This window comes from Thamnophis elegans, unplaced genomic scaffold (assembly GCF_009769535.1).
Source record: "Thamnophis elegans isolate rThaEle1 unplaced genomic scaffold, rThaEle1.pri scaffold_38_arrow_ctg1, whole genome shotgun sequence".
Classification (NCBI taxonomy): domain Eukaryota; kingdom Metazoa; phylum Chordata; class Lepidosauria; order Squamata; family Colubridae; genus Thamnophis; species Thamnophis elegans.
Genome location: NW_022473861.1, coordinates 523,383 through 591,171, shown reverse-complemented (window position 1 = coordinate 591,171; position 67,789 = coordinate 523,383). Strand labels below are relative to the sequence as shown.

The 67,789-nt window shown below is 40.2% G+C and overlaps 4 protein-coding genes and 1 pseudogene across 4 annotated transcripts; all 5 read left to right on the top strand.

Moving 5' to 3' along the window:
- The first annotated feature begins 12 nt into the window (after nucleotides 1-12).
- LOC116523511 (vomeronasal type-2 receptor 26-like) lies at nucleotides 13-912 on the top strand. Its single transcript, XM_032238627.1, has one exon. It carries the CDS (start codon nucleotides 13-15, stop codon nucleotides 910-912), a length of 900 nt encoding a protein of 299 aa, XP_032094518.1.
- An 11,662-nt stretch (nucleotides 913-12,574) lies between these two features.
- On the top strand, nucleotides 12,575-17,385 carry LOC116523510 (vomeronasal type-2 receptor 26-like). Its single transcript, XM_032238626.1, has 4 exons — nucleotides 12,575-13,402; nucleotides 15,861-16,088; nucleotides 16,277-16,403; nucleotides 16,487-17,385. The coding sequence occupies exons 1-4, from the start codon at nucleotides 12,575-12,577 to the stop codon at nucleotides 17,383-17,385; spliced, it is 2,082 nt and encodes a 693-aa protein (XP_032094517.1).
- Nucleotides 17,386-25,585: 8,200 nt separating this feature from the next.
- LOC116523509 (vomeronasal type-2 receptor 26-like) lies at nucleotides 25,586-33,077 on the top strand. Its single transcript, XM_032238625.1, has 6 exons — nucleotides 25,586-25,608; nucleotides 26,526-26,811; nucleotides 27,974-28,825; nucleotides 31,207-31,434; nucleotides 31,969-32,095; nucleotides 32,179-33,077. The coding sequence occupies exons 1-6, from the start codon at nucleotides 25,586-25,588 to the stop codon at nucleotides 33,075-33,077; spliced, it is 2,415 nt and encodes an 804-aa protein (XP_032094516.1).
- A 2,703-nt stretch (nucleotides 33,078-35,780) lies between these two features.
- LOC116523508 (vomeronasal type-2 receptor 26-like) lies at nucleotides 35,781-47,850 on the top strand. The gene is made up of 5 exons (XM_032238624.1): nucleotides 35,781-35,965; nucleotides 38,884-39,622; nucleotides 42,436-42,663; nucleotides 45,539-45,665; nucleotides 46,955-47,850. Exons 1-5 carry the CDS (start codon nucleotides 35,781-35,783, stop codon nucleotides 47,848-47,850), a joined length of 2,175 nt encoding a protein of 724 aa, XP_032094515.1.
- A 4,204-nt stretch (nucleotides 47,851-52,054) lies between these two features.
- Nucleotides 52,055-67,789, top strand: part of LOC116523507 — a 24,355-nt pseudogene continuing 8,620 nt past the window's right edge.

Below are 67,789 nucleotides of genomic sequence, written 5' to 3'. Positions count from 1 at the left end.
GTTTTTTTAGATATGGAAGACTGTTCTCATTGTCCAGGAGGTCATTATTCAAACCATGACAAAGATGCATGCATTCCAAAACACATAACTTATTTATCCTATGAAGAACCCTTGGGGATCAGTTTAGCTATTTGTGCTCTTTCTTTTTCTTTTATCACAGCTCTGATGCTTGGGATTTTCACTAAACACAAAAACACTCCCATCATCAAAGCTAACAACCGGAATCTCACCTACACTCTTCTAGTTTCTCTCCTCCTTTCTTTTCTTTGTGTTTTATTATTTATTGGAAAACCTAATAAGATTGTCTGTCTCCTTCGACAACCAGCTTTTGGAATCATCTTCTCCATGGCAGTTTCCTGTGTGTTGGCCAAAACTTTTGTTGTGGTCCTAGTTTTTATGGCTATTAAGCCAGGATCTAGAATGAGAAAATGGGTGGGAAAAGCAATGGACAGCTACATTGTTCTTTTTTGTTGCCTTGTTAAAACCAGTATTTGCATCACATGGCTGGCACTTTTTCCACCATATCCAGATTTTGATGTGCACTCAATGTCTGAAGAGATCATCATGGAGTGTAATGATGGATCAGTCACTATGTTCTACAGTGTTTTGGGTTTTATGGGTTTCCTGGCAGTGGTCAGCTTCTCTGTTGCTTTTCTAGCTAGGAAGTTACCTGATACTTTCAATGAAGCTAAATTCATAACTTTCAGTATGTTGGTCTTCTGCATTGTTTGGTTGTGCTTTATTCCTACCTATATAAGCACAAGGGGAAAATACATGTTGGCTGTGGAGATCTTCTCCATGATCTCCTCCAGTGCTGGCTTATTGATGTGTATCTTTTTCCCCAAGTGTTTTATCATTGTAATGAGACCTGAACTGAACAATAAGCATCAGTTAATGAAAAAAATGTTTTAAATTTCAGCTACTGTATGTCGGCATCAGTATATTATAAACGCCCAATTGTGAAAATCTTTAAAAAGAGTTATTTTATAAAATTATGATTTTAGCCTGAATTGAGGAAATTGTGAGCCTTATTATTTCTGGTTCCCATTTATTTTGTTATTTTCAACTCCAGTATCATTTAGTGCTACAATTTATTTCCTTCCTTCCTTCCTTCCTTCCTTCCTTCCTTCCTTCCTTCCTTCCTTCCTTCCTTCCTTCTCTCTTTCCTGCCATGTGACATATGTCAAGAATTCTTATCCATAAATGGAATACAAGTTTTATTAATTCAGACAGTGAGCTGACTTTCATGATTTGCAACTTACTAATTGTATTTTAAAATAAAATATTTCAATTATTAATTAATAATTCTTGATCTTTTAAATTACCGCTCTAATCCACACTGTTTATCTCAATGGAATGACAAATCTTTAATAAGTCAGTATAGTTTAGTAAATAAAATGTTGGACTGAATAACTTCATATCCATTCACACAGGACCAGCCATGCTTCCCCAGCCAAATTATCATATAGTTGTTGTAAAGAAAAATTGGAAGAGGCAATGCAATCAAGAGTGTATTGAGGTCCTAGAGGCAATCTAACCAGTACATAAATAAATACGTCCTGTGTCAGCATTCCAAATAATGCACCCATAGAAACTAAAACTTTGCCTGAGACAGGGAAATTCCTTAAAGAACAGTTTATTGGATACATCATATTGACACTACTGGTGAAAACTGACTCTAGAGTTCCTGTGGCTTTCACCTAATTAAAAAGTAAAAGTTGAAGTAGACAATGGCCTACTTAATGTTCTGTCTTAGGCCCAGTGCTCTTCAATTTCTCTATAAATGATCTAGATAAGGGGATGGAAGGGCAACTCATCAAAATTACAGATGATAGCAACCTGGGGAAAAAAGTTAACACATCAGAACATAAACTCAAAATTTGGGAGGATCTTGATAGATTTGAACACTGAGCCCTATCCAACAAAATGCAATTCAGTAGTGAGAAATATAGGGTTCTGCATACAGTATAGGCAAGAAAAACCAAATACACAGACACAGAATGATTTCAATAATTTTTTTCTTCATATGATTCACTGCATATCGTCTCTGGGGTACCTGGCATGTTTTCTTTTGAGATGCAGTATGCTTTTTCTGAGTGGAAGAGTTCAGAATTCTGGGTTACAATTAAACATTGGTTACATGTTTCTCTCTTTGAAACCCTTGGGATTCCAAGGCAAATGAAGAAATAAAAGATATTATTACTATTCCCCATGATATTCCAGCCATGGTTGGAAGCCACAAAGCTCTGCGAGTTTATTCAATAGTATGTTGCACTGCCTATTTCTGTCTGAAAAGCAGAAGAAGGAATCAGGTCTGTTGGAACTATTTGGAGACATTCAAGTATCATGTTGCAGGCAGGGATATTTGTATACAGAAAGAAGCCATTCATTGAAGATGGTCATATTCTTGCAATCACTGTTTCTGTTAATGCTTCAAGTGATGTGCAAGGAATCTATCCATCAATGTGATTTGGATGAGCCTCTTCCTATTCGCCACACATATCATCAGGTTGGAGATGTTAACATTGCTAGCATTATATCTGTATTCTCAACATATTCTGACCCCATTGATTTCAGTCAACATCCTTCTGAGGGATTGCATGATAGACTCATGTAAGTACATCATCATTTTTTTTTTCAAGCTCTGGGCCTTGCTGTTCAATCATATGATAATCAAAATGTTCTCTTGTAATAACAAAGACTCCTAAAACAAACACACTAAATAGGGGGCCTTGGTTAATTTTGGTGAATTCCCATGTAATTGATGTAAAGAAAAAAATTAAGAAAGTCATATCTCTATTATAATAAATCTCATCCAAATATTTATAAACATAGATGTTGCTGCAGATTAATTTATAAATCTGTAACTAAAACTAGGGAGAGGCTATATTTCCCAAAATAACTTTAATCATTTGATACTTACAGTGCCAAAATTAATCAATTTCCTTGTGCATATAAACAGTTTTTAGAAGATAGCATTTGACATTGGGCCTTTTTCATGTATTTAAAAATAATTCTTATAATTTCAAGACAGTGTTCATCTCATATGACAAAAAAAGGACTCCAGATATTGGAGGAATATACAGGTGTTTTGTTCTGAATTTTCCAGGATTCTAGGAAAATAGTAAATATTTTGCAGTAAAGTACATCAACTTATTATACTACACCTATGAAGCAGACCCTTTTTAATGTATTATGTAATTTTTGCTACAGAATATTGTTTCAGAATTACCAGCACATTCTCACCTTAGCATTTGCTATCAAAGAGATCAATGAAAATTCCCAGATCCTACCCAATGTCACTCTGGGCTTCCAGATTTATAACAGCAATTTCAGTCCAACTTGGACTTATCTTGCCTCAATGATGCTTCTCTTAACTCAGGGCAGATTTATCCCTAACTACAAGTGTGGGGTCCCAAAACATTTGGCTGGAGTCATTGGAGGACCTGACATCTCTCTCCATATGGCAACTCTTCTGTGCATCTACAAAGTCCCTCAGGTAAAGATATGTTGAAGATGTTAGGCACTACCTGAAGAAATCTAGACTGTTAGCCTTTATAATAAAGTGCAAATTCTATACAACCTTTTGATAGATGATCAGTTTTATGTTGTTTGTGAAATATACCCAAATAATAGAAATCATGTAAGATAGGTGAACTCCAGGTCTCGGGAATACTTCTCATCCTGCTGCAAAGTTCCTTTGTATCATTCAGACTATGCACAATGTTTTGATATATACTCCATAAAGAAGCTTTAAAAGTGACTAATAGTCATTGTTGATGAACTAAATGCATTTGGCACATACTGTATTTCAAATAATTGTAACATATTATTTATAGATCTTCCCCATTGATATTTAAATCCTTCTGCCCTTGATTTTACTTTTTTTTTTTTTTTAACTTTTACCTTTATTTATATGCCGCTCTTTTCCCTGAAGGGACTCAGGGCGGCTCACAATTCAAAAGGGAGGGGGGAAACGACAAACAGTAAACAATACAGCATATTAAAAGAGAAAAAATGCAACAATCACACCATTCGAGTGGGGCTATAATCTTAGCCCCAGGCCAGCCGGGACAGCCAGATCTTTACAGCAGCGCGGAAGGATTGGAGGGTGGTGAGGGTCCGAATCTCCACGGGGAGTTCGTTCCAAAGGGACGGAGCAGCCACCGAGAAGGCCCTCCTCCGGGTAGTTGCCAGTTTGCACTGGCTAGAAGATGGGATTCGGAGGAGGCCTAATTGATGCGATCGAATCGGTCTGGTGGAGGTGATTGGCAGTAGGCGATCTCTCAAGTACCCAGGCCCACTACCATGAAGGGCTTTATAGGTGATAAGTAGCACCTTGAAGCGCACCCGGAGATCAACAGGTAGCCAGCGCAGCTCGCGGAGGATAGGTGTTACGTGGGTGAACCGAGGTGCACCCACTATCGCTCGCGCGGCCGCGTTCTGGACTAGCTGGAGTCGCCGGACGCAACTGGTGTACCAGGCGAACCTGGGCAAATGCCCCCCTGGTCACAGCTGACAAATGATGTTCGAAGGTCAGCTGTGGGTCCAGGAGGACTCCCAAGTTGCGAACCCTGTCTGAGGGGCATATAATTTGACCCCCCAGCCTGAGAGATGGAGTACTTGGCCAATTCTTGGGAGGGAAACACAACAGCCACTCGGTCTTTTCTGGATTGAGGACAAGCTTGTTGATCCCCATCCAGTCTTTAACAGCATCCAGCCCCTGGCTCATCACATCCATCGCTTCGTTGAGTTGGCACGGGGCGGACAGATACAATTGAGTATCGTCCGCATATTGATGGTACTTTATCCCGTGCCGTCGAATGATCTCACCCAGCGGTTTCATGTAGATGTTGAAAAGAAGGGGGGACAGGACCGAACCCTGAGGCACCCCACACGTTAGGGGCCTAGGGGTCGATCTCTGCTCCCCAACTAACACCGACTGCGACCTGTCCGAGAGGTAAGAGGAGAACCACTGTAAAACAGCGCCTCCCACCCCCACCTCCCGCAGTCGTCGCAGAAGGATACCATGGTCGATGGTATCGAAAGCCGCCGAGAGGTCAAGGAGCACTAGGATGGAGGCGTGGCCTCCATCCCTGGCTCTCCAGAGATCATCGGTCAATGCGAGCAAAGCGGTTTCTGTGCTGCAGCCAGGTCTGAAGCCAGACTGGAATGGATCGAGATAGTTGGCTTCCTCCAAGGACCGCTGGAGCTGAAAGGCCACCACCTTCTCAACAACCTTCCCCACAAAGGGGAGGTTGGAGACTGGACGGTAGTTATTTAAAACAGCTGGATCCAAGGATGGTTTCTTCAGGAGAGGTCTCACCACCGCCGTCTTTAAAGCGGGGGGAAAGATCCCCTCCCGAAGTGAGGCGGTAACAACCGCCTGGATCCAGCCTCGTGTCACCTCCCTGCTGTTTACAACCAGCCAGGAAGGGCACGGGTCCAGCACACATGTGGAGAAACCTACAGCTCTCATGGCCTTGTCCACATCCTCAGGGGCAACCGCCTGAAACTCAATCCAGCGATGACTTACCAGATCATCCCTTAGTGCCTCGGCTGGAACTGCGGGATTGGAGTCCAGGTGCGCCCGGAGCCGAGCAACCTTGTCTGCGAAAAATTGGACGTAGTCCTCAGCCCTGCCCTGCAGCGGATTGCCCGTATCCCTCCTATTTAGGAGGGAACGGGTTATCCTAAACAGGGCGGCTGGGCGCGACTCAGCAGACGCAACCAGAGAGGCAATGTGTGTTTTCTTAGCTGTCCTGATTGCCTGAACGTAATCTCTGGTGCAGGTTGTCAAAAATGCTCGGCTCGATTCGGATTTGCTGGACCTCCAAAGGTGCTCTAGGGGTCTCCTTCGGCGCTTCATCTCCCGGAGTTCCTCAGTGAACCAAGGAGCCTTCCGGGATCCACTGCCTCGGAGCGGCTGTAGAGGCGCAATCCGGTTAAGAGACTCCGTCGCTGCCAGATCCCAGGCAGCAACCAGAGTCTCCACCGAACTGCAGGCGAGAGTATCAGGAATAACCCCAAGCTCCGTCTGGAACCCCGAAGGGTCCATAAGTCGCCTGGGGCGGAACCACCTGGTCGGTTCCTCCTCCCTACAGTGGGGGTTTGGTCTCCAAAAGTCAAGCCTCAATAGGTAGTGGTCTGACCATGACAGTGGCAAGATCTCGCTACCCCTCAGACCAAGATCACAATTCCACTGCTCCGAGAGGAATACGACGTCAAGCGTGTGACCCGCTGAGTGGGTTGGTCCTCGGATTACTTGGGTCAAGCCCATGGTTGTCATGGAAGCCATGAACTCCTGCGCTCCATCAGAGTGTTCACCGAGTGAAGGCAGATTGAAATCCCCCAGAACCATAAGTCTGGGGAACTCAACTGCCAGCTCGGCTATCGACTCGAGGAGCAAGGGGAGGGCTGTTGCAACGCAGTTAGGAGGCAGGTACGTTAGCAGCAGACCCACTTGACCCTTGAGGTCCAACTTCACCAGCAGGGACTCACACCCAACAAGCTCCGGAGCAGGGATCCTACGAGGTGCTAGAGACTCTCGGATAACAATAGCCACACCCCCACCCCTTCCCTGAGCTCTCGGCTGATGGTGCACCTGAAAACCCTCTGGGCACATCTCTACGAGGGGGACTCCTCCCTCCGGGCCCAGCCAGGTCTCACTAATACATGCCAGGTCTGCCCTCTCGTCTAAAATCAAGTCCCTAACGAGAGGAGCTTTATGAGTTACAGACCTGGCATTTAGCGCCAGCAGCCTGAGGCCAGGGTCCTGATTGCTCACACCACCTGGCCTTGGAGTGGGACTCATAGGGCCGGAAGGAGGGATCTCTGTGATGTAGCGAACCCTCCTTCCCCGGTAATGGCCTGCCCTAAAGTCCCCGCCATATCTGCCCCTCCCTGTTAAGACCGTAATGCTCCGTCCCACTCCCGTGTCCGTAGTCCCACCCACCACCCCTATAGCCCCCGCGTTCCCCGACAAGCCCTTCGAATCAGTCATCCCCTCACATAAGCACAGTCACTCGTCCATACATTCCCCACATAGGTCAGTTAAAAACACAGAAAATACAACAGTAATGAAATTAAAAAAGTGGATACAATCATCAATCAAACATACCAGTCACACTACATTCCTAAAAAATTTTTGCGTACTGTGCAAGAGAGGAGAAACTTAATGTTTTTGGTCTTCTCCTCTGTGGAGTCCAGCAAAAAGGGCAAGGCCCAAGCGTTTAAAAGTTTAAAATGGTTGGAGGATTAGTGTCAGTTGAGGGAAGGTGCCAAGCAGGCCCCCTGCCCATGTCCTATTCGTCCCCTGCCTTCTTCTTTCTGCAAAATTAAAGTGCAGGATGGTGTACAGGGAAATGGCTGGGAGTCTCAGCGAGGCCGGAGGTGGATTCAAATATCCCAGCTTATTCCAGAATGTTGGTCTTGAGAGTAAAGGCGGGGGTAAAGCCGGTCGAAAGGCAAGGACAGTCAAGCGTCTGAAATGGGGGCTCCTAAAGCAACCACGGATAGCAGCGGCAACAGCAGCATGAGCCGAGAGGCAGGCCATGATAGTCAGAAGTTCAAAAGAGATGTAATAGAAGGGGGGGTGCGTTTGGGTCGGCAGCAATAACAGTAGCGAGTCTAACCCTTCGGCCCACGGCGTCCCAGAAACAAACTCACCAACCCCCCTGAGGACAGCACGCCCAGCGTCTCAGCAGCATGAACAAAATAGGACCATGGCAATCTGGGTCCAAAGCTGAGCGCTGCATCCACGATAGAGGGTGGAAAAGGGGGGGGCGTCCAGTTCAAAAGCCCAATGGCGCCACGTAGAATAAGGCAGAACACAGCGCTGGAACTGCCATCCGCTAAAGCCACCGTCCACAAGAGAAGGGAGGGGAGGCTTCACATTCCAGCAGCCCCGTGGCGTCTCACAGGAAGGCAAACCGCGGCGGTCCGTCAGCTGGAAACCGCCGCCCACGCCGTCTGAAGGGGGGGGAGGCTGTCCGCAGGCTTCTCAGCACCGCCCGATACCGCGTCGCCCAAAGCCGTCCGAACAACGTTTCTCCAGGTGCTCGATTTTCCAGCACCCTCTCAGAATCCTCTTACCCAGGCTTCGCCCTTCAGCAGTCTGGCTACAGAAGAGGGTCAGTTTTTTCAAGGTTTCCTTTCTCCTCAAACCCCGAGCGAAAAGCTCAGGCAGCCATCTTCCTCGCACATGCGTCGCTGCCAGTTACTTTTTTATTTTACATTCTCCTTGACCAAATTCTACTGCTTCATGATGAATTAGCCATTTGTTTTTGTCTATTATTTCTCATCTATGACATCTTGCAGTGACAGGCATAAAGGTGTTTCTGACAACAATATGGCCTTGTATCTATTCCATAATCTCAACTATGTCTAACATAATGATTTTTAAAACATAAATTAACCAGTTTTGGGTTTCCAAATTTTTTACTACCGGTTCGTTTGTGCACTCTTGTGAGCTTGCACACATGCGTGACGCTACTACTGGTTCACCTGATCTGGGCCAAACCAGGAGCAACCCACCTGTGAAATTAATCTTAACTTTGTCATAACACAAATATCCAGATCATCCAAATTTTAGGCCATATCTTTCTAACTCCAAAAGTCATCTATCTTTCAGCCTGCCAAATCTTGATTCAAATCAAGCGACAAGCTGCAGGGTGCAATTTCAAACCTGGAAATCCCCATATTCCCTTTCCTTTGCATTTTCTAACAACTTTTGTTTAACTCACTGTCTTTTCCTCTGGTACAGAAATTAAGGTATCATCTTCTGCCACTGTTTAAATGGTGCATCAGCTGTCAAACACAGGTACTGATTGAAACAAAAAAACTTCTTAAGCAAGGCATTCATTTTTATTACTGAACTTCTCAGTGTTGACAATTACTGCAAATCAAAATGAAAATTGCAAAGCAACAAAATCATGAACTATTAACTAAGCCAGCATAAAGGTAAAGGTCCCGTGTCCAGTCATATTCATCACAAAGGGATGCTTCTCATCTTTTTTTCTTAGCCCAAAGACTCATCATTGTCTGAAGACATTTATTTAAAAAATATTTTATTTTAATTCAAGCATCATCTTACATTTAACAGTGTGTTGTCTGGGTACATATATTTTGTGCAAATATTTTATAAAATAATAATTACAATTTACAGCCATATTTATTATTTTATCTATTCTTAACTTAATAATACTACTTATATACCATACCTAATACTATAACAATCCTCTTCTTAATTTATTTAACTTTGTTAAAACATTTTCTCTATTTCACTCTTCTGCTTTTTTCCATTTTTCATATTTATTTTCTAACCATTGATAAAAGAATTCTCATATGTTATAATAATCAGATTGTTTCTTCCCTTTAATTTAAAGTGTTAATCTATTCATTTCTGCACATTCTAATATTTTCCTAATCACATTCTCATCCATAGAGATATCTTCATTTTTTCAATTTTGTGCAAATATAATCCTAGAGGCAGTTAATACATGAAATATCAAGTATACATTTTCTTTACTGTAAAATCCCCAACAAAAATAATTCAGGTTTCAGATCTGAAGACATTTCTGTGGCTGTATGTACAGTATGACTATCTGCCAAGGTACATGGAACATTGTTACCTTCACACCAAAGTGCTACCTATTATCTACTCACATATGCATGCTTTGAAACTGCTAGATGGACGGGATCTGGGACAAGGAAAGGAAATCAGCCAGTCATGCAACATTTGAGTGTCAAACATGAGCTGTTAGTTTTTGACTGAGCCATTGCAGGTCCCCAAATTAGCATAAAATTGTGAAAAGGAAAAAGGAAAGTATGTTAAATTACAAGAGGGAGAGATTACATTAATTGATTAATTGATTAATTGATACAGAATATTTCTGTCCCCAACAATCTAAAATCCATAGGGTTATCAGTGCATGTAACATAGATGTTTGTGCAGATAAGAATTTCAGTCCTGCTGCCTAGCAAAACCAAGCATTTAATAGTGAGTGCCATACCATGTGTATGAATCATACAAGTGGCAAGAAAATAGTTAGGTTACGTAGACAGTAAATACAGGTTCAATCAAAATGGACTCAGATGCCTATATACCAATGCACAGAGTAGGAGGAATAAACAGGGTGAATTAGAAATTCAAGTAAATGAGGGCAGATATGATATTGTTGCCATTACAGAAACTTGGTGGGATGAAACCCACAAATGGAACATACAGCTAGAAGAATTTAAATTATTCAAAAGAAATAGACCAAACAAAAAAGGAGGTGGAGTTGCACTATATATAAGAAATAACGACATCTCTACAGAAATAGAGCACAACAATGATGAAAACTATCTTGAATACATTTGGGTCTTGAATGCATTTAAAAACAAGAAAAAAGTTAAGGAAACAATTGGTCCATTGCTGGGACAAAGTGGCAAGAAGGTGACAAGCAACAGGGAGAAAGTAGAACTATTTAACTCATTTTTTGCATCTGTCTTTACACAAAGAAAAAACAAAGCAGTCCAACCTATTGAAAACAGCGCCACAAAAATCAGATTAGGAACACAAGTTGAAATAGGGAAGAAAATGGTAAGTGTCTACCCTAGATGAGTTCAAATCACCAAGACCAGATGGATTACACCCCAGGGTTCTGAAGGGACTGGCAGACGAGGTCTCAGAACCACTGAACTATATCTTTCAGAGATCCTGGAGTCCCGGGGAACTGCCAGAGGACTGGAAAAGAGCAAATCTTCAAACAAGGAAAAAAAATAGATCCAGGAAACTATAGACCTATCAGTCTGACCTCAATACCAGGGAAGATTCTGGAAAAGTTAATCAAACAATGAATTAGCAAACACCTAGAAGTAAACAAAGTAATAGCCAAAAGCCAACATGGGTTTGTCAAAAACAGATCATGACAAACTAATCTTATGCCATTGTTATAATTTACTTGGACTTCAGTAAGGCATTTGATAAAGTAGACCATAACCTACTACTAGATAAAGTCGAAAAATATGAGTTAGACAGCATCACCACCAGATGGATTCATAACTGGCTGATAAACTGCACTCAACATGTAGTCCTCAATGGAACTGCATCTACATGGAGGGAAGTATGCAGTGGAGTACTCCAAGGCTCTGTTTTAGGCCCAGTACTCTTCAACATCTTCATCAATGATTTAGATGAGGGGATAAATGGGGAACTCATCAAATTTGCAGATGACACCAAGCTGGCAGTAATAGCCAACACCCCAGAAGATAGGCTTAAGATAAAAAAGGATCTTGACAAACTTGAACATTGGGCACTCTCTAACAAAATGAAATTCAATGGTGAAAAAAGTAAGGTTCTCCACTTAGGCAAGAAAAATAAAATGCACAGGTACAGTATAGGTGGCACCTTGCTCAATAGTAGTAACTGTGAAAGAGATCTTGGAGTCCTAGTGGACAACCATTAAAATATGAGCCAGCTTTGTGCAGCAGCTGCCAAAAAAGCCAACACAGTTCTAGGCTACATAAACAGAGGGATAGAATCAAGATCACGTGAAGTGTTAATATCACTTTATAATACCTTGAAAAGGCCACACTTGGAATGCTGTATTCAGTTTTGGTCGCCACGATGTAAAAAAGATGTGGAGACTCTAGAAAGAGTGCAGAGAAGAGCAGCAAAGATGATTAGGGGACTGGAGGCTGAAACATACCCAGGAACTGGGTATGTCTAGTTTAATGAAAAGAAGGACTAGGGGAGACATGATAGCAGTGTTCCAAAATCAGAGGGGTTGTCGCAAAGAAGAGGAAGTCAAACAATTCTCCAAAGAACCTGAGGGCAGAACAAGAAGTAATAGGTTAGATTAGGTTAAGTTTATTTATAGGCCGCCCTTTTCCCTGAGGGGACTCAGGGCGGCTTACAACTTATATAGGAAGGGGAAACATAGAAAGACATATAGGACAATACATAATTAAAAGAGTAGAGCAACATTCATTCAACATTCGGGCGGGGATGGAATATAATCTTTAACCCCAGGCCTGACGGGATAGCCAGGTCTTGAGGGCTGTGTGGAAGGTCTGGAGGGTGGTGAGGGTACGAATCTCCATGGGGAGATCGTTCCAAAGGGTCGGAGCTGCTATTGAAAAGGCTCTCCTCCGCGTAGTTGCCAGTCGACACTGACTGGCAGATGGAACTCGGAGGAGGCCCAATCTATGCGATCTAATGGGTCGTGAGGAGGTAATTGGCAGGAGGCGGTCTCTAATGGGTGGAAATTAATCAAGGAGAGAACTTAGAACTGAGGAGAAATTTCCTGACAGTTAGAACAATTAATTAGTGGAACAGCTTGCCTCCAGAATTTTGAATGCCCCAACACTGGAAGTCTTTAAGAAGATGTTGGATAGCCATTTGTCTGAAATGGTATAGGATTTCCTGCCTAGACAGGGGGTTGGACTAGAAGACCACTAAGGTCCCTTCCAACTCTGCTATTATATTGTATTGTAATGAACTATGCAAGCACACAAAAAAGTATTTCATTAATATTATTGCAATTTTCATAAATTCTTCCCTTAGCTGACCTATGGCTCTGTTCCAGTCATGGATAAAGAGACTCAAGCAGTTTTCTTCCACCAAATGCTTCCAAATGAATCTCACCAACATAGGGGTCTCCTCCAGTTATTGCTCTATTTTAGATGGATCTGGATTGGAGTTCTTGCTGTGAATGATGACAGTGGAGAGAAATTTGTTCATGAGGTGTTTCCCATGTTTTCCCATTATGGCATCTGCTTTGATTTCATACAAGAGTTCACCAATGTAGCTTTTTATAGTGATTTTACTGATATAGTAAATGAAGGAGTTCAAATATACCGAGTTCTAATGAAAAGCACAGCCAATGTGATAATCCTGTATGGTGAAAGTAGGTCCATACCTACCCTGAGAACATTCCTCCAGTTTTCTGAAGTGGAGGATATTCCAAGGAAGACAAAAATCTGGTTGATAACAGCTCCAACAGATTACACTTCAGTTTCCTTTCACACATCTTGGGATATCCATTTCCTTCAAGGTGCTTTATCCTTTGCAATTCACACAAAGGAGATCCAAGACTTCCAGAAATTTCTTGAAAGGATAAATCCAAGGAATAATCAGCACGATCATTTTCGGAAAGATTTTTGGGAACAAGCGTTCAATTGTTTCTTCTACCATTCTGTGGCAGAAAAGTCAGAGAAAAAATGTACTGGCCAGGAGAGGCTTGAGACCCTTCCTACATCTGTTTTTGAGACACTCATGAGTGGCCAGAGCTACAACATTTACAATGCTGTCTATGCTGTGGCACATGCTTTGCAATCTCTGTATTTATCCAAATCCAGGCACAGAACAATAGTGAAAGAAGGAAGGAAACAGTTTCACAATCATGTGTTGTGGCAGGTAAGACTTTCAACAGTGAAATGAAGAAACTTGGAATGATTTATATTCTTGCAGGCATCTGGTCTTTATAATTTAAATCCCTCCATCCTCCACCATTCAGTCTGAACTGAAGAAATTTCTTGGATGAGAAGCAAAATGTCTTCAAGAGAAAACAAAGTCCCATTGCCTTTTGAAAAGGAATCTTTGGGACAACTGTGACCTGGATGACTGACAGTATCCACAGTCAATATTTTGTGATGGTATGAAAATTAGGTGTAAAGATTAAATTAAACAATAGCTTAACTAACTGAAGTATTTATTTTATCGTATTGAAATCACAAAAGGCATTCTACAAAATTATAAACACATCTCTTAGAATTTGCTTTTTGCTGTGGTCCACTGGCATCCTGTGTAACTGGCAGCAGAGTCAGACAGTGAGGAGGTTGGGGAGGAACATGGGCCAGTCCTGGAGTCAGGGGAAGGCTCAGATGAGGGCTCTGCATCAGAGGCAGAGAGGGAGCCAGGGACATCTGGGAATTATATGCTGCCTCCGGACTGTACAGTCAGACATAAGCGAGGCAGAGGAACAGGGGGAGCCTGTTCCCAGTGTGCACATGCGCAAGCTACCAGAAGGCAAGAACTTTTAAGATAAAAGGAGTGACTTGGGAGTAAGGCTTGGAGATGATTGGCCCCTCCCATAAGACATAAAAGAGGAGCAAAGGTATGTGAGCCTGTGCAGGAAGCAATTTTGTTTGTTATGGTCAGTTTAAACTCTGAAGCTCCATTTTGACTCTGTGCTCCATGTGGCCTTGCAAAGCTAATTGGCAATTAGGTCTTTAGCAGCATTTCAAGGGAGATAAATGTGGCTGCTTATCAGCCTTATCCCGAAAGACTGTAGCAGACTTCTGTCAGACTCTTTACAAACTATTTGCGATTCATTATGGTCTGTGACTGAACTAAATTCACAGCTATTGAAATAAAAAGAGGGTTTGGGGGATTAAGGGTGTGCTTTTTACTGTCTCAGGAAGCCTAGGTCAGAATACTTTTGTCCATGAAAGTATGTAACTGCCATCAGTCCAGTCTATAAGTAAAAGGAAATAGGTGATCTACTAACTCTAGATCAGGGGTGTCAAACTGGCAGCCCACGGGCCGGATACATCATGTGCAAGACTCACCCCTCCAAGTTTCCGCGAAGGGGAAAAATGTTGCAAAACCTCACATGACGGCAGCGTGACATGGCAATTTTGATACCCATGCTCTAGATGATGGACTCATTGTTTTGTTCTAAATGTATGGGATTTTTTGAAAGCTTGCATTTAGTCAGCATTTTTCTTTCCATTGCTGAAAGTATAGTTATGCCCTCACTTTAAGGCATTTCCTGATGAGGATCTTCTCATGCAAACCCTAAGTAGAAGAGGAAGGGCTGATAATATTTTGACATTCTTACTTAAAGCAGGATACTAGAGTGGTCCTTTTCCATCAGGGATAATGTTTCATAGACCATTTGAGACTCACTTGCATTTCTACACATAGATATTCACAACAACAATGTATAACATAACAATGTCTAATTTTAGAGCTAATGAATGAAAAAGAAATGGAACAAGGTTCTAGAAGAGACAAGGGAAGGAGTGAAGCTATTATTTTTAACAACTCAGGGTCTTAATAAAAGAGAAGCAAGACAGGATGTCATTTTGCATATACTGCTTTCCAGACATAGGTACTACTAATTGGGGAAAGAATCATAGATTCCAAGATGGGCTTTAGGTCATCAAATTCAACCCCTACTCAGTGCATGATTTCAAATTTCATCACAATCAACAGACATTGATTCTGCCTTTTCTTAAAAAAAAAAATCAGAAAAGAAATGGCCTTTTGTCATTAATTTATACTGCTAAATGTCTTCTACTTAGATATCATTTATTAGTTGAATATTGTTTTCTAAACTTATTTTCTAATGAGAGAAGCAACCTAGAACTAACCTAAGAGCTGAGGTGGCGCAGTGGTTAGGGTGCAGTACTGCAGGCCACTTCAGCTGACTGCTATCTGCAGTTCAGTGGTTCAAATCTCACCGGCTCAAGGTTGACTCAGCCTTCCATCCTTCCGAGGTGGGTGAAATGAGGACCCAGACTATGGGGGCAATATGCTGACTGTAAACCGCTTAGAGAGGGCTGAAAGCCCTATGAAGCGGTATATAAGTCTAACTGCTATTGCTATTGCTAACTAAGGAGAATTTTCCTAACAGAATAATTATCCAGTAGGACATCATTGTAGATTTTAAAAAAGGGACTAGACAAACATTTGTCTGAAATGATTTAGAGTCTCAATATAAAGTCTATACTATCAAATTAATACATTTTAAATTTTATTTCAATATGAAATTTTGAAATGATTATGGAATTATTTGGTGTTTTAAAATTTTCTTTGTTTAAAGAAACATCTTCTATAATTTGTCTCATTCTCTCTATCTATATTTCAGCTTCATTCTTTTCTGAAAGGTATTACATTCAATAACAGTGTTGGTGAAAAGATCTCCCTTGATAAAAATGGAGAATTCATTGGTGGATTTGATATTATCAACTGGATCACATTCCCAAACCAGTCCTTTCGTAGGGTCAAAGTTGGAATGGTAGATCCCACAGTTCCACCAGACAAGTTCTTCAATATCACCATAGATTCCATCATGTGGCCAATAGGCTTTAATCAGGTTAGTTTTTTGATCCTAGATTGGTCAGCCTTCATTTATGTAGCATAAAATATCTTCACCAATGAAATTCTCATAGCTACATCTGCTTATCAATCTATTAAAGTTTGTTGATTCTAAAGTAAGAGTATCTTTTCAAGCATTTCCATTCTCCTCCGTATCTTAAAATATTCTTCTTCATTTATTGATAGGCATTACCTCTATCGTTATGTAATGATCCTTGTGAGACAGGATACAGCAAGTCCAAAAAAGAAGGGCAATCTTTTTGCTGCTACGATTGCCATCTGTGTCCAGAGGGGAAAATAACAGAAGGGAATGGTAGGAAATTTCCAAGTATAATGGGACTAGGGTATAACAATGTGCATAATCCACTATATCAATTCTACTGTGCTCTTTTTCAGACATAGATGATTGCTCTCCATGTCCAGATGATTATTATTCAAACCTCCATCGAAATATGTGTATTCCAAAGCGGATCAACTTTTTGTCCTATGAAGAATCTATGGGGATCAGTCTAACTGTTCTTTCCCTTTGCTTTTCATTGAAGACAACTTTGGTGCTTACAATTTTTGTTAAATATAAAGACACCCCCATTGTCAAAGCCAACAACCGGAATCTCACTTATACTCTCCTTGTTTCTCTCCTCCTCACTTTCCTTTGTGTGTTTTTATTTATCGGGAGACCTGGTAAGATTGTATGTCTCCTTCGACAATCTGCTTTTGGACTCATCTTCTCTGTGGCAGTTTCTTGTGTATTGGCCAAAACCTTTGTTGTGGTTCTAGCCTTCATGGCCACCAAACCTGGGTCCAAACTGAGAAAATGGGTGGGTGGAAGAATAATCAGTTACATTATTATTTCCTGCTCCCTTGTTCAATTAAGCTTTTGTGTTGCATGGTTAATAATGTGCCCACCATACCCAGATTTTGATGCATACTCAATGTCTGAAGAAATCATCCTGGAGTGCAAAGAAGATTTGGTCATGTTCTGCTGTGTTTTGGGCTTTATGGGTTTCCTTGCACTGGTTAGCTTCTCTGCTGCTTTTCTAGCCAGGAAGTTACCTGACAGTTTCAATGAAGCCAAATTCATCACCTTCAGCATGTTGGTCTTCTGCAGTGTTTGGTTGTGCTTTATCCCAACCTATCTAAGTACAAGGGGAAAATCTGTGTTGGCTGTGGAGATCTTTTCCATGATCTCCTCCAGTGCTGGATTATTGGTGTGCATCTTTCTTCCTAAGTGTTTTATCATTGTGATGAGACCTGAACTGAACAATAAACATGAGATCATGAAGAGAAAGTTTTAAACCTTTGTCTGTTTGCCTCTGATTATTTACATTTGCCCACATGTTTTAATCATGCTTGAAAATATTTTGGGGGAGAAATGTTTTAGGTAGAATTGATTAAATAAGCAATATTCTGTCTGTACTATGTTTTTGAAAACTGGTGTGTTTGTGTGTATTTTCTAGGATCAAACCAAAATATGAAGCTAGCAAAATATACAAAAATGTTAATTCACATCTGTGAATGCAAATTCAAAAACAACTGATAGAACTGAAACATCACCAATGCCTCATAATTTCCATATACTCTACTACAAACTAATTATTTTGGAATTTATATTTTCTATTTTTTCCATCTCTTGCTGTTTGATTCACATGTTCTAGTTCACATCCTTGATGAGCAATCCAATTTCCTTCACATTGAAGCTTTATCTTCTATGATGTATAGGATCAACATTACAGCATTGGTGTTAACCTAAACAATATTTTTTGAATGCCATTTGTCACAATTGGTGAATAAAGAAAATGTGAATGTACTTTAGAAAAGAATGTTTCTTAATGACCTTCTGATTGTATCCTACTTTTCTAAAGAGGTCATCCAAACTTCCACATACCTTATTTTTTGGAATATAAGACACACCTTTTTCCCTCAAAAAAGAGGCTGAAAATCTGGGTGAGTCTTATACACTGAATACAGCATTTTTTGCCTCCTGAAACCCCGCCTCTTCACCAAGATGACCATGCATAGCTTGTAGGAGGCTTTCAGAGAGCTCCTGGGGGCTGGGGAGAGCAGAAATAAGTTAAAAATTGGCCATTTGTTTGCTCAAATTCCCCCCCCCAACCCCCAAGAACACTCTATAAGCTTCCTAAAGGCTATCCATGTCCTTTTTTTTTTTTTTTGACAAAAAACAAAAGACAAAAAACAGATCCATTTCTGTGAAAAATGAGTCATTTTGGGGAGGTTTGCAGAGTGCAAAAACTTTTTTTAAAAAATTGCCTCTTTAAAACCTTGGTGTGTCTTATACTCCAATGCATCTTATCCCCCCCAAAATACAATAATTGTGCTATTTCATCCGAGAAATGTAAGTGACCTGGATCTTTACTCAGAAGGCACCTGCAGTAAGAAGGAAAAATCTGCAAGATGTAGCAGCTGCTGTTTTAATGAATGCATTCCTCCTCCTCCTCCTCCTCCTCCTCCCCCCTCCTCCTCCTCCTCCTCTTTTTCTTATTTTCTTCTCCTACTGCTTCTCCTTTCTGTATAATTTTCTCTTCTCTTCCTTCTCCTTTTGCTCTCTTTACTATAAAGTGACTATTTTCACCATAGTTTACAAATACAAAGTCCCCTAACTTATGACTAGAAACAGCTAAAATTTCTCTGGTGTGGAAGAGAGCCATGCCAACATGAAGGAAATTTGTCTTTACATTTGTTTTGTAACATTTAAAATAACCAAAATAATGAAGCTATGTCTTGAAAAGTTTGGTATAATTGAGATTTGTCAATATTTAGACTGAAGTCAACCAGAATTTCCAGGAGTATAGCTTAGACTGAGCAGCACCAGAAGAAGAAGAAACTCTGTTAAAGAAGAATACAAGTAGGCCTCAACTTGCAACAGTTCATTTTGCAACTATTCAAAGTTATAATAGTACTGAAAGGGTTGACTACTATTTTTAAACATACCATGTAAATGTTAACTACACTTTATATAAATGATTATTCTTGTATTTTCTTTTTTTTATTAAAAAGTTTTTTTAATTTTTAATTTAAAACAAATACAACATCTTTCTTTACATGCTATAGAAAGTATATCAGTTGGTTACAAATAAACTTTCGTGCATCTCTTCCACAGTCAACAAACATAATTCATGTTAACTCAAGCATTTTAACTCAAACATTCATACATATCCCCATCATCATATATCCGTTTTCATTTGACTATAATTATTATTAAAAAATAATAATAATAATCTTAAACAATACATGCCCACACCAGTGGGAAAAGAAAAAATCAAAAAAAAAAAAAAAAAAGAAGAAGAAGAAGACAAAAAGAACAAAAGACAAGGCAGGGAAAAGAAAAAAAAAAGAACACAGGTATATATTATAAAAAAAAAAGTATATCAGCTGGTTACAACATGTTTTGGTGCATCTCTTCCATTAATTCATATTAATTCAAATACCTTAACTCAAATGTTTACCATATTGACATCATTATACCTCCACTTTTAGTTAACTACAGTTATTGAAACATCCTTCATCCTCAACTATGCCAAAGATTTAATCCATAACCACATGCTGACATTTCATTTACTTCTTTGTAAAATCCTCTATTAACATCAAATCCTCATATCCTATATTAGCTGAACATCCATAATATTTAATACCAAAAATTCCATCTTCCATGCAATGTAGTTTATTATCATTCTCCCTTCTTTAAGTAATTGTATCGTATATTGTTGTAATATGGTTCCTTGTGCAGGTGTGTGTCCTCCATGGCCTAGGTCACACTAGAGCCTGCAGAGTCACGCTGAATCACACAGGAGAAAACAAACTCCTAGAAAGCCATAACAACCTGATAGTGAATAACATAACATTCTGAGATGTGCTCTACCATTGACGTCCAGGATTTGACCATATATAGAGAGAACTTTCCTGAAGCAGTAGATTAGAAATTGTACTTTTACAGGCTGTTTTTTATCACATGCTATTGCTCCTCCTGCCTTTGTCCTGTCTCAATAAAAGGGGCTCTCAGGTTCCCATCTGGGTCGCTCCATCCCGAGAAAATTTGTCTCCTATCTTTTCTCAACATTGGCTTCATGGGCGAACAGCGGAAACTTCACATTTGGTGACCCCGACGTGATGTGATCGACGTGATCAACCCTACGTGATTCAACGTGATCGACGTGATAACCTGTGTCACCAGCCTTTCACTCATCCCCGACTTGGCAAAGTCTCGCAACCAGGGCCTGCTGTTAGCGAACAGAGCACCCTCCCAATCGTGAGTATGGGCTCAGGTTTCTCGAAGGCTCAGACTGCACACCTGCACGAGCTTCGGGAAATCGTTAAATCGTCTGTTGCAATCTCTCAGGCGACAGGTCACCCGCTTCCCTTTCCTCCGAAAAAACATTTCCTCTCTCTATTGGCTTACATCTAAGAATTGTCCCATTTACCCTGAGAAGGGTTCTCTTAAAGTAACCTCGAGCCCTGCCGGAAGTTCTCACTACTTGGAGGCTTCTTGTAAGATGCCTTCAAATTCATGAGGAAGGTATGCGGGGGGCTGCTTTTAAGCCCTCAGAATCATCTCCCCCGCGCTGCTAGGAGATCGCCCCTCCTGGGGCCCTCTCCAAAACTCCTCCACCTCCCCCGGCCTCTCCAGAGGAGAAGGTTTCCCCTCTCCCTTCCCCCGCCCCGCAAGTGTGGCGTAGCGCTCTCCAGGATGCTGTTCCAAACCCTTTTGTCAGGCATGCTTCTTACCCCCTCTCAGTATGCCATTTGGACCTCAGCTAAAGGGAGGGGATGGGTTTGATACGGGGCCTCTGCAGGCCACGGCCCCCTGGGAAGCCCTTGGAATTCTTTTCACAGATGTTTCACAGAGCAATTGATTTATAGGATCTGAATTGGAGTGGAGAAAAATGGTTTTGTGAATGTGTAAGTTTGTGTGTGTATGTGTTTGAGTGAGCGAAGGATCCAGTAAGGGAACTGCGCCTATTTAGTAGGTAAATTATGGGGACAGGTTGGGCAGTAGAGAGTACAGAGAAAGTGATGAAAGAGTGGGAGAGAGGAAGAAAGAAAAAGAGTGAAAGAGAACGTGAGGAGAAAGTGACAGGAGAGAGTGAAAAGAGACAAAGAGAAAGAGGAAAGAGATATCCCACAGCCTTTATAACACCCCTGTGTTTGTTATAGAAAAGAAATCTGGTAAATGGCATTTTTTGCATGATTTGCGGGCTGTTAATAAAATTCTCCAACCCGTGGGAGCGCTGCAGCCTCCCCAATCCAAATTTGATTCCCCAAGAATGTGATCTCATGACACTTGTCCACTATTTCTCAGACACCCACCCTTTTTGCAGCCCTAATTACAAAAGCCCTTCCGCTCCAGTGGAAGCCTCCTTCAACAGCTTTTTTCCTATCAAAGACGCTACAACTGTCTTTGCCGATGGGAGCATGTGCCTGGCAGGAGGATGGTACATGGCACACCCAGCTCACAGAGCCACAAAAATCTGCTCAAAGAGATGAATTGGCTGCTTTCATCTTGGCCTTTCAGTTATTTGACAAATGACTGTTTAACTTAATTCTTGCTAGTCTTTATGTGACTCAGATTATAACCTCTTTGTATGAGTCTTATCTCTCTTCTTCTATTGATTCACAATTTTTGTCTCTGTTTCTCACTTTACAAGGTCTTGTCTCCTCTCGCTGTTATTGTTTCCATGTCTCCCATATCTGAAGTCATTAGCCTTTCCCTGGGCCTCTCCAGGAGGGCAATGATGTTGCTGACGCTGCGGCATCAGCCCCACCCCCACCCCATGTCAATGTTTGTTCTGCTATCACACCTTGGGATAGCCACTCTTACTTTCACCAGAATAAAAAAGCGCTCATAAAACCATTTGGCCTTACGTCGGTGGAGGCATCAGCAATTATTCAACTATGCCCCACCTGTAGCCACCAGGCAAACCCTCTCCCTATGGGGGTAAACCCCAGGGGGACAGAGTGTTGCCAAATTTGGCAAATGCATGTTACCCAATATCCTCCATTTGCCCTTTGGAAATATGTACATGTTTCCATTGATACGTATTCAGGCTACATTATGGCATCCCCCCAAAGGGGTGAAGCCACCAAACATGTTATTAATCTTTGTATTCGGACCTTTGCATCGCTGGGACGCCCAAAAGAATTAAAAACAGCCTTTGCTGTCTTTTGTAACCAATGGAGCATTGTGCATAAATTCGGCATTCCTTATAACAGCCAGGTTCAGGCGTTGGCTGAGCGCGCCAACCAGACATTAAAACATGCCCTGGACAGATATATTGGCAATAGGGGAAAATGCCCACTGGCCTCCCAGCAGTGCAACACACCGGCAGCCACCATCCTCGGCAGCGACTCATCATTTTGCAGCTCCACCTACTGCAGACACCTCCCGTCCACCTGTCTACTATCGCTGCTTGCCTGACTTGACGTGGTGAGGACCTGCTGACCTGATTACCTGGGAAATCCGACTAAAAGACAAAGTTCTTTGGATTCCAGGACGGCACGTAAGACCATATTTGCCAAAACCACCTATACAACCACCTACACAAACACAGAAGCAGCCTGACCATGACCAACCAACAGGAACCACAGCTTGAGGCTGTCTCTGTCTCTGACCTGGGACACAGAGCAGAGCACCCTCCACCCTCCACTCCCCTGACTGGCTGCCCTGTCTTTCGCCGCAGATCCCCCTACTATGTGTTTGGTTGAATGCTACCCATTGTCATTATTTGAACCAGTCCGGACAAATTGAAACCAGTGTGGACAAATTACATGATACCATTCAAACAGTTAGACAAACATACAAAGCCTCGGACTCCTGGTGGGATTGGATGACCTCTTGGTTACCTAATTTTATCTGGTTGGGAAATGTTTCCAAGACCGTTATAACCCTTGTTGCTTCGCTGACACTGTTATGCTGCTGTATTCAATGTGTACCCTCTTTATTAAGAATATACTCTCTAGCTTGGCTCCACAGAAGAACATTCACATTGTCAACCACATGGAGTTACATGAACGGTCAACCCCTTCATGGGGAAAGCTCCCTTCCGCATGCCCAGTGATGAAGAAGGAGACACTGCCTTTTAAAAAAATAAAAACATTCTGGATGTGTGTGTGCAGGGCAGTTTCTGCTGTCTGAAACACACATACACAGGGATGCAAAAACATCGCACCAGAAACATCTTTCCGGCCTAAATGGCCAGGACTCACTATGCAGCCTCATGTAACATGAACTATGTGAGCCAGCTACTCCCACACATGCCCTTTCCCCTCGCAATGCCATGCAGCTTGTAACCTTCTGTTCCCCCTTTGCCCACCCTTTGCCATGATGTGATTTTCCATTGGTTTATGTGTAGAATGCTGTGAGTAGCCCTGTCAGATGAAGAGGGAAAGTCTTTTTGACAAAAAGAAAATAAAAAAATAGGAGAGGTTGTAATATGGTTCCTTGTGCAGGTGTGTGTCCTCCATGGCCTAGGTCACAGTAGAGCCTGCAGAGTCACGCTGAATCACACAGGAGAAAACAAACTCCTAGAAAGCCATAACAACCTGATAGTGAATAACATAACATTCTGAGATGTGCTCTACCATTGACGTCCAGGATTTGACCATATATAGAGAGAACTTTCCTGAAGCAGTAGATTAGAAATTGTACTTTTACAGGCTGTTTTTTATCACATGCTATTGCTCCTCCTGCCTTTGTCCTGTCTCAATAAAAGGGGCTCTCAGGTTCCCATCTGGGTCGCTCCATCCCGAGAAAATTTGTCTCCTATCTTTTCTCAACATTGGCTTCATGGGCGAACAGCGGAAACTTCACAGTATATCGTAACATTTTCCCCATATTAGTTAACATTTAACTATATATATTTTATTTTATTTTTTAATAGTGACAATTATTGTGATTAATAACCTTTGTATATGGTCCAAAAATATTTCCAACCTTCCCTTCTCATATCCAATTATTATTTATCATATCAACTCCACATTATATACATTACTATCAATATCAATTATTATTCAGCTATATCTATTACAAATAAAAGTAATTAGATTTAGCTAATTTTAAATTGTATTCTTCCATCTATCAGCCTATGTCTCTCCAATAACAAAACCTTCTTAATCCTATTGCCATTCGTGGAATAGATTTACCAAATGTTTTTATAAGCAAGTCCAAACAGGGATATCTTCGCACCTTTTTGCTCAGAATGTCTCTGATGAAATAATAACGTTGTCCCAGGCTTGTTAAACTTTTCAATTTGTTTTTAATTCTCAAGGGTGGAATTAAAAATTCTGCAAGTGATGTTTCATAAAGTGTAGATTTTTTAGTGCTTCTCATTCCTCCTGCGCTCTGTCTTTTAAGATGAATCTTCTGTATGGCTGCCCCCCTTTCTCTTTCTCCCTCCGAGATAAAACAGACGCCCTGCGTGTCAGCAAGTTGAAAGACTTCATTTCTCACATTCTTCATTTGTATTTCAGGAACATTCAAACATTCAACGTTCTCACTTTTTTCTTCATATTTTAATATCAAATAGTCCAATTTTTTTCCAAATCTTTCATATGAATCAAACAACTTTTGAAATGCAGAAAAAAATATTTGAAACGAACCTTTTGATGCCATGTTGTGACACAGTTAAATGCTCTAAAATATTTGCAAGTAAAGACACGCTGGGAGCTGTGCGATCTTATCTGATCTTAGACCAACACAGCCAAGCAATAAAAGTGTCAGATCGTAAAAGGCCAATTTGTAGTAAATTAGTTTATAACCCACTTAAGAAGAGTCAGGAGGTAGTCTTTAAAACATTTAAGAAATAGGATAACCACCGGCCATAAATCCATTGAAGAAAAACCAATTCGCCGCTAGATTCTTCTGTTCTTTGGTTTCAATTAGCTTAAATTTTAGTGCGGACCGTTCCTCTTTGAGTAATAAAATCAGCTTACCAGTTGAATTTACTTTTATCATTCTTAGGGGCAACCTGCAGTTTCGGTTAGCATACAGCTAATCCAGAAGGAGTTGGCAGGAGGGGTTGGATTCCAAGCCCCCCCAGGGACCTGCGAATGTCTCTGAGGTCACTGGATCTCCCCTCACCTTTCACTGTCTCTTCGGGACAGCTAGGGTCCGAGATGACCCGTCCAAATTCCTTCGGAATAGGGGAATTTCAGGAATAGCCTGAAACTCCGTCTTCTCACTGCTAAGCCCCGCCTTTCCCCCCGATTATTCCTGTATTTTCATCTTGCTTCTTTATCTATCTAGGCAACTTTTCTAATTTTAATAAATGTTTGTTGATAAGAATCACTGAATATTGTTTCTGGGATACCTGGTATGTTTTCTTTTAAGATGCAATGTATTTTTTCTGAGTGGAAGAGCTCAGAATTCTGGGTTGTTATTATAATTAAACATTGGTTACATGTTTCTCTCTTTGAAACCCATGGGATTGCAAGGCAAATGAAGAAACAAGGGATATTATTACTATTCCCCATGATATTCCAACCATGGTTGGAAGCCACAAAGCTCTGTGAGTTTATTCAATGTTGCACTGCCTATTTCTATCTGAAAAACAGAAAAAGTCAGGTCTCTTGGACGTATTTGGAGACATTCAAGGATCATGTTGCAGACAGGGATATTTGTATACAGAAAGAAGCCATTCATGGAAGATGGTCATATTTCTGCAATCATTGTTTCTGTTAATGCCTCAAATGGTGTGCAAGGAATCCATACATCATTGTGACTTAGATGAGCCTCTTCCTATTCGTCACACATATCATCAGCTTGGAAATGTTAATATTGCTGGCATTATTTCTGTATTCTCAACATATTCTGACCCCATTGATTTCAGTCAACATCCTTCTCAGGGATTTCATGATAGACTTATGTAAGTACACCATCAATTTATTTTCAAGCTCTGAACCTTGCTATTCAACCATATGATGATCAAAATGTTCTCTTGTAATAACAAAGACTCCAGAAACAAACACATTCAATATATTTTCTATCAATTCCCATGTAAAGTTGAAAAAACCCCAAAGAAAGCCGAATCTCTATTATAATAAATCACTTCTAAATATGTATAAACATAGATGTTGCTGCAGATTAATATATAAATCTATAACTACAACTGGGGGGGAGGCTATATGTATTTATCATGATAACTTTAATCATTTCATACTTACAGTGCCAAAATTCATCAATTTCATTGTGGATATAAACAGTTTTTAGAAGATGGAATTTGATATTGGGCCTTTTTCATGTATTTAAAAATAATTCTTATAATTTCAAGACAGTGCTCATCTTGTATTAAAAAATAACTCCAGATTCTAGAGGGGTATATTGTTCTGAATTTTTTAGAATTCAACTTATTATACTACCAAAGGTTTAAACCTGTGATGTTGTGAAACAGACCCTTTTTAATGTATTATGTAATTTTTGCTACAGAATATTGTTTCAGAATTACCAGCACATCCTTGCCTTAGCATTTGCTATCAAAGAGATCAATGAAAATTCCCAGATCCTACCCAATGTCACTGTGGGCTTCCAGATTTATAACAGCAATTTCAGTCCAACTTGGACTTATCTTGCCTCAATGATGCTTCTCTTAACTCAGGGCAGATTCATCCCTAACTATAAGTGTGGGGTCCCAAAACATTTGGCAGCAGTCATTGGAGGACCTGACATCTCTCTCCATATGGCAACTCTTCTTTGCATCTACAAAGTCCCTCAGGTAAGATATGTTGAAGATGTATGGCACTACCTGAAGAAATCTACACTGTTAGCCTTTATAATAAAGTACATGGCTCAAATTCTATACAACCTTTTGATAGATGATCAGTTTTAGCTTGTTGCTCAAATATCCCCAAATAATAGAAACAATTTTAGCCTGTTGATGAAATAAACCTATGTAATCAAAATGATGTAAGACATGTGAACCCCAGCTCTTGGGAATCCTTCTGAACCTGCTGCAAAGTCCTTTTGCATGGTTCAGACTATTTTTTTTCATTTATACTTCTCTTTCAAATTTCAATACATTTTCATACATTTTAGCAAATACCTACTTGTCATTTGTATTAAAAGAAAAGATTAGATAGTGGCATCATGGTTGCTCAGAGGATGCCGATTTGACGGCTCATTTCCCATCCCTGTTAAGTTACCCATCAAAGTGGTACCCATGTATCAAGTTGTAGTAGCTCACTTTCAAACTGCTGAGTGATTAGAAGTTACACTATGACAGGAGTTCAACGCACCCCACAGCAGCAACCAGGTCTCAAACATCATTCTAACTTCATGAGAACTATGAACTGTGCTCCCTATCATTTATAGAGAATTCTAGTTTCCAAAGGTGAAATAACATATTTTTTAAAAAAATATTTTAAATATTTCAAATAATTGTAACATATTATTTATAGAGCTTCACCATTGATATCTAAATCCTTCTTCCACTAGTTGTTCCCTTGATTTTTATTTTACTTTCTCCTTGACAAAATTCTAGTACTTCATGATGAATTTGACATTTGTGTTTGCCAATTATTTTTTATCTATAACATCTTATGGTGACAGGCATGAAGGTGTTTTCGGAGAACAATATGGCTTTGTATCTATCTTTTAAAAATCTTTATGTTAGACATAGTTGAGACTATGATATAGATCTGGGGCAAGGAAAGGAGTTCCCCATTCATGCAACATTCAAGTATCAAACCTTGAGTTGTCAGCTTTTCACTGAGGCAATACAGGTCCCTGAACCAATGTAAAATTGTGCAAAAGAAAAAGGGGAGTATGTTAAAATTACAAGAGAGAGAGATTATATTAATGAACTATGTAGCCACACAAAAAGCATTTCATCAATTTTATTCCAACTTTTATAAATTCTTCCCAATCGTTTTTCTTAGCTGACCTATGGCTCTGTTCCAGTCATGGATAAAGAGACTCAAGCAGTTTTCTTCCAGCAAATGCTTCCAAATGAATCTCACCAACATAGGGGTCTCCTCCAGCTATTGCTCTATTTTAGATGGATCTGGATTGGAGTTCTTGCTGTGAATGATGACAATGGAGAGAAATTTGTTCATGAGGTGTTTCCTATGTTTTCCCAGCATGGCATCTGCTTTGATTTCATACAAGAGTTCACCAATGTAGCTTTTTATAGTGATTTTACTGATGCAGTAGATGAAGGAATCCAAATATACCGAGTTCTGATGAAAAGTACAGCCAATGTGATAATCCTGTATGGTGAAAGTAGATCCACGTCTACCCTGAGAACATTCCTCCAGTTTTCTGAAGTGGAGGTTATTCCAAGGAAGACAAAAATCTGGTTCATAACAGCTCCGACAGATTTCACCTCAGTCTCCTTTCACACAACTTGGGATATCCATTTCCTTCAAGGTGCTTTATCCTTTGCAATTCACACAAAGAAGATCCAAGACTTCCAGAAATTTATTGAAAGGATAAATCCAAGGAATAATGAGCACGATCATTTTCGGAAAGATTTTTGGGAACAAGCGTTCAATTGTTTCTTCTACCATTCTGTGGCAGAGAAGTCAGAGAAAAAATGTACTGGCCGGGAGAGGCTTGAGACCCTTCCTACATCTGTCTTTGAAACACTCATGAGTGGCCAGAGCTATAACATATACAATGCTGTCTATGCTGTGGCACATGCTTTGCAATTTCTGTATTTGTCTAAGTCCAGGCACAGAACAATAGTGAAAGAAAGAAGGAAACAATTTCACAATCAAGTGTTGTGGCAGGTAAGACTTTCAGCAGAGAAGTGAAGAAACTTGGAAGGATTTATATTCTTGTACTTATCTGGACGTTATAATTTAAATCCTTCCATTCTTCACCATTCAATCAGAACTGAAGAACTCTTGGGTGAGAAACAAAATGTCTTTAAGGAAAAAAAAACTCCAGTTTCCTTTTGAAAAAGCACCTTTTGGAATAGCTATGACCTGGATGACGCAGAATCTCTATAGTCAATATTCTTTAAGCATATCAAAAGTAGGTCTAAAAGTCAAATGAAACAATGGCTTAACCAACTGAAATATTTATATCATCATATTGAAATCACAGTGAAATCAAGGGACATGGTGGCTCAGCCACTAAGACGCCTGTCAATCAGAAAGGTCAGCAGTTCTGCTGTTCAAATCCTAGTGCCATGTAATGGAATGAGCTCCCATCACTTGTCCCAGCTTCTTCCAACCAGCAGTTCGAAAGCATGTAAAAATGCAAGTATAAAAATAGGAACCACCTTTGGTGGGAAGGTAACAGTGTTCCATGAGCCTTCAATGTTTAGTCATGCCAGCCACAGAGATGTCTTCAGACAGCGCTGGCTCTTCAGCTTTGAAACGGAAATGAGAAGCGCCCCCTAGAGTTGGGAATGACTAGCTAATATGTGCGAAGAGAACCTTTACCTTTTTATTGAAATCAAAAAAGGCATTCTACAAAATTGTAAACGCATCTCTTAGAATTCCTTTCTGTCCATTAAAGTAACTGCCATTTCAAGTAAATGGTAAGTAAATGGAGATTTTAAGTAAGTAAGTAAATGCTACCTCTAGATCACGGGTGTCAAACTCGCAGCAGCATGTTTCCATCACATGATATATCGTGACATTTTACCCCTTCATGAAGCTGGGGTGGGTGTGGTCTGCACGTGATGCATCCAGCTGGCGGGCCACCAGTTTGATACCTTTGGTGCTCTGAATCATTCTTTTGTCCTAAATGTTTTGTTTTTGAATGCTTGCATTGAGTCAGCACAGTTCTTTCTATTGTTGAAAGTATAGTCATACCCTCACTTTAAGGCATTTCTTGATGAGGATCTTCTCATGCAAACCCTAAGTGGAGGAGGAAGGGCTCATAATAATTTGACATTCTTACTTAAACCAGGATAATGGATGGTCCTTTTCCATCAGGGATAATGTTTCGTAGACCATTTGAGACTCATCTGCATTTCTACCAATAGATATTCATAACAACAGTGTATAATATAACAATGTATAATTTTAGAGCAAATGAATGGAAAAGAAATGGAACAGGTTGATATGCTTCCAGAAACAAGGTTCTAGAACAGGGGTGTCAAACTCAAGGCCCGTGGGCCAGACTAGGCCTATGTATGCTTAGTTCTGGCCCATGGGGCACCATTCTGGAAACAGTGAAGAATTGGCCCATGGTGCCTCTCCCAGGGAACATGGAGCTCAAGAGCCTGTTTTTGCTGCCACAGCACTCAGGACACAGATGCCCCCACATAAATAATGTCAAGCTGTCCATGTCGACCCTGGCCACACCCACCTCAGCTCCCCAGGTTCAAACACAACCCTGGCATGGTCCTCTATAAAATTGAGTTTGACACCTCTGTTCTAGAAGAAACAAGGGAGGGAGTGAAGATATTTTTTTCTCAGGGTCTTAATAAAAGAGGAGCAAGGCAGGATGTATTGCGGGCATACCTCTTGTACTCATGTGGGGTGTACTCATATGGGTTGAAAGAATCATAAGTTTCAAAACTGAATTTAGGTAATCAGTTCTGATCCCTGCTTAGTGCAAAATTTCAAATTACGTCACCATCAACAGATGTTGATTCTGCCTTTTCTAAAAAATAACAAGGAAAGAAATGCACTTTTGTCATCAATTCCTACTGCTAAATACATCTATTTACATATCATGACTTAGTTAGAATATTGTTTTCTAAAATTATTTCCTAAGGAGAGAAGCAACCTAGAACTAAGGAGAAATTTCCTGACAGAACAATTATCCTGTGGAACAGCTTCCCTCCAGAAGTTGTGGATGCTCCATCACTGGAGATTTAAAAAGAGACTGGACAACTATTTGTCTGAAATAGTAAAAAGTCTCAAAATCAAACTATAGACTTATATATACAAATATTTTTATATATATTTATATTTGATGTGGCTTAATTAATTATAGCACTCTGATGATAAATTGCAGTTTTATAAAATTTTCACTAGGGTAATATTTTTTTAAAAATTATGGTACATATTAATAATATTTTAATTTTATTTCAGTAATGTGAAATTTTGGAATGATTGCGGAGTTATTTGATTTTTTTTAAAAAAATCTTTGTTTAAAGAAACATTCTCTAATTTGTCTCTTTCTCTCTCTTTACATCTCTATATTTCAGCTTCATTCTTTTCTGAAAGGTATTACATTCAACAACAGTGTTGGTGAAAAGATCTCCCTTGATAAAAATGGAGAATTCATTGGTGGATTTGATATTATCAACTGGATCACATTCCCAAACCAGTCCTTTCGTAGGGTCAAAGTTGGAGTGGTAGATCCCACAGCTCCATCAGACAAGTTCTTAAATATTTCCATAGATTCCATCATGTGGCCAATGGGCTTTAATCAGGTTAGCTGTTTGAATCTAGATTGGTCAGCCTTTATTTATGTAGCATAAAATATCTTTTCCAATGAAATTCCCATAGCATCAGTTTTAATTAATCTAAGTATAACCTATGGAAGGAAAAAATATATGTGCAAGAATGCTTAATTTCTAATGGCTGTTTTACAATGCTGCACCTTTTATTTTGTTCCCTGTTAATTATGGATAATCAATTCACTGGATTTGATGTAAAAGATCCATTCAATATACTAGATTTCATCAATCTAGTGAAATCAACATTTAAAAAATGAGAAAATTTATTTAATCAGTATAGAAATTGCCTTTAAAGAGTGGGGGTGATGGTTATAGGAAAGCCACCAATCCCAATCATGATAGATATTCAGTGAATTTGTTTGAGAAAAAATACATCTCAAAATAGTGTCATCACGCTACTTCTGCTTATCAATATATTTTTATTCTGTTGATTCTACAGTAACAGTATCTCTCAAAGTATTTCCTTTACCCTCTGCATCTTAAAATATTATCTTCATTTATTGATAGGTATTACCTCTATCTTTATGCAATGATCCTTGTGAGACAGGATACAGCAAGGCGAAGAAAGAAGGACAGCCTTTTTGCTGCTATAATTGCCATCTGTGTCCAGAGGGGGAAATATCCAAGGTGAAAGGTAGGAAATTTCCAGGAAGAAAGGGACTAGGGTACAACACTAGGTTTAACCCACTATATTGATTCCCCTGTGTTCTTTTTCAGACAAGGATGATTGCTCTCCATGTCCAGATGTTCATTATCCAAACCTCCATCGAAATATGTGTATTCCAAAGCGAATCAGCTTTTTGTCCTATGAAGAATCTATGGGGATCAGTCTAACTGTTCTTTCCCTTTGCTTTTCATTGAAGACAACTTTGGTGCTTATAATTTTTGTTAAATATAAAGACACCCCCATTGTCAAAGCCAACAACCGGAATCTCACTTATGCTCTCCTTGTTTCTCTCCTCCTCACTTTCCTTTGTGTGTTTTTATTTATCGGGAGACCTGGTAAGACTGTGTGTCTCCTTCGACAATCTGCTTTTGGACTCATCTTCTCTGTGGCAGTTTCTTGTGTATTGGCCAAAACCTTTGTTGTGGTTCTAGCCTTCATGGCCACCAAACCTGGGTCCAAACTGAGAAAATGGGTGGGTGGAAGAATAATCAGCTACATTATTATTTCCTGCTCCCTTGTTCAATTAAGCTTTTGTGTTGCATGGTTAATAATGTGCCCACCATACCCAGATTTTGATGCATACTCAATGTCTGAAGAAGTCATCCTGGAGTGCAATGAAGATTCAGTCATGTTCTGCTGTGTTTTTGGCTTTATGGGTTTCCTTGCACTGGTTAGCTTCTCTGCGGCTTTTCTAGCCAGGAAGTTACCTGACAGTTTCAATGAAGCCAAATTCATCACCTTCAGCATGTTGGTCTTCTGCAGTGTTTGGCTGTGCTTTATTCCAACCTATCTAAGTAGAAGGGGAAAATCTGTGTTGGCTGTGGAGATCTTTTCTATGATCTCTTCCAGTGCTGGCTTACTGGTGTGCATCTTTTTCCCCAAGTGTTTTATCATTCTGATGAGACCCGAATTAAACAATAAACATCAACTTATGAAAAGAAAGTTGTAAACATTTATCTGATTTTGTATATGTACCCATGTATTTTGATTGTGCTTGGAAATATTTCTTTTGGGATAATTTTTCTTAGGTAGAACTGATTAAATATACAGCATTCTCTCTGTTCTCTCTTTTCCAAAACTGGTGGTTTGTGTGTGTGTGCGTGCGCATGCGCGCGTGCGCACCCATGCACATGAGTGTTTATTTTAGGAGCAAACCAAAATATGTCATCAGCAAAATATACAAAAAATCCTAATTCACACCTGTCAACTACTGCTGAGAAAACTGAAATGTCATCAGTATCTCATATTTCCCATATAATCTATATATCCTATTTGTATATATAGTAGATATCTTTTTATATGCCTATACATACTCTATACTATGTAATATGTATGCATATATACATAGGATTAAATAAGGTATTTTGGATGTTCAGTAATAGTAAATAACTAGACAGCGAAATTGTATCTCATTGAGGCCTTTGAGATGAGGAGAAGCCAAGCCTTGACACAAGAGAAGACAAGTTGTCCATGCCAGTGGAGAAATTCAAAAATTTTTACTATTGCTTCTGCAGGTGTGTCTTGGTGGGCATGGCAGAGAAAGGATACTGCAAATTCCTCATTCCTCCCCATTCCTGGGGCCAGCCAGAAGTGGTATTTGCCGGTTTTCCATACTACTCAAACCTGGCAGAACCTGCTGAATTTCACCCCGGGCCATACCCACCCAGTCACATGACCACCAATCCACGTCTACCCAGTCACATGGTCACCAAGCCACACCCACCAAACCATGCCCACAGTACCAGTAGTAAAAAAAAATTGAATCCCACCACTAGAATATATGTTTTCTAATTTTCCATCTCATGCTGTTTAGTTCACACGTTCTAAAATTCCTCAAGGTGTCTCAAAAGGTTCTCTTGAGATTCAGGTTTAACTATTTTTTAATATTTTTTTATATTACCGTGTTTTCCCAAAAATACAACCTGTCCTGAAACTAAAGCCTTGCCACATTTTTCTTGTGGGCAAAAATATAAGCCCACCCCCAAAAATAAGCCCCCTGGACAATCCCCCCTCTGCCCAGGCAGAGCACCGCTCACAGACCTAGTGGTATCCCAAAGGCGCCAAGCTGCGGGAATGAGGTGGGGGGCAAAGGCGCTTAGTGCTTTCGGGGAACCATTAGGTTGGTCAGAGGCTCTGTGCCCAGTTGAAGAGGGGGCTTGCTGGGCAGCTGCTCTCTTGCTAGCGGGCTCCCAAAGAGTGGGGCACAGCCTCAGGGTCGAATGGCTGTGTTGCGCTGTCGCAGCAGCAACACAGCAGCTATGAAGTGGACATGCTTGTGAGCAGCCACCTGGCAGCCCCCCTTTACAGCTGGGCACAGTACTGCTGACCAATCTAGTGGTACCTGGAAGGCACCAAGCAACGTGAGCGCATGTTTGCTGCCCTCCAGCTCCTGTGGCTTGGCACCTTTGGAATGCCCCTAGTGAGTGAATGGGGCTCTGCATGGCTGGAGAGGGGGGTTGTGTGAGCGACTTTTCTGCTCCCCGCTGGCATGACTCGCAGGCTCACGATGCCCTTGGGTAACTCTGCAGAGCCAGGGCATCAGCACTGCTGGCGCCGCCCGCAGCTTTGGTTTTTTTTCGGCTTTCAAAGCACAGAGGATGGATGCCACTCTGGGAGTATGCTCTTTGGTTTTGGGCTACTGAGCGTACAACCATAGAGCATACTCCCAGAGCGGCATCCATCCTCCATTGTGGCTTCCAATGCACAGAGGTAGGATACCACTTTGGGAGTACGCTCTATGGTTGTACGCTACCATAGAGCGTAATTCCAGAGCGGCATCCATCCTCCATGTTTTGAAAGCCACCAAAAAAGAAAGAAAAAAAAACAAGCAGCAGAGATGCCCTAGTTCTGCAGGGCAATCCAAAAACAATAAGCCCTCCCCTTTAATAAGCCCAAGCCTTTATTTTGTGGGTCAAAAAAATATAAGACCCTATCGTATTTTTGGGAAAACAAAGTAGGTTGATATGCATCATTGCTTCTTGATCTGAGAAGTTTTTGTAACAATTATACTGAATATTTTATTAGTTGCAAATTTGAAAAAGTTGGACGTATAGTTATCTCCTCTATAATTATAAAATTAACTATGATTATCTATGCACCTGTTCCAAATCCCACCGGACCACAAACCCACGTTGTAAAATTTGATTACCATTCTAATGGCAATCCAAGTTATTTGTCAGCTGATAAATGGAGAATGAAAACTTTCCTTGATGGAGTTGAATGACATTAGGAGGATACTGTATTCATGCATGCTCACACTCTGAATGAAGGATTAGTTCTTTAATTATTTATCCACACAACTGGATATTCTGCATTTCACAGGAAATTTATAGGATTTTTAGGCAAGGTCTTGTAAAATTGCAGTTCAATATTTTGATGAATTAGAAGAAGTAAAGAGACAAAGAAGTTGATTGATTATTGAGGTATCAACTATAGTTGTTTTCTTGGTGTTGTTACTAGTAATAATGCCTCTGAATGAAGGATTACTTCTGTAATTATTTATCCATACAATTGGATTTTCTGATTTCACAAGAATTTATAGGATTTTTAAAACTGCAATTCATTTTTCTGATTAATGAGAAGAAGCAAACAGACAAACAACTTAACTGTTGAATTATCAACTATAGTTGTCTTGGCGCTCATACTAGTAACAATGCCTCAAGCAGCACACATAGTTCCTGATATTAATTGCAATGTTAATGATCCACTTCCTATTCTTCACAAGTACTCTCAGTCTGGAGATTTGACCATTGCTAGCATCATTTCTCAAGTCTATACTTTTTCCAGTCCAATTCACTTTGATCGTCAACCTTCCAGAGAACTTCAGGATGAAGTGATGTAAGTTGTTTATTCTCCCCACATAAGATTTCTACACCACCATTAATTCACATGACACAAAGGACAATTTACTTTGAATAGTTAGAATACACTGTATTCACATATACTGTGTCTTCAACTTCATAAAAAGGATAGTTTATTTTTGTTTATTTGTTTATTTTATTTATTTATTATTTATTTATTTATTTATTCATTAAGCATGTATTAGATAACATATATAAATATAAACATGATTTTGAATACATGAAATGGATACATATAAAAAGAAACATTAGGACAGGGATGATAGGCACGTTGGTGTGCTTATACATGCCCCTTACAGACCCCTTAAGAATGGGGTGAGGTTGACAGTAGAATGTCTAAGGTTAAAGTTTTGGGGTTTTGAGGAAGAAACCACAGAGTCAGGTAGTGCATTCCAAGCATTGACGATTCTTTTGCTGAAGTCATATTTTCTGCAATGAGTTTGGGGTGGTTTACCTGAAGTTTGTCTCTATTGTGTGCTTGTGTATTGTTGTGGTTGAAGCTGAAGTAGGACATTGTAGCAGATAATATTATGTATTACGCTCAGGACAGACCGAAAGTGGCATAGTTCTAAAATTGTCTAAGCCCAAAATTTCAAGTCTGGTGGCATAAGGTATTCTTTTGTGAGCAGAGTATCATTCCTAATTTTGTTATTCAATTTCAATGATTGTTCCAATAGGATTCTCTCCCAAAAGTCAACATTCTAAGAGTTATGCTCGCAATCCATGAATAAACAAGGGCAAGATCTATTTCTAACAATTCTTAGGTGTTGTTCCTAAGCAAAACTACCTGGAATAGTTTTATATGGCTTAATATTTAATTAGTTAGGATTGGTTCTCACTGAAATCTAACGATCCATAGTCAGAAGTCAATTTTTGCACTGAGTTCAAAGTACCTCAAGCATCTCTGTTGATTGAAAATCACTGCTTGAGGTTTATTTGGGGAGCATGAACCCAGCTGTATCCTAAAGAATTTCCAAAAGCTAAATACTGTTGTTGAGGACTGCAGATTTGTAATTTTTATTTTTCCATTTTACTTTTCAGTGATAAGCTGCATTATATGCTTATCACACTTTATGAAGTAATATGATACAGAACTGAAACATAACATGTGTTGCAATCTTTTACAAAGGACTTAATTTTTATGATAGGGTGGTATTTCAGAGTTACCAATATGTTCTGGCCCTGGTTTTTGCTGTAAAGCAGATTAGTGAACATCTCCAGATCTTGACCAATGTCACCCTTGGGTTCAACATTTATAACAGCAATTTTAGTCCAAGCTGGACCCTCCTTGCCTCAATGAGACTTCTCTCCATGCACATCACATTCATCCCAAACTATAAGTGTGACCTGGGAAACATTCCCATTGCAGTAATTGGAGGACCTGACATCTGTCTTCACATGTTGAACCTTCTGTCTCTCTACAAAATTCCACAGGTATTCCCAGGATTATATAAATTTCTCTCAATTCCCATTACAGCTAGTTGCAATTCTTTAGAAGCAATATGTTTGGGACAAAGGAAATAGTTCAGTATGAGGTTAGGCTTTAGAGGTTCAATGAATTCATTAAAAGAAATTATTCATGATGTGTAATAGAATGGGCAAAGTCTCTCTTTATGAATCATTAAAACCGCTGCATCTTTTTCAATGAACATAAAGCTCCTGTTGAAATTGCTCAAGGCACAGTATTTGCAAAGTATCTGTTCGAAAGAAGTATACATTCCAAATAATTGCTTTTTAAAATATGGATAGAGCATCTTGAAATATCTTCAGTTTCTTTTTAACAATTTAAAGTTGACATTCATTTAGATAAATGGATACTACGTGTTATTTTTATTAATATAAATCATGGTAAAGTACACAACCTTACTCAATAACTGTGTCTGCCTAGGTGTGACAGAGAGACCCCTCCCATTTAGGAAAGATGGTTAAGGGGTTCATTGGAGTGAAATGATCTTAATCATTTGCAATGGTCATTTTTCATCCTTAACCTCCCTATATAAATTTTGCAAAAAAAACAGTCTCCAAACCAATACTCTTAGTTTCTCAGAGGACTTCTGGGGACCATAAAAGGATGGCTAGCTCCCTTATTCCATACTTTGCATGTTTGATATAATGACCCCATTTGGGAGTCCTCTGGAAACTTACATTATATTAGCTAGTTGTTCTTCCACTTAGGTTGTTGTTAGTTGTCAAGTCATGCACGACCCATCGCGACCCCATGGATAATGTTCCTCCAGACCTTCCTGTTCTCTACCATCCTCTGGAGTCCATTTAGGCTCACACCTACTGCTTTGGTGACTACATTCATCTCATTCTCTATCGTCCCTTTCTTCTTTTGCCCTCAATCTTTCCCAGCATTAGTCTCTTCTCCAGTGAGCCTTCCACTTTAAGTTGTAGATATTGTTACCAAATTTGAAGGTTTCTTAACAGGACAGAGTCTGAGGATATTAAAGAGAATAGTAGTGGAAATGCTAGTGGAAAATATCAAGAATATTCCTCTAACTTACAATATATGTCAAGCATCTAGGTACCAATTGTCCTAGATTGCTATCTGGGTCACCCTTATTGGGCTCACATGGAATGTTGAAGCCTCTTGCCCAAAATCTTTGTACTGTACCACATTCACACAAGCTCTGAATGGAAACCTGGGTTTGAGCTTTCTTGATGTTTAGAAAGCAGCAATAAAATTCAGAAAATATACTTTTATTCAGACCAAGAAAAGGAAACATTAACACACCTTTTGGTTTGGTTTGGTTTCTTTTACAAAATTATCTAGCTCACCTATGGCTCTGCTCCAGTAATGAATAAAGAAACCCAAGATGTATTTTTACAACAGATGTTTCCCAATGAGGCCTTACAACACCAAGGAATCCTTCTGTTGCTGTTGTATTTCAGGTGGACATGGATTGGTCTTCTTTCCGTGAAAGATGAAGCAGGAGAGAAGTTTGTACAGGAAGTAGTCCCCAAGTTCTCTCAGCATGGAATCTGCTTTGATGTTATGGAATGGTTCCCAAATGTAGCTTTTTACAGTGATTTTATGGAAGTGATGGAGAAAGGACTTGAATTGTATGAGGTTCTCATGAAAAGCACAACCAATGTGATAATTATTTTTGGTGAACTTCGGACTATGCTAATTTTAAGAACACTTCTCCGTTTTTCCGAAGTAGAAGATTTAGGACTGAGAGAAAAAATCTGGGTTATGCCAGCACAAATGGATTTTGCATCAGTATCCTTTAACAGAAACTGGGATGTAAGTTTCATCCATGGTGCTTTGTCCCTCTCCTCTAGTTCAAATGAAGTGTTTGGATTCCAGGAATTTCTTCGGAGCAGAAATCCAACCACAGAACCACATGACGGCTTTATCAGAGACTTTTGGGAGCAGGTGTTTGATTGCTCATTTCCCAACTCTAAAAAAAGAACTAAAAGCCCTGAGAACATCTGTACTGGAGAAGAGACATTTCAGACTCTTCCTACTTCTACTTTTGAACTTAACATGAGTGGCCAAAGCTACAATATGTACAATGCTGTCTATGTCGTGGTGCATGCTCTGCAGTCTATGCATTCTTCTAAATACAAGCAACGAAATTGGGTGAAATTGGAGAAGCAGAAGTTTCAGGATCTACAACCATGGCAGGTAAGTCTACAGCAGAGAACATCAGAACAACATATAGTATTTATAACTTTATAACTTTGGACTTGAATCTTAAAAAATTCTCCATAACAAGATCTACTTGGTCTTTTTCTTTAAAGAGAAATCTGCAAAAGATACTTGATATTCACAATATGATCAGTGGTGGGATTCAAATAATTTAACAACCGGTTCTCTGCCCTAATGACCAGCTGGGTAGGCATGGCTCAGTGGTTATGTGACTGGGTGGGTGTGGCCAACTCAATGTCAATCACGTCGATGGGTGCTTTGTCTTTGCTGTTGCAATGTAGAAAGGGTTAACTGGAGAGGCAGTTTTTGTCAGCAGGGCAATAAAGATTAGGCTAAAAACAACACCAGAATGTTGTTTTCCTTCCTTCCTTACGTAAAGTGGAAAAAAAATGAGATTTCTTCCAGCAACCGGTTCTCCAAACTGCTTAGAAAGTTAACAACTGTTTCTCCCGAATAGGTGCAAACTGGTTGAATCCCACCACTGAATACAATCCTAAAAAGATACAATAAATTACTATATGCATATCAATACAAACAAATCTAAATACACTCATATATGCAAACAGTATGTCTATACCCAAGAAATAGTGACCTTGTGACTAAACATTCTGTAATATAAGATGAATACTATATAAAACCTGCCAGTGGATATTAGGAGACACATCGAGATTGAGAGATTTCTCTGTGTTCTTCTTCTGTGCAGAATAGAATTTATTTCACAGTTTCCACTCTGGTATGTTCAATTTAGCATGCCAATCAGATAATTTGCCAAATGTTTTTATAATTATCCATATGTGCATAAAACAACACACTTAAACAAACTATGCAACTGGAGAATAGACACATAATATCTGAAGAAGATCTGAAGAACAATCCAAGATGAAAAAGATATGCCATGTGCCATCAACTGGGAAATAAACTCCAATACATTCTGGACAATGAGTGTCCTTACAAACAGCACAAACAATTTGGTGCAATCTTCTCATTCCATTAACAGATTAACAGAGTTGGAAGGCACTTTATATGTCATCTAGTCCAAACCCCCTCAAGCAGGAGACCTTACACCATTTCTGACAAATGGCAGTCCAATCTCTTTCTGAAAGTCTCAAATGATTGAATAGCACAGCCAGTAAAAGATTGCTATCGATGGTTTCCCAGGATCCCTACAATCAATGATTCACAACACATTTCTCACAAGCACACTTTTAAAACTTCTGAACAAAAAGGGGGGGCACTAAACTGTCAGGAATAGCCAACACCCCAGAAGACAAACTCAGGATCCAAAAAGATCTTGACAAACTTGAATAATGGGCTCTTTCTAACAAAATGAATTTAATGTTGGAGAAAAGCAAAGTTTTACATTTAGGCAGGAAAAATCAAAGGTATAAGTACAGATTAGGCAAGACTTGGCTCCAAAATAGTAACTGTGAAAGGGACCTTGGAGTCCTAGTGGATGATTACTTGAATATGAGCCAGCAGCAGCAGCCAAAAAAAGCTAATGCAATCCTGGCTTGTATAAACACAGACATAGAATTAAGATCACATGAAATATTCGTAAAGTTTTATAAAACTCTAGTAAGACCACTCCTGGAATACTACAACAAATTTTGGTCACCATACTACAAAAAAGATGTTGAGACTTTGGAAAAAAGGTTCAGAGAAGAGGAGTTAAGATGACCAAGGCCCTGGAGATTAAAACATATGAAGAACAGCTGCAGGATTTGGGTTTGGCTAGTCTAAAGAAAAGAAGAATTGGGGGTGATATGGTAGCAGTATTCCAGTACTTGAGGGGCTGCCACAAAGAAGAGGGGGTCAAATTATTCTCCAAAGCACCAGAGGGCAGAACAAGAAACAATGGTTGGGAACTAATCAAAGAGAGAAGCAACCTGGAATCAAGGAGAAACTTCCTAACAGTGAGGACAATTAACCAGTGGAAGAGCTTGCCTTCAGAAATCATGGGAACTCCATCAGTGGAGGTTTTTAAGAAGAGACTAGACAGTAACCTATCTGAAATAGTATAGGTTCTCCTGCTTGAACAGGGGGATTGGCTAGAAGATCCCCAATGTTCTGTTCTGTTCTATTCTATTCTATTGTGAGATGTCCTGAAAAAGGACTGAAAATTATCCATGAAGAAAAAGCCTCCTTGAAAGAGCAACAAGAAGATTCAATTTCCACCTATACAAAAATACATGTTCTTATTTTGTCATGTCTGACGAACCATGACTTAAACCAGCTGAAATGTGAATTGTGTAGTTACTGTTTCAGCAATAGCAATAGGATGAAACATCCATTTCAGTTCCTACATTGAGGTGGCACAATGGTTAGAAGTCAGTAGTGGAGGCTTCTTCAGCTAATTGCTAGCTGCAGTTTATGATAAGGACCCAGATTGTTGGGGAAAATGTGCTGACTCTGTAAACTGCTTAGAGAGGGCTGTAAAGCACAGTGAAATGGTATATAAATCTAAGTGCTATTGCTATGAGCCACGGTGGTGCAGTGGTTAGAGTGCAGTACTGCAGAATACTTCAGCTGACTGCTAGCTGCGGTTCGGCAGTTAAAATCTCACTGGCTCAAGGTTGACCCAGCCTTCCACCCTTCTGAGGTGGGTAAAATGAGGATCCAGTTTGTTGGGAGCAATAGGCTGACTCTGTAAACTGCTTAGAGAGGGCTGTAAAAGCACTATGATGTGGTATATAGGTGCTATTGCTATTGCTACATATCAACTTGAGATTTAGCAGAAATGAAGTAAATTTACTCTCCTTTCATGATATTTCTGTTTCTCTCCAATCTAGCTTCGTCCTTTTCTGAGAAGTGTCTCCTTCAACAATAATGTGGGTGAAAAGATCTCTTTTGATAGATATGGAGAATTTATTGGAGGACTTGATATTATAAATTGGATCACCTTCCCAAACAGGTCATTTTCTAAGGTAAAAGTGGGAAAAATAGATCCTTTTGCTCCTCCAGACAAAATCTTGAACATCCATCTGGAGTTCATCACGTGGCCAGAAAACTTTAATCAGGTAAGAGACAGGATCATCTGCCCTAAATCATTTCAGCAAATTTAAAACAAACTAAATCAAAACCCTCAGCCTTTGTTAAAAGTTATTTCTTAGCTTAATCATTGAGTCACACTCAACTTCCTGGTGCATTTGTTTCCTCTTGTAAGAACCACAGTCTTGGATATGACTTGATGTGATCTCTCATACAATGAAACCAACTCTATAGATTAAGCTGCTAATTCTTGATTTGAATTTTGGTAGAACATGAGCAAAGTTCTATGCTAAACCAATAGTTGTCTCTCAGTAGTTCTTTTTCTATCCCTAATGAGTCCCATGACATTTATTTCACTCCATAGAAGACAGCATTCATCCTTACAACAATATTTTACTATCCATATTCTGGCAATGGAGGTTTATTAACATTCCTCTTCAGAATTGCCTAACTCGGGAGACAGCAACCTGTGGCTCTGGAGCTGCATGTGGCTCTTTCATCCCTCTGCTGCGGCTCCCTGTCACTAGTCGGCTCCACAATTGATAGGGCTTTCAGTTAGGACAGGTAGAGGAAAAAGGATGCTGCGCTAGGAGGAAACTCTATGGTGGAGGAACTGGTCAGAATTGAACAAGGGGCTTCCAGTTAGGACCTTTATGGCTTTTTGAGTGTTTAAGGTTGCCCTGGCCTAACTCCATGCTTGGATGGATTGAAAGACAGATTTATGAATATTGTTATCATCCCACTCATATCATTTTTAGAATTCTAATTCAGTAATTGTCTCTTAAGGAAGACAATTGTATTAGCAGGCCAACTTTACTAAAATTACTAGGAAAAGTGCCAAATTGGGATGAATTGTTCTAAAAATCTGTGGTCTTAATTTGGACACTTATCATATGTGTGTGCGTGTGTGTGTGTGCGTGCGCGCGCACGCACACACACACAGAGAGAGAGAGACATATATGCCATTCTTCTCTTTTGTTTAATCCTTCATGAAAGGTTTGTTACTGATTGTTTCAGTTATATTTACCAGATTAACCCTTGTTTAATTAGATTGGATTGTTGCTGAAATATTTCAAATATTGATCAATCAGTCAATCTTATTATCAACTCTAAAGCAAATCTACTTTTGTGAATATGAATGCTATGTATCATCACACCTCACATATTTTAATTAAATGCAAAATTCCTGATCTAAACTGTAAGCTGCAAGTCATATAAGGGCATTCTAGCCATGATTTTGGAATAAAGTATAAAACTCTTATGTCCTTGTTTTTTCCTATGCTTTACTTCCAATAGTGTTAGACTGCAGTTATAGCTCCCATATTGCCCCAACCATGATGGCCAGATATTGATGTCTACATCACATGGGTTGATGGATATAAAAGTTTATTATAGATTTTCAATTATCTGAAATACCAACTTTATCATTCATTCATTCATTCATCCATCCATCATTCATTTCATATAGCTGACCATCTCATCAGAACTTACTCTTGGTAGTATAGCACAATTAAGTAAAACTACAATCTAAAAGGGGGGTTGATGGCTCAGTGGTTAAAGATGCTGAGCTTGTCACTTGGAGACTGCCTGGGTTCAAGACCCGAGTACTGTGTAATGAGTGAGCATTTGTTCCTGCCCCAGCTCCTGCCCACCTAGCAGTTCGAAAGCATGCAAATGCAAGTAGATAAATATCAACCCTGAAGCCATTTTGGTGCATCTTCAGGGCTGCCACAGCAAGGCTGGTTGGAGCTGTGACAACACAAGGGAGAGTAGAGATAGCTGGGGACTTGTAGCCAATTTTTTTTTTAAAATTCTCCTGAGAACCAAGGACGTTCCCACCATGGACTGAACCCAACTGGAGTGGAGACTGTGACCTGGTTGGAACATGTGATGGTCATATGGACTGGAGGAAATTAATTTGGGTGAGGAAAACCCATGGACCTTCAGAGTCGGGTCTTCATCAGATGTGCCAATATGATGTGCCTAATAAATTTGGACTTTATGATTGTAACTTGGAACCCTGACAATAAATAGGTAGGAGTTTAGTGGGAGGTTGACATTCCGTACTCCTTTTGCTACAGATGGAACCTGTAGCATGCCCTCTCTGTTGGATCTTTATACTATATACCCATGATGGCAAACCTATGGCACACATGCCAGGAGTGGCATGAAGTGCGCTCTCTGTGGGCACACACACTGTCTCCAGCTGCTCTTCTGGTTTCTGGCATGCAAATGCTTTGTCTTCGTGGGTGCCGGTATGCTGGAAAATGAACATTTTTGGACCATTTCTGGGCCATTTTCAGGGTGTTTTGGGCCATTTTGGGGCAAAAAAACAGCCTGAAAATGCCCCCCAAAACAGCCAAAACACAGGCCATTTTAGGGGCCATTTTCAGGCCATTTGGGGGCCAAAAAACAGTCTGAGAACTGCCAAAACCTTTGGCCCAAAACAGGCATGTGCCCCCCAGCCAGCTGCTATTTGGGTTTCCAGTGCTCCGGTGTGCATGTACATGTGCACATGAGCACACAAGCACAAATGTTCCGGTTTGGGCACTTGATGCTGAAAAAGTTTGCCATCACTGCTTTATACTTTACACTATAATGAGACACTGAATTTTGAATATTGCCATGCCCAATCCTAGGAATCCTTCAAAGGAATCTTGCCATTTTGTGTGATAACATTTTTATGTAGGGATCGCATGATATGTTCCATCAATTGTTAACTTGTTATTGTAAGTTCTAACAGCCATTTGTCAACTCTTTGATTATTAAACCAATAAGTCTTGTAAACATTTGTCATTTATCCGTTTTAAAATGTTGATTTTCCTGCATGAAGTAAATCTCAAATCTGTCTATCCTTCTAGCCATATGAATGCTAATATATTATTCTTATTTTTGTGGGAATAGACACACCCTATTTCTTTGTGTAATGATCATTGCCAGAGAGGCTATAGGAAGACCAAGAAGGAAGGGAAGCCATTTTGTTGTTATGATTGCCTTCTATGTCCAGAAGGGAAAATTTCTGCTGAAAAGGGTAAGATATATCATGTAAAGAGGGTTCTTTTAAAATAAAACAAAGTAATTAAAGTGAATCAGCTTCTTAGCAGTTGTCCAGACAGGTATGCAATCTTCTCAGTTGTGAAATTACTCGTAGTAAAAAAGTGCATGGATTGATAAAGATACACTTCAGATATAAGCACAGAGGAGATGCAGAAATTCACTATGAAGTACATGCAAAGAGAGAATGGGGAATAAAATAGATAGCAATAGGAGCAATAGTAATAGCACTCAGATTTATATATGGTTCATAGTGCTTGATAGCCCTCTCTATGTGATTTACAGTGTCAGCATATTGCCCCCACAATCTAGTTCCCCATTTTATCAACCTCAGAAGGGTGGAAGGCTGAGTCAACCTTGAGCCAGTCAGGATCAAAGGACTTGAACTCCTGGCAGTGAGCAGAGTTAATTTACAATACTCCATATTAATCATTGCACCACCAGAGCTTTGAGCTTTGAGTTTCCTATTGAGATCTCAGTGGCTGGGTTTTTCCCTCACCAGCATGGAGTAAATTCCTAAGAAAAAAGCAGTTTTAACTAATCTGTACTTCTGCTAACTACATGGATAGGTGCATAGATTTTTGGCAATATCTGTGAAGTGGTTTGACTGTGTCTTCTTTCTGGGGTGAAGAGGCAGCAAATGGCCCAATGTCCCCGAACTATTTTTCATCTCAAAAGGGAGGACTGGAATTCACATTTCCCCCACTTCTAGACAATCCATGTTTAAGCACTTCAGCAAATTGAATGTCAAATCAAAGGTCCCCATAATATTAAGTGAATAAACTTGTATTTGACCATCTCTGTAAAGTGTCTGGATCAGAACTTTCTAGTATTATAGTCTTTTTCAATCATCCCTGGCCAAAATGTCTTTAAATCAGTTTTTTTTTTTTTTAGTAATGTAAATCCTGTACCAATTGTACTTACATGAAACTCTGTGTCTGTTTGGAGAAAAGGATAAATTAGCATGACTATTTTTTTTATTTCTCCCATTGATACCATGCTTATTGGGAGACTAAGAGATTATTTCCCATTTTATTTCCAGCAGATTTTGTTTGGGGCATTTATCTGTTCCTTTGGTCTCATTTTCATTTTCACATCCCAGCAGGCTATAAATAGATTTGGGGTGGTTAGCTTAGGGCACAGATAAATGTTCTCAAGTTCAAGGTCAATGCATTACAAAGTACATCATGGCCATGTTCCGTCAATACAGGACACATAATATTTAGTGTAACAGATTGTAAATTGATTTTTGATGGTTGTTTTTAGATACAGCTGACTGTTCTCCATGTCCAGAAGATCAATACCCAAATCACAACAAAAATTCCTGCATTCCAAAAGTCGTAACATTCTTATCATATGAAGACTCACTGGGAATCAGTCTGGCTGTTTGTGCACTTTTGTTTGCTTTCATCACATCTTATGTGCTCAGGATCTTCATACAATACAGGGATACTCCTATCGTCAAAGCCAACAACAGGAACCTCACCTACATTATCCTCATTTCCCTTCTACTTTCTTTCCTTTGTGTCTTGTTATTTATTGGGAGACCAAATAAATTTGTATGTCTTCTTCGACAACCAGCTTTTGGCATTATCTTCTCAGTGGCAGTTTCTTGTTTGTTGGCCAAAACCATTGTGGTTGTCTTAGCATTCATGGCTACCAAGCCTGGGTCCAAAATGAGAAATTGGGTGGGGAAGAAAATGGTGAGCTCCATTGTACTTTCCTGCACTCTTGTTCAAGCCATCATTTGTGCTTCATGGCTGATGACATTCCCACCATACCCTGATTATGATAAACATTCAGTTTCTCAGGAAATTGTATTAGAATGCAATGAAGGATCGGTGACTATGTTTTACTGTGTTTTGGGTTTTATGGGCTTTTTGGCCATTGTTAGCTTCTCTGCAGCTTTTCTAGCCAGGAAATTACCAGACAGCTTCAATGAAGCCAAATTCATCACCTTCAGCATGTTTCTCTTCTGCAGTGTTTGGTTGTCCTTTGTTCCAAGCTACTTGAGTACCAAAGGAAAATATATGTTGGCTGTGGAGATCTTTGCCATCCTATCTTCCAGTGCTGGCTTACTTGGTTGTATCTTTGTCCCCAAGTGTTTTATCATCTTGTTCAGACCTGATCTAAACAGCAAGCATTTGCTCATGAAGAGATAAAGTTGAAGTTTTGAGAAAATATTACCAGTAACTAATGCAAATTCTGTTGGAATGGGATGAGATCAAACAACTTTACTTGTCGTCATAGCACATTGTACCACATTAAGACCAATCAAAGTACTTTTATTGCAATGTGATCGGCTCTACTGTATTTATTATGGTGTAGAATACAGGTAGTCCTTGACTTAGAACTATTTGTTTAGCGACCATTCAATGTTATGACAGTGCTGGAAAAAGTGACTTGCAAGTGATCCTCAAATTTACAATTGTTATAGCATTACAGATCTTTCTAAGTGGTTTCTGACAAGCATAGTCTATGGGGGAATTTGGCTTGATTTAACAACTTTATGCTCCATTTAACAACTGGGGTGATTCATTTAAGGCCATGGCAAAAATGAGAGTAAAATTGGGACTGACTCACTTAACAATTGCCTCACTTAGGAATAGATGTTTCAGTCCCAATTATGGTTGAAAATTGAGAATTAGTTGCAATGTGACTGCTATAAACATATTTACATTTATTTTCAATATTCTAAATAATGAAGATAATAAGGCATTTTCAAAGTCTGATATAATTCTCATGCCACTATAGATATTGCATCTTTGGAAGGCATCAAGATATTGTCTATGTCTTCACTAATTCAGAAGTATCAGAGGAATTCATTTATATTCCAATTGTAAAGCTTGTGCTTATATGAAGCATTGGATTTTTGTACACCACAATGGGAAAATCAACTTTGTAATATGACTTTTTCCTGTATTAAAGCTTCTTTACAATTGCAAGTCAGGATGTTTAAAAGTTTGTTTCCATTAGTCCAGCTCTTTGGATATTGAGCAAAACGCAAAAAATTGCAGTGAAGTGAGGACAAGTAGAAAAGAGAACACTATTTTATCTGTCCTTTCTTGAAGTTTCAATCTCCAGAATGGCTAATTCAGTACTTAATTCTGTGTATACTCTGAGAATTCAGTAATTAATTATTTGGAAATCATATGTCTATATTGTAAACAACCTTTTAAGTTTACACATAGGCACACATGCTTGCTTTCCTTGTAAATTATCATTTGAGATATTGAAATATCCAAGATATAAAAATGTTCTCAAAAATCCTCAGCATTTCCTCCTTCAGGGAAGGCTTCAAGGAATAATTTTGAAAGGAATCCTACATCCCATCTTTTCACACTATCTTCTAGATATACCAGGTTATGGCTATAACTACCATCATGGCATATCAGTAATAATCATTATCTACTGTATATGCAATGGACATAATTCTAATTTATTGTCAATCTGCATCTCTTTTCAAATGAAATCATTATACTATTATACTGCTGGTCCTTAATCCATTTCAAAACTGTAGATGCTTCAAAATGATTGAAATCCCTAGAAATTTGTTATTTTCATAATGCTTCAGTATGCCTCTGCTTCATTTGTAGATAGACATTTTCTTTCTTCTCATAAAACATTAACTTCACATAATACATTAACTTCTCTGTAGTGATATACTGCCCAAATTTTGTTATTGCTCTACATTATTGGCTACAGTCTCCCTACAAGTCTGGATCTAAAATGAGGAAATGAATGCAGGAAATGAAGTTCATTGTATTTTACTGCTCTCTTTTCAAGCCATCATTTGTTCCTCATATTGACATCATTCCCACATTTTTGTAACCATTCAGTGTCTCAGGCAATTGTAATGGAATGCAATGAAGGATTTGTGACCATGTTTCATTGTGTTTTGGGATTCATGGGTTTCTGGGCCATTGTTGACTTTTTGTCAGCTTTTCTAGCCAGGAAATTACCTGATAGTTTCAACGTAGCCAAATTCGCTATCCTCAACATGCTTTTGTTCTGCAGTGTTTGGCTTTTTTTGCTCAAGTCTATTTTATCATTGTGTTTGGACATGAAGGAAGCAAGAAGCATCTACTAATGAAAAGAAGATACTGAAAATTAAAATGTTGCCATAAACCAAAGGAAGAAACTGAAACTTCATAGTCCTATTGAGAAAGATTCTTTTTTATATCCTGAGGAAATTTTAGGTTGATGGTAACCCAAAAGAAACTCTTCATCCCCATTGACAGATTTAGCCACAGTCCTTGTCAGGCCTGCATTTATATTCCTTTTAGAATTTTGGCCTGCCATACTTTCTCTTATTTCATTATGCTGTTTCTTTAAGTATAGTCAATGGGAGGGGGAATAGAAGGAGTAGAATTATGGAATGTATTGTTTTTCATTCTTTACTAGAAGCAAGGTCATCCTTTGTTCTCCGCACCAGTACACCTGACCAGAAGAACTGGGCATGGACGCCAGCGTGGAAGAAGGAGATTGGGCCATGTGATGGACTGTGGGTGTGGGGACAAGATCATGAACTTTTACCTGGGTGGGATTCTGATGTAACTTCCAGAGTTGGAATCCCACAGCACTATGCCAACATGCCTGCTTTATTAAATTGGAACTTTAAACATAGGTTTGCCTTTGACTCTGATTTAATTCTCCATGGTATTTGGAATGCTGACAGTCCTCTTTATTTTCTTTGGATTTCAATTCAGCTAGATAGAACTGAGAATCATGGAGATCTTTTTTTTAACAGTTTATTTATATTTTTTGACCTTACATACATAAGTGCTTAGTGAACGGCATATTTTCTGGGGCAATTTATTTTTATACAATGATACTTTTCCCACTCCTAATTTCTACCTCTACTGTGCAACCATTTATATAAGAAGTCCCATGTTCAAAAATATCGTGTCTTCTTTTTTTTTTCTTTTAATGTCAATCTATCCATTTCTGCCCAATCTATTTTTTTTAATTACATCATCTTCTGCGGACGTTTCCTCATTTTTCCAATACTGGGCATAAACAATTGTTGCTGCTGTCAATGCATGTAATATTAAATATAGATTCCCTTTATCATACTTTTCAGGTATTATGCCTGGCAAAAATATTTCTGGCTTATATACTATGTGTTGCTCTAACATTTTCTTCAACCATGTATGTATTTTTGTCCAATATTTCTTTGAAAGATCATTGAGGTCATGTTTACTTCAGTGGTGGGATTCAAACATTTTTGCTACCGGTTCCGTGGGCGTGGCTTGGCTTGAATCCCCATTTCCTCCCAATCAGCTGGGACTCGGGAGGCAGAGAATAGATGGGGCAGGGCCAGTCACAGGTGGCATTTACCGGTTCTCCGAACTACTCAAAATTTCCACTACTGCTTCTCCAGAACTGGTCAGAACCTGCTGAATACCACCTCTGGTTTACTTTCAGAAAAGCTGAATGGGAGCATCTTTTTAAGGCAGCTTTGCTAGCATTCTTCACTTCTAAGAATGAAATAGAAGACAGCTATTGCTTTATCTTGTCTCTCCAGTTGTCACATCATTTGTTTGTGCTTACTCTATCATCTTTGTCATACTGTATTTCAGAGTTTGGAATATTCTGGTCCTGTCTACCCTCTAAAATGACACAGATACAACTTTAGTACCCTTTAAAATATGTAACATGAAAGCAATCTTCTCACTTAGCATACATTGTTTTGGTTACTTTCTATGGGAATAAATTTCTTATTCTTGTTCTTTGTTGGTCCATGCACATACACACAAATGACATTTTGCTTCCTTTGATACCTCTTTGCAAAGCCTCCTATGTTAATCATAAGACAAACATGATGTTCCTTGTCATTATCAAATTAACATCAAACATAGTTCTCTCTGTATCTCAAGAGAGCTGCCATAAGCATCAAAACTGCAAATCGACACTGAACTGTGTGCAATTCCCAGATATGCTTGAAGACAGAGATACAATAAACATTTCTGTAAAATTTCAGAGAACTTGTAATTATAAACAAATGAATTGCCTTTCAGGTAATTATCAAATTAATCACAATTATTTCTGCTTGCTTTATGAGTCCCTGGACAAGTGAGATATGTCAAACAAAATTGTAATCAAAGTCAAAGGTGTACCATTCTGATCTGGATTTGAAGAAACATTTAAAAAAAATTAAAAATGCTTATTTGACTATAAAGGCCACCTAAACCAGCAGAATAACATTTCAGGTGATGCTATGCTATTTAGCAAAGAATTCAACAAGAGATCATGTGAAGTCAGAGAAAGTGATACAAAAAAGGAATGATCTCATGCAAGTTTTCTATCATGGTTATGATGTCTTTGCCTGATGTGCTGTGCAAAATTCCTCACATGAATTGCATCATCAGTGATCCTCTTCCAATTCTCCATAAATACTATCAGTTAGGAGATATTATCCTTGGTGGAATTTTATCTCAGATCTACATATTTTCAAACACAATAACCTTTGAGGAACGACCTTCTATTGATCTTTTCTATGAAACCGAGTGAGAGAGGTGTAAAATGTATTTGTGAAAGTTTTGCTCTGTTCTGCCTGAACCTTCTTTTGCTAATCTTTTCTTCTAACCACTTTCCCTCTTTATGGCACAGATTGACTATGCAAGTTACTTGCAATCATAAATATTGCAATTGTTTTAAGAATGTTTGATTTATGAGATGAAACCAAACATTGTGTGCAGTTTCACCATATACATATTGGTATTTATAATTTGGTATTTGTGGTTTGGATGGTGAATTTCTCTGCTCATTCTATGGTATGGTTTAAAATGTTTAATATGCATGCAGTTGGTGAATATTGACAGGGTCACTTTGAACCATGAGATCAGTCGCAAATAAATTTGATAAATAAATAAATAAATAAATAAAAGTTATATGAATCAGTATTTGTTTAGGCTTACTAAAATTAGATAAAATGACTACATACTAGGTGGCACAGTGGTTAGAGTGCAGTACTGCAGGGTACTTCAGCTGACTGCTAGCTGCAGTTCGGCAGTTAAAATCTCACTGACACAAGGTTGATCCAGCCTTCCAACTTTCCGAGGTGGGTAAAATGAGGACCCAGATTATTGGGGAGAATATGCTGACTCTGTAAAATGCTTAGAGAGGGCTGTAAAAACACTATGAAGCAGTATATAAGTGCTGTTGCTATTTCTACATGGAATTTATTAGCCAGAAATCTTATTGCTTTGTACTATATGCCATCTTTTGATCAAATTCTCCGCAAATCAGTCTTTAAACTTCATTTCAGAGTGGTGACGCAGCTCTACCAACACATTTTGTCTTTGGCATTTGCTGTAAAGGAGATAAATGAAAATCCTCATATTTTGCCCAATTTCACTCTGGGCTTCCATATCTATAACAGTCATTTTATCGCAAGCTGGACCTATCATGCCTCAATGGAACTCTTCTCCACACAGGGCAAGTTCATTCCTAACTACAAGTGTGATACAGCGAACGATCCAGTTTCAGTCATTGGAGGACCTAATTCAGAAATCTTTATCCACATGGCAGCTATTCTGTCAATTTACAAAGTTCCACAAGTAAGATATTTTCTTCTCGTTTTCAATTTTATTTTCATATGCCATCATTCATAAACCCACCCTTTTTTGGCATGAGGATGTTACCTGAATAAGCACTCTAATTAAAATAATGACAGCTTGATCTTTCAGCAATGAGGAAGAGTTTATTAAAATATTTTCATATTAAAAAATACTTCTGAAAAAGTCTGTGATTCACAGTGTAGGATTTGTCTGTGCTATCATAAATAATTATTTGGGTTTTGGGTCAGTGAATATACTTGATTAGGAACATGATGGCTTAGCCATTAAAGATGTTCAACTTGTCAGCTGGAAAGCTCACAGCCTAGGTTCAGGACCCAAGTGCCACGAAACAGGTTGAGTTCCCATCCCTGCCCCAGCTCCTGCTCACCTAGTGGTTTGATATCATGCAAATGCAAGTAGATTAATAGGCACCACCTCAATGGGAAGGTTACAGCATTCCAGTCACCCTTGGCATATAGCCACATTGACCACTTGACCACAGAAAATGCCTTCAGACAACACTGGCTCCCTCAGCTAAGAAACAGAGATGAACACCATGCCTTGTCTCACACATTGGCAAGAAAAATCAGAAAACCAAATACAAGCTGGGCAGTTATGACCTTGTAGATGACCCTCACTCAGTCAAAGACCTAGGAGTACTCAACTAAAATGATCTAAGCCCCAGAGCTCACTGTAAGAGCATTGCCAAAAAGGCATTAAGAGTTGTAAACCTAATTTTGCAAAGCTTCTTCTCTGGTAACATTGTATGGCAAACTAGGGCATACAAAACTTTTGCCTGACTAATTCTCAAATATAGCTCACCTGCCTAGAATTCAAACTGTATAATGGACATTAATGCAATCGAGCGAGTCCAGAGGTATTTCACGAGAAGAGTACTCCACTCCTCTGCTCATAATAATGGACCTTATGCCACCAGGCTTGAAATTTTGGCCTTGGACAATCTAGAACTACACCAACTAAGGTATGACCTAAGCATAGTAAACAAAATTGTCTGCTACAATGTCCTACCTGTCAATGACTACTTTAGCTTCAACCACAATAATACATGGGCAAATATTAGATACAAACTCAAGGTAATCCACTCCAAACTTGATTGCAGAAAACATGACTTCAGCAACAGATTGGTCAATGCCTGGAATGTTCCACCTGACTCTGTTATTATGCCCTTAAACACCCATAACTTTAACCTTAAACTGTCTAGTGTGTACCTCACGCCTTTCCTAAGAGGTCTGTAGTGGGTGTGCATAAGCTTACCAGAGTGTCTACCATCCCTGTCCTATTACCCCATTTATTTGTACCCATTTCCTGTGTTCATGTCCATATTTATACTTATACCTGTTATCTCATACCTGTTTGACAAATTAACTAACTAACTAACTAAACAAACAAACAAACAAACAAACTTGATTAACAAAATAGAATTGAATTCAGAATGAAATGTGGTACCTAAGAGTCCCTCAGTAGAAACACCTTGCAGCTTTTCTGTTTTAGCCTACGGTCTAACCAAAGTATGATTTGTCCCTAATATTGACTGACATGACAAAATCAGAAATAACTCTATCTTGATCTCTAGCATTTCTCTGTAGGAAAAATGCATGTAATTTAATTATTTTGGGGAGAGCTATGTGATACAGACAGGCATGATTGACATGCCTTTATTTGTCATTTCATTTTTTATGTTTTTTTTATTTGAACTATTGCCATCCATAACAAAGTATTTTGAATTAAATATCTTCAGTTTGACATTTTTGTAACCCATACACTGATTATTTTTTAAATAGAATTTATTTTTATTTTCAAAACAAACACAACACATAAAATCTTCCTTCTTTACATACTGTAGAAAGTGTATCAGTTGGTTACAAAAGGTTTTCGTGCATCTCTTCCACAGTCATCAAGCATAATTCTTATTAACTCAAGTATTTTAACTCAAATATTTATACGTTACCTTTATACCTCCATTTTTATTTGACTATAATTATTTAAACGTCCTTCATCATAAAATATACCAAGATTTAATACATAACCACATACTGACATTTCATTTAATATTTTGAAACTCTTCCAATAACACTGAATCCTTACGTCCTATTCTACCCAAACAGCCATAATATTTAGTAACAAACTTTTCTAATCCTCCTTTCCAGATCACTGTTTGAAATTTTCATCCACTTTCTTTATATTGTACACACGTACACACACACACACACACATAGGGCGATCAGACATCACACATTTGGCGTGACAGCCACGCCTTGTCATAATTTTTCCCGCGTCCCGGGGCGTTCTCAAAAGATCCCGCTTTAATTTTGGCGCCTTCTCGCTCGCTCCCCCGCCCATCCGCTGCTGCTCGCATGGGCGGGGTAGTGTAGTGAGTGAGCAAGCGGATGGGCAGGGAGCGAGTGAGCTGCTAATTCGTTCCCCCGTCCATCCGCCCATCCGCTGCCGCTCGCATGGGCTGGGTGTAGCGAGTGAGCAGGCGGATGGGCAGGGAGCGAGTGAGCCACTTATTCGTTCCCCTGCCCATCCGCCACTGCTCACATTGGCGGGGTGTAGCGAGTGAGCGGGCAGATGGGTGGGGGAGCGGCTCGCCTTTCCAGCCCCACTTCCACCCGGACAAGCCATGGGAAAGCCTCTGCCTCTCCAAAAACAGCCACCTGTGTCTGTGGCCCTTGGCGGGGTCTGGAAGCAGAGCCTTTCCCCAAAGCATCCCTCGTGCACTTCGGGGGCTGGCGGGCAAGGCGAGCACAGCGGCCGGAGACTCCCCCATGGGACCACTGTTCCCAAGGCAAGAAAACACCGTGCAGCACTTTTTAACTCCCGTGCAGCCGCAGTGATTTGTTGTGATGAGCACGGGGCGACTGGACTGACGGTAAGCCCCCGCCACCACCGGACTAACTGCTGCTGCCTCCTCCTCCTCTAACAGCACTGCCGGATTTGCTGCCCGGCGCTGCGGCTGAGGTGAAGCCGCCAAAGCTCCTTCTGTGCTTTTGAGGAGCCTTGAGGCCACGGGAGCCAGTAGGAAGGCGGCGGAGGGGTGGGAGCAGGAAAAAAGGCCCAATTGCTCCTCAAAAGCACGGCGGAGAAGGAGGGGGCAGGGCAGGGGTAACGCATTGGCCAGCTCAGGTGCTCCGAGTGGAGGGGGAGGAAGCACCGCTGCTGCCATGGGCGGGAGCTTTGGCAGCTTCACCTCAGCTCCAGGCAGCAAAAATTTTAATCAAGAACACTATATATATAGTTACAACCTCAGGTATGGCCAAATATGGGAGGAAGTTCACTACTTCCATTTTCTGTCCATCGGCTCATCACAAGAGACCATCCAGACAGAAACGCAATATTTTTACTGTTGCCTTTTTGTTACATTTGTGTTGCATTTGTGCACAAATACAACACACACACACACACACACAGAGATACATACATACATACATACATACATACATACATACACACACACACACACACACACATATATATATATATATATATATATATATATATATATATATATATATATATATATGTTGTCATCATTATCCCTCCTTTATTTGACTATATCCTGTATCATAACATTTTTCCCCTAATAATCAAAACTTAACTGTATCTAACTTAGTTCTTTTTTATTAACCTTTGTATATAATCCAAAAGGATTTCTAATCTTCCTTTCATGGGTACCATTCAATATTCATATCCAATTATTACTTATTGTAACACTAACTGACTTTTGATCACCAGCTGTCGGCTGTGACCAGGGGGGCATTTGCCCAGGTTCGCCTGGTCCGCCAGTTGCGGCCCTACCTAGACCGGGGGGCTCTCACAACAGTCACTCGAGCCCTTGTGATCTCTAGACTGGAATACTGCAATGGGCTCTACATGGGGTTGCCCTTGAGGTGCATCCGGCGACTACAGCTAGTCCAAAATGCAGCCGCGCGAGTGATAGTGGGCGCACCGCGGTTCGCCCACGTTACACCTGTCCTCCGCGAGCTGCACTGGCTACCTGTTGGTCTCCGGGTGCGCTTCAGGATACTGATGACCATCTTTAAAGCACTCCATGGTAGTGGATCTGGGTACTTGAGAGACCGCCTTCTGCCGATTACCTCCCTAAATCGACCAATTAGATCGCACAGACTGGGCCTCCTCCGAATCCCATCTGCCAGTCAATGTCGACTGGCGACCACACGGAGGAGAGCCTTTTCTGTTGCTGCCCCGACCCTGTGGAACGAGCTCCCCATGGAGATCCGTACCCTCACCACTATCCAGACCTTCCGCGCAGCCCTCAAGATCTGGCTCTCCCAGCAGGCCTGGGGATAGGTTTCCAATTACCCGCCCGAGTGTTTGATTGCTGAATGAAAGTTGTGTTTTATTATTTTTTCTTTGTGCACATATTGTTCTGTTTCTGACCTTGCACCCCCCTCCCCTGTGGTTGTAAGCCGCCCTGAGTCCCCTCAGGGAAAAGGGCGGCATATAAATCCCAATAAACCTAAACCTAAACCTAAACCACTACACTTTGTATACATTATTATCATTATTGATTATTTCTTTAACTATAGCTATTATCACTAAATTTCACTAAGTTTTAAGTTATATTCTTCCATCTATCAACCTGTATCTTTCCAATAACAAAACAATCTCATATCTTCTGCCATTTGTGGTACCAATCCTCTAGTCATTTTCTTGATCAGCTTTGTATGGACTTCTCTTAGCAACTCCTTGCTTATAAGATCTCTCATATAATCTTGATGCCCTCTTTCTGTTTCCTTATTCAGTTTGTCTTTGATTGTCAGCAGTGTTATCCAAACTTTTGCTAGTGGAATTTCTTTCTTTAAGTCCATAGGTTCTTTAATTTTATCTTCTTCTATATCTTGACCTTTGAAATAGATTTCCTCTCCATTTAATTCCTCTTTCTGTATTCCATTCTTTCCATTTTCAGGAACAAACCAATTACCATAGATATCAGCAGGTTTAGTCTTTTTATATTCATTTTCCACTTCGGTGTTCTGAGTTTCAATCACCCCGTTTTGCATTTGATGAACATTTTCAATTTTTTCACCATATTTTCTTGTTATGTGCTCTAGGTATTCCATTTTTTTCTCTACTATATTTTCTGTTGTTCTGAAAATATATTTTGTAAAGTTAAGACCTGTATTTTTTCTTGAGATTGTGTCATTCTGACAAACACAGCTGCTCCAGCTTGAACGATTAATAAAATTAAAGCATAGATTAACAAAGAACGTTATTTTCACTTTTCTCTGGTTGAAAATATACTTCAAAGGGACATCTATGTGCTCTTATCAGCCTGTAGCCAAACAGTAAAATCTTGTGGTGCCTAGTCAAAGCAATCCCTGAAAGAAAGAAAAAAATGTTCCATTTTGAATACACAAAACTCCAACCAACAAAACCTCCCAGCCTTTGGAGCGGAGACACTGTTAAAGGGTTTCTTTTTGTATCTTTTTTGTATTTCAAATTAGAAAAAGAGGTCCAATCTTTAAATGAATTAGAAAAATACCCACAGCAATAAAAGGGGAAAACTTTAGTTTGTAAATTACAGAGAGTCACAAAGAGAAGGTAGAAAAAGAAAACTTAATCCATCCATTTCAAAAGGTTTGCATAGGTTCAATCCATGTACATAACATTTAAAAAGTAAGATAACCACTATCCAAAACCATTCCAAAATTAATTCAGCCACTTGAGTCTTCTATTCTTTAATTTAAATTGGTTTTTGAGTTTTTATAGGCAGTCTCTTTTTTAAAACAATAAAAATTCCTCACCAGCTGGAAACACTTTTCTTTCCATATCCTTCTGTTTTGGAGCTGCCCTGACTTTGTCAGCCTTGGCTGGATTTTTTGTTACCGGCTTGAAGAACTTATCTTGCTTCTTTCAAGGATTTTGCTATATCCCCGAGATCAGCAAGACGTATTCTTCCTGTTCACTGTCTCTTCGGGATGGTTTAGGTCCATTTGGACCACCCAGTGGCAAAGGTGTTGGATGTGGGCTCAGAGCATTGAGACCACACAACCATCTCATCATAAAATTGGCTCCTCCCTCTCACCTATACACTGATTATTGATTGATTGATTCCAATTGATTCTCGACTGGTGGCAATTTTCTGGACAACTCCATACAGCTTCCTTGGCAAGGCTTTTCAAAGTAGTTATCATTATGCTTTTTCTAGGGTTGAGAAAAAACAACTGGCCCATGGTCAATCAGATACTTTGTGCCTAAGGCAAGACTACAACTCTTGGCCTTCTGGTTTATAGCATGGTTCCTTTACCACAACACCGAACTGATTATCTAAGACAGGGGTTGGCAACCTTAAATACTCAAAGAGCCACAAAGATCTCAAAAGGAATCTCCCCTTTCAATTCTAGAGCCAATCCGAAGTCCGGTTCCCCCACCATAGAGTCTCCTCCTAGAGCAACATCCTTTTTCCTCTACCTGTCCTAACCAAAAACCTTATCAATTGTGAAGCTGACCAGTGACAGGGATGAATGAACCACATTGTGGTTGCTGACCCCTGATCTAGGATATTTCAATAATTTACAGTGATTCCAAATGGAATAACGATCTTCATTACCAAATGGTATAGCTAGTAGCCCTGATACATCCATATTTACTGAATCCAATTGAAATTGAAATATTTAATAAATGTTTAGATCTCTGTCCCATGCCCTCTTTCTTTCCTTCCTTCCTTCCTTCCTTTCCTTCCTTCCTTCCCTCCTTCCCTCCTCCCCTCCTTCCCTCCTTCCTATTTTAGTTCACCTATGGTTCTGCTGCTGAGTTAAGTCGGAAAACTCAGACTGCTTTGTACCACCAGATGTTCCCAAATGTGAACAGACAATATAGAGGAATTCTTCAGTTACTGTTACATTTCCAGTGGAGGTGGATTGGGGTATTATATGACAATGATGACAACGGAGAGAGGTTTGTCCAGAATGTCGTTCCCATGTTTTCTCAGAAAGGAATCTGCTTTGATTTCATTGAAAGATTCCCAATAATTACTTTTGTTGATAACATCGATAAGATGGTGACAGAAGGATTTCAAACATACCGCGTTGTAACGGAAAGCACTGCTAACGTTTCTGTTATTTATGGCGATATTAAGACCATGGTATTTCTAAGAGTGTTTCCCACCATATCAAAATATGAGAATATCGCGGAAATAGTGGTATGTAAAGTTTGGGTTATGTCAGCTCAGGTTGAGTTCACGTCTCTTCCCTTTCAAAAGCATGAGAATATAGACTTCCTCCATGGTGCTCTAAGCTTTGCAATCCATTCAAGGCAGATATTAGGATTCCAGGAGTTTCTTCACATGAGAAAACCTAACTTGGAAAAGGAGGACAGAAATGGATTTATTCGGCCCTTCTGGGAAGAGGCATTTGAATGTTTGTTTCCTGGATCCACATTGGACAGCCAAGCAAAAGTGACCTGCACAGGTGTGGAGAAGCTGGAGACACTTCTTTCATCTGTTTTTGAGACCAGCATGACTGCCCATAGCTACAGCATCTATAATTTAGTCTATGTTGTGGCACATGCTTTATACACTATGCTTTCCTTGGGAGTCAAGAGGCAAACAAAGGTCCATAAAGGAAGACAGATCCTTCTCAATCAACTTGTCTGGAAGGTAATAGTTGGTGCATGTTGATATGAAGGAAATCCTCTTGAGGGGCGGTACTCTTTTCTTTTTGGCATGTCATTATGTGGTGATAAATCTTTCTTTCACCCTTTTGGGAGGAATCAGATTAGGGTTAGGGCAGGGGTGGGATCCTACCAGTTTAACAACAGGTTCTCTGAGCACGTGCTTGCTTCACCACAGGAAAACAGCTGAGGTGCAGCAATCCACTCTGCAGCACCTATTAGCTGGGCTAAAAAACATGGAAATATAGGTGAATATAGCCCGGGGGGCACACGTCCACCTGAAAGTCAGGGTAAATCAGTTCTGATCTTCAGCACTACCAGTTCACCCAAACCCGACCAAACTGGTAGAATCCTAACCCTAATCCTGGTTTAGAGTTATAAATCTAATAATTTTATTTAAATGTTCTAACAACAGAAGCTTGCAAGTCTGAGTATGTGTCTTCCACTGCATAGCTTGCCCCTGTGACTATGTAGGGCAGACAAGGAGGAACTTAACCACAAGATTGCAAAAACACAAGTGATCAGTCAGATGAGGAGATCCAACTCATTGGAAGCCTCACACTGCAATGAAAAAGGACATACATTCAATTTTGCAATTACTAAGATTGTTGGACGAGCAGGCACAAAACCAGCCAGGAAAGTGATTGAAGCCTTGGAAACCTCATTAGTCAACAGGAATGCTGATTTACCACCAGCTTATCAAGTATTTAGGAGTCAAGGGCTTGGCAGCATAGGCAAATAGCAGCCAATGACTTAATAACCAGCCATCAACATCTCAATCAGCATCTAAAAGCCACATACAACAGGAACCATATAAATGCCACACATAGAACAGCACAAAACATACTCTCTTCTAGAGAGAAGTTCCCTGAAGATGGGCTCTAGCATGAGTCTGAAAACTCGAAAGACTAATCCTCTGGTCCTGGTGACTGACCTAGATTGGAATATCCTGAGACATGTCTATTTGCCTCCATGCATTTCTTCCCATGCTCACTGTACATGGGGCAATGAGGGGCAATGAGATCATACCCCTGTCGTGGTCAGACCACTGCCTACTGAGGCTTGACTTTCGGAGGCCAAACCCCCACTGTAGGGAGGAGGAACCGACCAAGTGGTTCCGCCCCAGGCGACTTATGGACCCCTTGAGGTTCCAGACGGAGCTTGGGGTTATTCCTGATACTCTCACCCACAGTCCGGTGGAGACTCTGGTTGCTGCCTGGCATTCGGCAGCATCGGAGTCCCTTGACCGGATTGCGCCACTACGGCCCCTCCGAGGCGGCGGATCCCGGAGACCTCCTTGGTTCACCGAGGAGCTCCGGGAGAGGAAGCGCCGGAGGAGACGCCTAGAGCACATATGGAGGTCCGATAAATCCGAATCGAACCGAGCACTCTTAACAACTTGCACCAAGGAATACATCAGGGCACTTAGGACAGCAAAAAGATCGTATATTGCCACCTTGGTTGCGTCTGCTGAGTCCCGCCCAGCCGCCCTGTTTAGGATAACCCGCTCCCTCCTACATAGGAGGGATACGGGGGACCCCTTGCAGGGTAGGGCTGAGGATTATGTCCAGTTCTTGGCGGACAAAGTTGCTCGGTTTCGGTCGGATTTGGACTCCACCTCTGCAGATCCAGCCGAGGCACAAGAGGATAAATTGGTAGACCACCCCTGGGTTGAGTTTCAGGATGTTGCCCCTGGGGATGTGGACAAGGCCATGAGAGCTGTGAGTGCCTCCACCTGTGTACTGGACCCGTGTCCCTCCTGGTTGGTCGCCAACAGCAGTGAGGTGACATGAGGCTGGATCCAGGCGGTTGTTACCACCTCCCTTCGGGAGGGGCACTTCCCCTCCGCACTTAAAGCGATGGTGGTGAGACCCCTCCTGAAGAAACCATCTTTGGATCCAGCTGTTCTCAACAATTATCGTCCAGTCTCCAACCTCCCCTTTGTAGGGAAGGTTGTTGAGAAGGTGGTGGCCTTCCAGCTTCAACGGACCTTGGAGGAAGCCAATTACCTAGACCCCTTCCAGTCCGGCTTCAGACCTGGTTACAGCACTGAAACTGCTTTGGTCGCATTGACCGATGATCTCTGGAGAGCCAGGGATGGAGGCCATGCCTCCATCCTGGTTCTCCTTGACCTCTCGGCGGCTTTCGATACCATCGACCATGGTATCCTTCTGCGAAGACTGCGGGAGGTGGGGGTGGGAGGCACTGTTTTGCAGTGGTTCTCCTACCTCTCGGACAGGTCGCAGTCGGCGTTAGTTGGGGGGCAGAGATCGACCCCTAGGCCCCTAACATATGGGGTGCCGCAGGGTTCGGTCTTATCCCCCCTACTATTTAACATCTACATGAAACCGCTGGGCAAGATCATTCGGAGGCACGGGATAAGATACCACCAATACGCGGACGATACCCAGTTGTATCTGTCCGCCCCGTGCCAACTCAATGAAGCGGTGGATGTGATGAACCGGGGTCTTGAGGCCGTTAGGGACTGGATGAGGGCTAACAAGCTTGTACTCAACCCGGAAAAGACCGAGTGGCTGTTGTGTTTCCCTCCCAATAATTTGGCTAGTGCTCCATCACTCAGGCTGGGGGGCCAAACTTTATACCCCTCAGACAGGGTTCGCAACTTGGGAGTCCTCCTGGACCCACAGCTGACCTTCGACCACCATCTGACGGCTGTGACCAGGGGGGCATTTGCCCAGGTTTGCCTGGTGCGCCAGTTGCGACCCTACCTGAACCGGGAGGCTCTCACAACAGTCACTCGGGCCCTTGTGACCTCTAGGCTGGAATACTACAACGTGCTCTACATGGGCTGCCCTTGAAGAGCGCCCGGCGACTTCAGCTAGTCCAGAATGCGGCCGCGCGAGTGATTGTGGGTGCACCTCGGTTTGCCCACATAACACCTATCCTCTGCGAGCTGCGCTGGCTACCTGTTGATCTCCGGGTGCACTTCAAGGTGCTACTTACCACCCATAAAGCCCTTCATGGTAGTGGATCTGCGTACTTGAGAGACCGCCTCCTGCCAATTACCTCCCTGCGACCTATTAGATCACACAGATTAGGCCTCCTCCGAGTTCCATCCGCCAGTCAGTGTCGACTGGCAACTACACGGAGGAGAGCCTTTTCAGTAGTAGCTCCGACCCTTTGGAATGATCTCCCCGTGGAGATTCGTACTCTCACCACCGTCCAGACCTTCCGCACAGCCCTCAAGACCTGGCTATCCCGTCAGGCCTGGGGATAAAGATCGTAATCCGTCCCCACCCGAATGATGAATGTTGTGTACTATTTTTACTTATGTATTGTTTTATGTCTTACTGTCTTGTACTCCCCTCCCTATATATTGTAAGCCACCCTGAGTCCCCTCAGGGAAAAGGGCGGCCTATAAATAATAATTAAACTAAAACTAAAACTAAACTAAACTTTGAGAGAGCCAGAGTCATGACATTGTTGTTGTTGTTGTTGTTGTTGTTGTTGTTGTTGTTGTTACATGGTTAATCTTTGGTGAGATTCACAGCCTTTGGGGCTGGTTGGTAGCTCAACAGCTCGAGTCCTAACCAAGGACCTAGGAACTGTTAAGGTAACGTTGAAGGATATAAACTGTTCCAAGTAGGGTGTTTTTTTGTAGAATTAGAATGTTCAAGTCTGATAAATTTAAAATTTCAAAATAGCGAGTAGCCCTTTGTGTATTGCTCTAAGGGCTCCAATTACAATCAGGACAATACACGATTTCTTTTTCCACAGTCGCTCAACTTCAATTTGCAACTCCAGGTACTTTATGATTTTTTCTTGCTGTTTATCTTCAATCCGTGCACCTCCAGGTATTACAATGTCAATGAATCATACTTTTTTTCTTTTCAACTATTGTTATGTCAGGTGTGTTGTGGGCCAAATGCCTGTCAGTTTGGATTCTGAAGTCCCACAAGATCTTGACTTTCTCATTCTCTAAAACTTTCTGAACCTGATGTTCTGAGTGGTTTTTGCTGTACTCAAATCCAAACTTTTGGCACAATTTCCAGTGAATGATCTTAGCAATGTGGTCATGGTATTGTAGCTAGTCAGTTTATGAAATTTTGCTGCATCCACTGATCAAGTGGTCCACTGTCTCATCTTTCTCATTACAGAGGTGACATTTGCTGTTGGTGGTAACATGTTGAATTTTTGCCTTCATGCAGTTTGTGGCTAAGGCTTGTTCTTGAGCTGCCAAAATAAAGCCTTCTGTTTCTTTTTTCAATGCTCCTGATCTTAACAAGTTCCAAGTTAGCTTTTGGTCAGCTTTGCCTTCAATATATTTCAAGTATTGGCTATGCATAGCTTTGCTTTTCCAATTTTCAGCTCGCTTCTCAATTACTTCTTCCTTATATTCAGCTTTTGACTTAGTTGTCTTTAAAAGGCCTCCTTTATTTACTTCCTTAATCATTGGTTCCTCACTTTTCTGGATATAATCATTCAAGCTGTGTTTTTCTTCTTCCACAGTCTGTTTTACTTGTAGGAGTCCTTGGCCACCCTCTGCTCTTGGTAGATATAATCGGTCAACATCACCTTTAGGGTGCAAAGCATGGTTCTTTGTCATAAGCTTCCTTGTTTTTCTGTCCAAATTGTCCAACTCCATCTGCTCCAGTCAATTATTCCTGCAGAGTATCGAATCACAGGTATAGCCCAGGTACTTATGGCTTTTATGATGTTTCCTCCACTCAGTTTGGACTTTAATATCTTGCAAATTTTTCGAATGTCAGTGGTAGCATTGAGAGTATAAAAAGTAGGGGTGAAAGGGAATCACCCTGGAAAATGCCTTGTTTAATTTCACCCACTATTTCTTCATTAGCTATAAGTTTCATTTTTCAGAGGTTCATTGAAGTTTCCATGAATTTTTGTATGTTGCTGCTGATGCCAAAGATTTTCAGGCATTTCTTGAACCAGCTATGAGGAACTCACTCAAATGATTTCTTATAGTCTACAGGTTGGTTCTTCTTTTCTTTGAATTCTTTAGGATTAGTTTGTCAATCAGCAGCTGGCCCTTTTGTTCTTCTTGAATTTTTGCAGCATCCTTTCTGTACTACACGAAGCAGGTTATTTCTTTCCAAGTATCCATAAATTTAGTTTGCAATGATACCAGTAAGGAACTTGTTGTTGTTGTTGTTGTTGTTGTTGTTGTTGTTGTTATACAATTGTATCACAGCGGCCAGTTGTTTCGCCGGATTTGGCATTGGTTACTAGTCGGGCCCCACCCAGGGGCTTAGGACGTCGTAACATATTTTCGTAATATGCGTGCAGATCCAAGCAGTGCAGCTTTTTGCATTTGACTGATGGTGATTTTGTCAATTTTTAACTGTTTTAAATGTAATTCCAGTGTTTTTGGAATAGCACCCAGTGTGCCAATTACCACTGGAATTATCACTGCTGGTTTGTGCCATAGTCGTTGAATTTCGATTTTTAAGTCCTGGTATCTTGCAATTTTTTCATGTTCCTTTTCGGCGACCCTGCTATCACCTGGTATAGTGATGTCTATGATTGTGACCTTATTTTTCTCAACCAGTGTGATGTCTGGTGTATTATGCGCCAGTATTTTGTCGGTTTGTATACGGAAATCCCACAAGATCTTGACCATTTGATTTTCGGTGACTTTTTCAGGCTGATGTTCCCACCAGTTTGTTGCTGTTTTAATATTATAATTTTTGCACAAATTCCAATGGATCATTTGTGCTACTGAATTGTGCCGCAATTTATAATCAGTTTGCACAATTTTTTTACAACAGCTGAGTATGTGATCAACAGTTTCATCAGCTTCTTTGCAAAGTCTGCATTTGGCATCATCAGAGTATTTTTCGATTTTGGCCTTAATGGCATTTGTGCGGATAGCTTGTTCTTGCGCAGCCAGGATTAGTGACTCTGTTTCTTTTTTTAATGTACCTGTTGTTAACCATAACCAAGTTTGTTCACTGTCCACTTTATCTTTTATTTTTTCCAGAAATTGTCCATGCAGTGCTTTGTTCTGCCAACTCTCCATTCTTGATTTTATCACATCTTTTCTGTATTCTTGTTTTGTCTGTTGGGCCTTCAGTAGATTTTTGTTCTTTACTTCGATTAATAGATGTTCTTGACTTTCTTTTAAATAATCAGCCAGTGCATGTTTTTCTTCTTCAACTGTTTGCTTCACTTGTAATAATCCTCTGCCACCTGATTTTCGGGGCAGGTACAGTCTATCAGTATCACCACTTGGATGTAAACTGTAGTGCATTGTCATTAGTTTCCTGGTTTTTCGGTCCAAAAGGTCCAAATCAGCTTGTGTCCAGTTAACTATACCAGCTGTGTATCTTATAACTGGTATTGCCCAGGTATTTATGGCCTTGATTGTATTTCCACCATTCAATTTAGATTTCAAAATTTTCCTAACTCTGTTGGTGTACTCTCGCCTGACAATAGTTTTTACTTCTCCATGCTTGATGTTATCCAACTGCAGAATGCCTAAGTATTTGTAGGCTTCATTTTCTTTGCATTTAATTAATTGGCCATTGGGCATTTCAATTCCCTCACATGCAGTGATTTTGCCCCTTTTTATGGATACAGTGGCGCATTTTTCCATGCCAAACTGCATTGAAATATCGGTGCTGAATACTCGGACTGTGTTTGTCAACGATTGGATTTCTATTTCTGACTTTCCATAGAGTTTCAAATCATCCATATATAGTAAATGCGAATTTTTTTCAGCTTCTTTGGCTGTTTGGTAGCCTAATTTCATTTTTTTTAAGATTACTGATAGTGGGATCATTGCGATGATGAAGAGAGGAGGTGAAAGTGAATCACCCTGGAAAATTCCTCGCTTGATATTAACCATTCCGTAGATCTCATTCTCTACTGCCAACTCAGTTCTCCGTTGTTTCATCGCCTT

What these genes read in the sequence shown, in the direction of transcription:
- LOC116523511 (XM_032238627.1), top strand. Translation starts at nt 13, where the DNA reads ATGGAAGACTGTTCTCATTGTCCAGGAGGTCATTATTCAAACCATGAC.
- LOC116523510 (XM_032238626.1), top strand. Translation starts at nt 12,575, where the DNA reads ATGGATAAAGAGACTCAAGCAGTTTTCTTCCACCAAATGCTTCCAAAT. An exon ending in ACAATCATGTGTTGTGGCAG is followed by an intron (nt 13,403 to 15,860) that starts GTAAGACTTTCA and finishes TCTATATTTCAG; the next exon opens with CTTCATTCTTTTCTGAAAGG. An exon ending in GAAAATAACAGAAGGGAATG is followed by an intron (nt 16,404 to 16,486) that starts GTAGGAAATTTC and finishes GCTCTTTTTCAG; the next exon opens with ACATAGATGATTGCTCTCCA.
- LOC116523509 (XM_032238625.1), top strand. Translation starts at nt 25,586, where the DNA reads ATGGTTGGAAGCCACAAAGCTCT. An exon ending in GGCCAATGGGCTTTAATCAG is followed by an intron (nt 31,435 to 31,968) that starts GTTAGCTGTTTG and finishes ATTTATTGATAG; the next exon opens with GTATTACCTCTATCTTTATG. An exon ending in GGAAATATCCAAGGTGAAAG is followed by an intron (nt 32,096 to 32,178) that starts GTAGGAAATTTC and finishes GTTCTTTTTCAG; the next exon opens with ACAAGGATGATTGCTCTCCA.
- LOC116523508 (XM_032238624.1), top strand. Translation starts at nt 35,781, where the DNA reads ATGCCTCAAGCAGCACACATAGTTCCTGATATTAATTGCAATGTTAAT. An exon ending in AGGATCTACAACCATGGCAG is followed by an intron (nt 39,623 to 42,435) that starts GTAAGTCTACAG and finishes TCTCCAATCTAG; the next exon opens with CTTCGTCCTTTTCTGAGAAG. An exon ending in GGCCAGAAAACTTTAATCAG is followed by an intron (nt 42,664 to 45,538) that starts GTAAGAGACAGG and finishes TTGTGGGAATAG; the next exon opens with ACACACCCTATTTCTTTGTG.